The sequence below is a fragment of the Bos taurus genome, chromosome 1 (assembly GCF_002263795.3).
Source record: "Bos taurus isolate L1 Dominette 01449 registration number 42190680 breed Hereford chromosome 1, ARS-UCD2.0, whole genome shotgun sequence".
Taxonomy (NCBI): domain Eukaryota; kingdom Metazoa; phylum Chordata; class Mammalia; order Artiodactyla; family Bovidae; genus Bos; species Bos taurus.
In genome coordinates, this window is record NC_037328.1 from 9534649 (window position 1) to 9606737 (window position 72089).

General features: G+C 40.4%; 1 protein-coding gene across 1 annotated transcript; it reads left to right on the plus strand.

The window, feature by feature from the left end:
- Nucleotides 1–49086: 49086 nt before the first annotated feature.
- ADAMTS1 (ADAM metallopeptidase with thrombospondin type 1 motif 1) lies at nt 49087–57784 on the plus strand. The gene is given in 9 exon segments (NM_001101080.1): nt 49087–50279; nt 51910–52256; nt 52769–52901; nt 53288–53455; nt 53897–54183; nt 54407–54593; nt 54683–54858; nt 55847–56022; nt 56193–57784. Coding segments are annotated over 9 exon segments (2913 nt in total). The 5' UTR covers nt 49087–49540; the 3' UTR covers nt 56893–57784.
- The last annotated feature ends 14305 nt before the right edge of the window (nt 57785–72089 follow it).

Sequence of the window (72089 nt, forward strand, 5' to 3'; positions counted from 1 at the left end):
AGATCTTTAATCCATTTTGAGTTTATTTTTGTGTATGGTGTAAGAAAGTGTTCTAGTTTCATTCTTTTACAAGTGGTTGACCAGTTTTCCCAGCACCACTTGTTAAAGAGATTGTCTTTTCTCCATTGTATATTCTTGCCTCCTTTGTCAAAGATAAGGTGTCCATAGGTGTGTGGATTTATCTCTGAGCTTTCTATTTTGTTTCATTGATCTATATTTCTTTTGTGCCAGTACCATACTGTCTTGATGACTATGGCTTTGTAGTAGAGTCTGAAGTCATGCAGGTTGATTCCTCCAGTTCCATTCTTCTTTCTCAAGATTGCTTTGGCTATTCGAGGTTTTTTGTATTTCCATACAAATTGTGAAATTATTTGTTCTAGCTCTGTGAAAAATACCTTTGGTAGCTTGATAGGGATGCAATCCCTAGAATCTATAGATTGCTTTGGGTAGTATACTCATTTTCACTATATTGATTCTTCCGATCCATGAACACGGTATATTTCTCTATCTATTAATGTCCTTTTTGATTTCTTTCACCAGTGTTTTATAGTTTTCTGTATATAGGTCTTTTGTTTTTTTAGGTACAGATGGTGATTGCAGCCATGAAATTAAAGGACACTTACTCCTTGGAAGGAAAGTTATGACCAACCTAGATAGCATATTAAAAAGCAGAGACAATACTTTGCCAACAAAGTCTGTCTAGTCAAGGCTATGGTTTTTCCAGTAGTCATGTATGGATGTGAGAGTTGGACTGTGAAGAAGGCTGAGCACAGAAGAATTGATGCTTTTGAACTGTGGTGTTGGAGAAGACTCTTGAGAGTCCCTTGGACTGCAAGGAGATCCAACCAGTTCATTCTGAAGGAGATCAGTCCTGGGATTTCTTTGGAAGGAATGATGCTAAAGCTGAAACTCCAGTACTTTGGCCACCTCATGCGATGAGTTGATTCATTGGAAAAGACTCTGATGCTGGGAGGGATTGGGGGCAGGAGAAGGGGACAAAAGAGGATGAGATGGCTGGATAGCATCACCGACTTGATGGACGTGAGTCTGAGTGAACTCCGGGAGTTGTTGATGGACAGGGAGGCCTGGCCTGCTGCAATTCATGGGGTCGCGAAGAGTCAGACATGACTGAGCAATTGAACTGAACTGAACTGAACTGATTCCTAAGTATTCTTTTCGTTGCAATGGTGAATGGAATTGTTTCCTTAATTTCTCTTTCTGCTGCTGCTGTTAAGTCGCTTCAGTCATGTCCAACTCTGTACAACCCCATAGATGGCAGCCCACCAGGCTCCCCCATGCCTGGGATTCTCCAGACAAGAACACTGGAGTGGCTTGCCGTTTCCTTCTCCAATGCATGAAAGTGAAAAGTGAAAGTGAAGTCGCTCAGTCATGTCTGACTCTTAGCAACCCCATGGACTGCAGCCCACCAGGCTCCTCCATCCATGGAATTTTCCAGGCAAGAGTACTGGAGTGGGTTTGCTTTGCCTTCTCCGAATTTCTCTTTCTGTTTTCTCATTATTAGTGTATGGGAATGCAAGGGATTTCTGTGTGTTGATTTCATATCCTGCAACTTTACTATATTCATTGATTAGCTCTTGTAATTTTCTGTTGGAGTCTTTAGGCTTTTCTATGGAGAGGATCATGTCATCTGCAAACAGTGAGAGTTTTACTTCTTTTCCAATTTGGATTTCTTTTATTTCTTTTTCTGCTCTGATTGCTGTGGCCAAAACTTCCAAAACTATGTTGAATAGTAGTGGTGAGAGTGGGCACCCTTGTCTTGTTCCTGACTTTAGGGGAAATGCTTTCAATTTTTCACCATTGAGGATAATGTTTGCTGTGGGTTTGTCATATATAGCTTTTATTATGTTGAGGTATGTTCCTTCTATTCCTACTTTCTGGAGGATTTTTATCATAAATGGATGTTGAATTTTGCCAAAGGCTTTCTCTGCATCTATTGAGATAATCATATGGTTCTTATTTTTCAATTTGTAAATGTGGTGTATTACATTGATTGATTTGTGGATATTGAAGAACCCTTGCATCCCTGGGATAAAGCCCACTTGGTCATATGTATGATCTTTTTAATGTGTTGTTGGATTCTAATTGCTAGAATTTTGTTAAGGATTTTTGCATCTAGGTTCACAAGTGATATTGGCCTGTAGTTTTCTTTTTTTGTGGCATCTTTGTCAGGTTTTGGTATTAGGGTGATGGTGGCCTCATAAAATGAGTTTGGAAGTTTGCCTCCCTTTACAATTTTCTGGAAGAGTTTGAGTAGGATAGGTGTTGCTGCTGCTGTTGGCTAAGTTGCGTCAGTCGTGTCCGACTCTTAGCGACCCCATGGACTGTAGTCTACCAAGCTCCTCCATCCATGGGATTCTCTGGGCAAGAGTACTGGAGTGGGTTGTCATTGCTTTCTCCAGGATAGGTGTTAGCTCTTCTCTAAATTTTTGGTAGAATTCAGCTGTGAAGCCGTCTGGACCTGGGCTTTTGTTTGCTGGAAGATTTCTGATTAGTTTCAATTTCTGTGCTTGTGATGGGTCTGTTAAGATTTTCTATTTCTTCCTGGTTCAGTTTTGGAAAGTTGTACTTTTCTAAGAATTTGTCCATTTCTCTCACGTTGTGCATTTTATTGCCATATAATTGCTGATAGTAGTCTCTTATGATCCTTTGTATTTCTGTGTTGTCTGTTGTGATCTCTCCATTTTCATTTCTAATTTTATTGATTTGATTTTTCTCCCTTTGTTTCTTGATGAGTCTGGCTAATGGTTTGTCAATTTTATTTATCCTCTCAGAGAACCAGCTTTTGGCTTTGTTGATTTTTGCTATGGTCTCTTTTTTTTCTTTTGCATTTATTTCTGCCCTAATTTTTAAGATTTCTTTCCTTCTACTAACCCTGGGTTCTTCATTTCTTCCTTTTCTAGTTGCTTTAGGTGTAGAGTTAGGTTATTTATTTGACTTTTTTCTTGTTTCTTGAGGTATGCCTTTATTGCTATGAACCTTCCCCTTAGCACTGCTTTACAGCGAGCGTCCCACAGGTTTTGGGTGTTGTGTTTTCATTTTCATTCATTTCTATGCAAATTTTGATTTCTTTTTTGATTTCTTCTGTGATTTGTTGGTTATTCAGCAGCGTGTTGTTCAGCCTCCATATGTTGGAATTTTTAATAGTTTTTCTCCTGTAATTGAGATCTAATCTTACTGCATTGTGGTCAGAAAAGATGCTTGGAATATTTCAATTTTTTTGAATTTACCAAGGCTATATTTATGGCCCAGGATGTGATCTATCCTGAAGAAGGTTCTGTGTGTGCTTGAGAAAAAAGGTGAAATTCATTGTTTTGGGGTGAAATGTCCTATAGATATCAATTAGGTCTAACTGATCTATTGTATCATTTAAAGTTTGTGTTTCCTTGTTAATTTTATGTTTAGTTGATCTAACCATAGGTGTGAGTGGGGTATTAAAGTCTCCCACTATTATTGTATTATTGTTAATTTCCCCTTTCATACTTGTTAGCATTTGTCTTACATATTGCAGTCCTCCTATGTTGGGTGCATATATATCTATAATCGTTTTATCTTCTTCTTGGATTGATCCTTTGATCATTATGTAGTGTCCTTCTTTGCCTCTTTTCACAGCCTTCGTTTTAAAGTCTATTTTATCTGATATGAGTATTGCTACTCCTGCTTTCTTTTGATCTCTGTTTGCACGGAATATCTTTTTCCAGCCCTTCACTTTCAGTCTGTATGTGTCCCTTGTTAGGCGGTGGGTCTCTTGTAGACAACATATATAGGGGTCTTGTTTTTGTATCCATTCAGCCAGTCTTTGTCTTTTGGTTGGGGCATTCAACCCATTTACATTTAAGGTAATTATTGATAAGTATGATTCCATTGCCATTTACTTTATTGTTTTGGGTTCGATTTTACACACCCTTTCTGTGTTTCTTATCTACAGAAGATCCTTTAGCATTTGTTGGAGAGCTGATTTGGTGATGCTTAATTCCCTCAGCTTTTGCTTGTCTGTAAAGCTTTTCATTTCTCCTTTGTATTTGAATGAGATCCTTGCTGCGTACAGTAATCTAGGCTGTAGTTTATTTTCTTTCATCACTTTAAGTATGTCCTGCTATTCCCTCCTGGCCTGAAGAGTTTCTATTGAAAGATCGACTGTTATCCTTATGAGAATCCCCTTGTGTGTTATTTTTGTTTTTCCCTTGCTGTTTTAAATATTTGTTCTTTGTATTTGATTTTATTAATTTGATTAATATGTGTCTTGGGATGTTTTGCCTTGAGTTTATCCTGTTTGGGACTCTCTGGGTTTCTTGGACTTGGGTGATTATTTCTTTTCCCATTTTAGGGAAGTTTTCAACTATTATCTCCTCAAGTATTTTCTCATCATCTTTCTTGTTGTCTTCTTCTTCTGGGACTCCTTTGATTCGAATGTTGGGGCATTTAACATTGTTCCAGAGGTTTCTGAGATTGTCCTCATTTCTTTTAATTTGTTTTTCTTTTTCCTTCTCTGTTTCATTTATTTCTACCATTCTATCTTCTACCTCACTTATCCTATCTTCTGCCTCTGTTATTCTACTGTTGGTTCCCTCCAGAGTGTTTTTGATCTCATTTATTGCATTATTCATTATATATTGACTTTTTTTATTTCTTCTAGGTCCTTATTAAACCTGTCTTGCATCTTCTCAATCCTTGTCTCCAAGCTATTTATCTGTAACTACATTTTGTTTTCAAGATTTTGGATCATTTTCACTATCATTATTCGGAATTCTTTATCAGATAGATTCCCTATCTCTTCCTCTTTTGTTTGGCTTGGTGGGCATTTATCCTGTTCCTTTACCTGCTGGGTATTTCTCTGCCTCTTCACCTTGCTTATATTGCTGTGTTTGGGGTGGCCTTTCCGTATTCTGGCAGTTTGTGGAGTTCTCTTTATTGTGGAGTTTCCTCGCTGTGGGTGGGGTTGGACAGGTGGCTTGTCAAGGTTTCCTGCTTAGGGAAGCTGGTGTCGGTGTTCTGGTGGGTGGAGCTGGATTTTTTCTCTCTGGAGTGCAATGAAGTGTCCAGTAATGAGTTATGAGTTGTCAATGGGTTTGGAGTGACTTTGGGCAGCCTGTATATTGAAGCTCAGGGCTATGTTCCTGTGATGCTGGAGAATTTGCGTGGTATGTCTTGCTCTGGAACTTGTTGCCCTTTGGGTGGTGCTTGGTTTCAGTGTAGATATGGAGGCATTTTATGAGCTCCTATCGAGTAATGTTCCCTGAAGTCAGGAGTTCTCTAGTGTTCTCAGGATTTGGACTTAAGCCTCCTGCCTCTGGTTTTGAGTCTTATTCTTACAGTAGCCTCAAGACTTCTCCATCTATACAGCACCAATGATAAAACATCTAGGTTAAAGATGAAAAGTTTCTCCACAGTGAGGGACAACCAGAGAGGTTCACAGAGTTACATGAAGAAGAGAAGATGGTGGAGGGAGATAGAGGTGACCAGGAGGAGAAGAGGGGGAACCAAAAGGGGAGAGAGCAAGCTAGCCAGTAATCACTTCCTTAAGTGCTCTCCGCAGTCTGGACTGCTCAGAGATGTTCACGGAGTTACACAGAAAAAAGAAGAGGGAGGAAGGAGACAGAGGTGGCCAGGAGGATAAAAGGGAAAATTAAAAGGAGAGAGACAGATCCAGCCAGTAATCAGTTTCCTAAGTGTTCTCCACAGTCCGGAACACACAAAGAGATTCACAGAGTTCGGTAGAGAAGAGAAGGGGGAGGGCGACCTGGTGGAGAAAAAGGAGAGCCCAAAGGGGGAGAGAGCAGTAAAGCCAGTAATCTCGCTCCCAAGTAAAAATGGGTACTGAAGATTGGGTTCTTAAAGGTACAAAATTGATAACAAATACCAAAAAGCAAAGATTAAAAATCTGGAATAGAGGTTGGATTCTCAAAAATACAATATTAAAGAAAAAAAAAGTCACAAAAATTATAAAATATATATATATGAAGTTTGCTTTAAAAAATAAGTTCTTTTTTTTTGCGAAGTAATAGTAGGTTATAAAAATGAAAATTAAAGGAGTAATAGAGGACTTAAAACTTAAAAAAAAATTTCTTTTTAATTTAAAGAATGATAATAGTAAAAATATATCTAGGACTTTCTCTGATGTTGTTGTGGACAGTGTAGGGTCAGTTCATTTTCAGATAGTTCCTTGATCCAGCTTATACTTCTCAAGATCTATAGGCCCCTTCCTATGTAGTCGGTGCTAACTACAGGGTTTTAATCTACTGTACCTGTCACTTTCAAGGTGGTTCCCTCTGTTTTAGCCTCTTCTGTCTGTTGGTCTCTTCAATGTCTAATTTCCGCCCTGACACAAGGGGGCGGTGGTGGACACTTTTTTAGGCTTAACTTGTCCAGTTGCGCTGTGGGGAGGGAGGAACCCTGCAAACAGATAACACTGGCGTGTGCTCACAGTGTCTCAGCCACACTGGGTTTGCCCCCGCTCACGGCATGTGTGCTTTCCCTGTCTACCCTGCTTAGGCTCTAGGTTGCTCTGCCAGAAACTGTCTGAGGCCAGCCCCTGGGTTCTATGCACTTCCCAGGTCTAAGCCACTCAGGTTCAGGCACTTGGGTAGTCCTCAGAGGTGCAGACTCGGTTGGACCTGCATGCTCTTCCCAGGTCTGAGCAGCTCAGATGACCAGGTGTTTGGCAAGCATAGTCACTGCAACTTATTGCCTCCCCAGTCCCTGCCGCTCTGTATTTCTGGGTGTACAACCAGCACACCTTCTCAGGTGGATGTTGACCATCCAGAATCCCAATAAGTCTTGTTTAGCAACAAAGCCTGGTTGCAGTTTGGTAGATGATGCCTCTCTGGGGCCGCAATTGCCCCCTTCCAGTTCTGGCTGCCCTCCCTGACTGTCTCCGGAGGGGGATGGGCCAGCCTGCAGCCAGCTAGCTCTGCTCAGTCCTTTGTTCTGTGAGCAGGCCTGGCGGTGTCTTAGGTTAGGGCTTTTCGCGGGGTAGTCTGCTTTGCTATCTCAAGTTAGTTCGCTCAGATTGCCCTGGGGGCATTCAGGCCCAGTCCTTACTCTACGCAATGCAGCCCGCCCCTCCCTGCCCAGCCCCCACTTGCTAGTGGCGGATGCAGGCGTCTGCGGTGCTTCTCCACTGGAGTTACTGTTGGGCACGTAATATGTGGGCTTTAATTATTTATTTAATTTCCCTCCCAGTTTTGCCCTCTGAGGTTCTAAGGCTTGCCACAGACTCGCCAGTGAGAGTGTTTCCTGGTATTTGGAAACTTCTCTCTTTTTTAAGACTCCTTTCCCGGGATGGATTTCCGTCCCTACCTCTTTTGTCTCTCTTTTTATCTTTTATATTTTTTCCTACCTCCTTTCAAAGACAATGGGCTGCTTTTCTGGGTGCCTGATGTCCTCTGCCGGCATTCAGAAGTTGTTTTGTGGAATTTACTCAGCGTTTAAATGTTCTTTTGATGAATTTGTGGGGGAGAAAATGGTCTCCCCATCCTATTCCTCCACTATCTTAGGACCGCCTCTCTGAACTATGCCATTTTAAAAGGGATCTGAACATCCATGGATTTTGGTATCCTTTGGGATCCTGGGCCAAATCTTCTACGTAAATTTGGGAAAGATTGTATTCATTTTGGGAATGAATTTAAGAGATTGTCTAGTCCAATGCACAAATAGATGTTTAATATGCTCAATTTCACCCCGACAGTGTATTAAATCTCCTAGAATTAAGGACATGGAAATATTTCAGAAGCAGAAGGAATATTTCAGGTCTTTTTCCTGTGTGACAAATTAAAATACTTTAAATTTACTCCTTAGCTCTGCTATATGATTTCCAAGTTTGAAGAATTGCTCCTTTCATTTGCGATTACATAATCCTCTTTTCTACTAAGAGAATGAAAAGAAAGAAGAAAAAGGATTACATCCACAAGAAGCAAAATAATAAAAGTAAATAAGTGAACTATAAATCATTATTTTCTAGGACATCTCTCTAGCTTGGGAAAATAAAAGAAACTGAAAATTTTTTTCAGAGAAAATTATAATATCAACTGCATAGATTGATATTAAACCAGTTACAACATGTCTAATGCAATAACCACTTTTCTCACAAAAAATGCTAGTTAGGTTTTCAAAATCATGTCTAAAGTTTCATTTTTATTTTACCCTACCAAAGAATGTCAGCTTTCTCAAGATTGAGCTCATCATGGTTTGCAGAAAAATATTGTTATACTCTTCAAAAAATTATTAGAACTGAAAGAAAACAGAAACATCATCAAAATTGTATTTAAAATATAGACCAACTTAAGACATTTACAGAGTTTTCAGAATCAATCATAATACCAGCTCCTTTAACTCATTTTCTCCTAAAGGATAGTTTAGGGAATCATCACAGTGATCTCTAAGCAAAACTTCTCTCCACATTTACCTAAACATCCTTCAGGGTGATTTAACTTTGAGTACTAGGACTGTCCGGCATAGCAAACAAAGCCATAGTTGGCATAGCTATCTCCCTAGCTCTGGAATGAGATTAGAGATGGAGGAAATATCAACATCTACCAAGGCCAGTGAAAATAACTTTAAACTCTCTTCTACCACCAAACAAACAACCACAGCCACATCTTAAAAGCCACCATCAGGATGACTGATTCGGGTTCCACAGCCTGAAGTGGCTTCTTCCATATCTTAGTCCTGTAATTAGTGGCGGGTGTTCCCTCCAGACACTCAAGAGTTAGAGATTCGGTCTGAATGTTGTTCTGAAGTGTATCCAAATAAGACTGGATTTTTCTTCTGTGTGTGTTCTTCCCTTTTCTCATATGTTTTTCTTTCTCACTCCACCCCCCCCCCCATCTATTCAAATTTCTCCTACAAAATCTATGTAATATTGCCCTCCAATTCTAGAATTGTCTCATTAGTTCAGTGTTTATGACCTACTGTTTTTAAAATATCTGTTTCTAGAAATAGAAGCTAAATAATAGACTTAATACTTTGTCAAAGAGCATAGCTAACTCGAAAAAGACCCAAGTTCCTTTTAGCCAGAAAATGAATTTCTCATGCCCATACTTCACAAAGCTTCCTTTTGTTTTAAGAATTTTTGTAAACAGAAAACAATAAAAGCTTGAATCAGGGGCTTCCTTGGTGGTCCAGTGGTTAAGAATCACTTCACAAAACAGGGCACGGAGGTTTGATCCAGGTCAGGGAACTAAGATTCTACATGCCATGGAGCAACCAAGCCTGCACACTGCAACTAGAGAGTCCATGCACCGCAGTGAAAGATCCCATGGGACTCAGCAAAGACCCCTGCATGCTGCAGCAAAGGCCCAATGCAGCCTGAATAAATTAATAATTTTTAAAAATGCTTTGAGAAATTACCCCTTCTCTTGTTGTGGGACTACAATTAGGGGCTCAACCTTCTAGCTAAGCAGTGGAGATGTTACTCAAGATTGCCAATAATTCAGAGCTCTCTGGAATGTAAATTTTGAACAGACAAAGAGACCGAAATTCGTGGTTTCTTCTGTAGTTCTTGCTCTGATTTCTGAGCCTGTTTCTCCAGACTTTATGTTAAACTGAGAACTTAATAACCCACCACAATCATCTTTGGTTCATGTTAGTCAAAGTCAGTTTCTATTGCATGCAAGCAAAAATCTCAACTGATACTCAACTGAGACCAGTCAGTCATTCTTTGAAAAATAACACCATGTGCTGGATTCATTAAATTGTAATCAATTCATGGATGGTAACATCACACTTGCATGATAAATCCTGTTGTTGGTGCTGGAAAACTGAAAGATAAAAAAGAAAGATGATGACTTACTCTTAGTGTGTTTATTCTATAGTTAAGATTAATCCAGATGCAATGATTACAATTCCCAGGCACACAACAAATGCCGAGGGAATGCATTCACTATCCAAGCAATGACTTTTCTTGTCACCCACCTAGTTTCCCAAGCCTCAGCCTGTAATTCATCTTCAACTTCTCCCCCTTCCTCACCCCACACATCTAATTAGTCACACTTCATTCACTGAGAAAATATTCACTAGCACATCATGTTGATTGTGTTTATTTTAAATCTCCTGCTTCTTCCCATCACCAAAGCCTCTCCCTTATTTCAACCCCTCACACTGCAGCAAATGACCAACTGGCCCCTCTGCCTCTGACTTGGTTCTTGTGATTCATCCTCTCCAAAGATGACAGATTATTTCCTAAAGTGCAAATCCTATCATTGTGTGCTCCACCTGAAGTTTGCCATCGTGTTTGGGAGAGTTCCAAATGTCTTAGCATGGTATTCACAGCGCTTCAAGGCACTTGAAAACTCTTCTGGAACAAAGTGAACTGTAACTAAATGAACAATTGAAAAGGCAAATCCTCTCATGGTCTGGCTCTTGCTTATCTCCCCAGATCCATCTCTCACCACCCTGTGCTACAAGCATATTGGGCTCCTTGCAGCTGCTTCCAGCACCATCATCTCATCTCCTGGCCAAGCAACCAGCTGCTCCTCTGCCTGAAATGCCCTTCCTGCTCCCTGCCCTCATTTCACCTGAGCTACTCCTACACTCCAACCCTCTTGGCTAAGTGATGCTGATCTTCTTTCGCACCAGCACAGTAGTCACTCTATGCATCCCTCCTACACAAAATGCATCACTCTATAATATCATTTTCTGTTCCTTTGTATGTTTTCCCTTCTAGAAGGCAGGTTACATTCCTTGAGTTTGAAACTCTGATTCATCTATGTTTTCACTGTACTAAGGAGAACACCAAGCACGTGAAAACATTCAATAAATGTTTTATTGACTGACTGAATACACAGAAAATATTTTCACAAATAATGCATCCAGTGTTTGCATACTCGAGCCTTTTACACAGACCTGAGTAACAGAGAAGACTTGGATGGAATATGTTTCCATACAGTCTATTTGTAAATACAAGAACCATCTTTCTACCAAGATGTTGTAGAGTTTCAAGAGTCTCTAAAGATGCCAGTTCTGTATGTCAACAACAATCAGATGAAACTTTCCAGATTTATGTAAAGTTTCTCTTGATTCAATTTGTAAAGTCTCACAGAAACACTGAAAACAGAAGATGTCCATAAACCTCTGGATTTTGCAGTGAAACACTTCATATAGTGATGCGTCAAGCACACTGGAGTGTAAGCTAGTCCAACAGAACTGATTTTATAGAAGAAGATGAAGATTGCATCAGAGAAGAAACATACATTTTGGGCAATATTCTATAAGTAAATGAATTCAGACAAATATAATGAAAGTTGTACAAGAAATGGGAGGATAATAGGCCTATTATGGCAGGTATTCTCCTAGGATGGAGTGAAATGGAATAAATGCTGCAAACACACATGGTTTCATAGGTGTTTCTAATGAAAAAAGGCATCATGCATAATATAAAGCACAAGATATGCTGGTCACAAAAGACACAATACAATCCTTTAAGAACTTGTCTTCCTTCTTCTACCATGAGCAGTCCTCAGTCATCAGCCCTTTACTCCTCGCTATATCATGACCTCATTAAGATGATTCCCCTTTCTATAATCACAGTCTTAGGGCATTAATTACCACAACTCAGCATTAATCCCAAATCTGTAGCTCCTGTTATCACTTCTAATTAAATTTTAGGTTTTTTTGTATATATACAACTGTCCTCTGTGCCATTTTCTCAAGCAAAATTTATTTGAGAGTAAATCAATCTTCAACCTAATACTAGTTCTTCGTTCCATCATCTATTTATGTAGAAATAAATGCTGATCTTGCAAAATCATGTCAACATTTTTTTTCAGTACTTTATATCTGGCCTTTCTCTCACTCTCCCATCACCAAATGCTCCAGGAAATCAAGTAGTGTAGCTATAAAATACCCATCACATACCCAATTTTTCTGATACCACCTAATTAGGTACAATATCATCTTATCAAGACATCATATCATTGTCAACATCACCTTCCTGACATATTGCCAGCTGCTTTCATCTTTCCACTTCCACTCCCCATCTTCCCCAAGGACATCATATAGATTCCTGACCCTAGACCCATCATACTTATAAGTTCATCTTGTATAGCTATAACTAGAACTCCTTGCTACATTCAAACCAGTTTTACGATATCACACCTTTTCTCAGTGTCACCTGTTCATATGTCTTCATGACTTTCTCAACTTATTCCAAAGTCTACCTTCCTTTTAAGAGCTAACATCTCACAATTATTTGTGAGATTTGTAAAGACTTGAGCAATTTCATCATTTTAAAAAAATGATTCCATTGAATCCTTTCTGCTGGAATACTTGTACCTCCAGTGAAATTTACCAACTACCTTGGATTATTCTTATATACAAAAGTTCCAGATAACTGTATTAGTCAAGATCAGCTAATTTGTACTACAGTAATAAATGATCCCTGAATCTCAGAGACTTAACAGAAGTCTGTTTCTCACTCCCATATGGCTCATCAGGTAGCTCTACTGAACAGTCTCTCAAGTACACAGCAAATAAGCGCTCTAGTGTTTGTTACCACATTATCCTTCACTGCTGTGACAGGCAAAGAGAGAAACTAGAAAACTGTACACAGGATTTTTATTGCCTCTGATTATAACTGAAAATGGGCCATAAAATATAGAGAATCAACACAGTATTTACAGAGCTTTACAGTTTCTATCACAATAAATTTGTATCAATATTCTCAGCTTAGCTGGTGTAGAAAGAGAAATTCTCAACACAAGCATTGCAATATTTCACATTGAAACTTTACTCAGTTCAGTTCAGTCGCTCAGTCGTGTCCAACTCTTTGTGACCCCATGGACTGCAGCAAGCCCGGCTTCCCTGTCCAATCACCAACTCCTGGAGCTTGCTCAAACTCACGTCCATTGAGTTGATGATGCCATCCAACCATCTCATCCTCTGTCACCCCTTTCTCCTCACGCCCTTGATCTTTCCCAACATCAGGGTCTTTTCAAATGAGTCAGTTCTTCGCATCAGGTGGCCAAAGTACTGGAGCTTCAGCTTCAGCATCAGTCCTTCCAATGAATATTCAGAACTAATTTCCTTTAGGATTGACTGGTTTGGTCTCCTTGCTGTCCAAGGGACTCTCAAGAGTCTTCTCCAACACCACAGTTCAAAAGCATCAGTTCTTCAGCACTCAGTTTTCTTTTTGGTTTAACTCTCACATCCATACATGACTACTGGAAAAACCATAGCTTTGACTACATGGACCTTTGTCAGCAAAGTAATGTCTCTGCTTTTTGATATGCTGTCTAGGTTGGTCATAGCTTTTCTTCCAATGAGCAAGTATCTTTTAATTTCATGGCTGCCATCACTCCAATGACTTTGGAATAAAAAAAATAAATAAATAAAGTATCTCCCTGTTTCCATTGTTTCCCCATCTATTTGCCATGAAGTGATGGGACCAGATGCCATGATCTTAGTTTTCTGAATGTTGAGTTTTAAGCCAGCCTTTTCACTCTCCTCTTTCATTTTCATCAAGAGGCTTTTCAGTTCTTCTTTGCTTTCTGACATAAGGGTGGTGTCATTTGAATATCTGAGGTTATTGATATTTCTCCCAGCAATCTTGATTCCAGCTTGTGTTTCATCCAGTCTGGCATTTCATATGATGTACTCTGCATAGAAGTTAAATAAGCAGGGTGACAACATACTCCTTGATGTACTCCTTTCCCAATTGGAACCAGTCCATTGTTCCATGTCTGGTTTAACTGTTGCTTCTTGACCAGCATACTGAAACATGACTACCTATAGGTAAAAGGTGAGAATTGAGACTGCCTTTCTGAGTAGATCCACTTATGTCTCCTGCTGTCAGAGACCAGATGGAAAATAGCAAGGACAGAAACACAATATTAGAATCTTAAGGTCAAGAGCCTGGGTGCATCAGAAGCTCCCTACTCAGCATGGATGAAAGGCTACCACTTACTGATGTTGAGCTAAGCTGATCAATTAAAATGACCTAGAAGGTATCTGATCTGTTATAGCCAGATTCCCTCGAGTCTCCAGAAGAAAACAGAGATGGGAACTAGCAGTTATCCTGTTTTGTTATTTTATTGCTTCAGATGTTCTCCTTAATTAGAGAGAATTCCATGAGTACAGGCATTTAACAAGATAAATGTCCCCTCTCCTCCAAGACCTTATTATCAGGGAATACTCAAGGCTATTTTATAGTTGACAAGAACCTCTTCATTAGAAAGACCATTTGTTGTTCATCAACAAAGGAATGAACAAAGATACGGTCCCGACATACAATGTAATATTACTCAGCCATAAAAAAGAGCAAAACTGAGTAATTTGTAAAGATGTGGATGGACCTAGAGACTGTGATAGAAAGTCAGGGAAAGAAAAGCAAATACATGTATTAATGTCAACTCACTGGAAAAGAGCCTGATGTTGGAAAAGATCAAGGGCATGAAGAAAAAGGGGCGAAAAAGATGAGATGGTTGGATGGCATCATTGACTCAAAAGACATGAGTTTGAGCAAACTCCGGGAGATGGTGAAGGACAGGAAAGCCTGGTGTGCTATAGTCCATGGGGTTGCAAAGAGTCAGACACAACTGAGCAACTAAACAATAGGAACATATGTGAAATCTGAAAAAAAAAAAAAAAAAGTATAGATGATCTTATTTAAAAAGCAAAAATACAGACACAGATGTAGAGGAAAAAAAACCTTGGACACTAAGGGAGAAAGCAGATGATGGGATGAATTGGAAGCTTGGGACTGATACATATTGACATCAAATAGATACCTAGTGAGAACCTGCTGTAAAGGACAGGGAACTCTACTCAAAGCTCTGCGGTGATCTAAATGGGAAGGAAGTCCAAAAAAGAGGGGATACATGTATATGTATAGCTGACTAACTTTGCTGTTCAGTGGAAACTAACGTAACATTGTAAATCAACTCTGGTTCCATAGAAATAAGCAAAAGAAAAAGAGGCCATCTGTAGAGGGGTGGGAAGCTCTTCTTTAGTCCTGGTGTTTCCTTCTACATGGTGAGTGCTTCAGTGTTACCTACTCCCAGCTTCCCTCGCCCGCTCACTCATTCCCACACAGCTTATCTAACTAGGAACAGCCTATCTAACCGGCAAGTTTGGAAAGAAGACCCAGGCAAGCAGAGCCAGCATCTTCCTTCTTTTTTTCCCTTGAGAAATAGCTGCCCACATGTTCTGCTTTACTTCTCTGTGGGCCGGCTCTGTTCTCACAGGGAGAACCTGCCCAGTCAAGCACGGGAGACAAGTTAAGTGAGTTTGTATACATCTGGGGCTCGTTGTTAAGAAACCCGCATTCTCCCAGACACAAAGCACATTCTTTCATCTCAGTTTTACCTGTAATAAGGGTTTTTTTTTTTTTTTTTTTTTGGTTCTCTACCTATTGACTCATTTATTGTATTTTTTAACTGATGAAGAATCTGAATGGGTAGGTACAATTTATGACATTCCCCAAATCACCTCAAAAGATAGCATATAGTTCTACATTATTTACTTAAATGTACTTGTCATCAACATTGATGATGGGCATTTTTGTACTGTTGTTATACTACAACTACTGCTTTCATATGCAGTGATAGTAAAACATTTTTGTCAGTTATTAGGATGTGTAACCACTGCAGTTTTGTCACAGAAAAAATTGTATATATTTTTTTCATTTTATTTATTTGGCTGCTTCGAGTCTCAGTTGTGATGCGCAGGTTCCTTGTTGCAGTGAATGAGTTTCTCTGGTTGTGACACGCAGGTTTCTCTCTAGTTGCGGTGTGCATGCAGGCTTAATTGCCCAGAGCCACTTGAGATCTTAGTTTCTCAACTAGGGATCGAATCCATGTCCCCTGCACTGGAAGGTGGATCCTTAACTACTGGGCCACCAGGGAAGTCCCTCACAGAAAATTGTATTAGCAATATGAAATAAAAGTGTCAATATACATGCATGATATGCTTAATATTCTTGTGCTAAGACTTGATTGTTTGTACAGAGGCAAAAACAACAATAAAAAAGCAAAAAAAAAAAGGAAAATCATCCTGAAGATAACATTTTCTATAACTCATAGACATGCAGTAATGTATAAACTGCGATTTGGATAAGATCTGTCCATTTGGAGTTTAGAGTAAATGCATGACTCCAAAGAAAATCAAATTAGCCTACTGATGATAAAAATAAAAAACACTAGACTTAAAAGCTGGAAAATAATGAATTAAATATATACAGCAACAATGCAAATAGATTTGAAATGTTTTATGTTGGACTGGAAATAGAAACCATTCTTTAGCACCTTTACTGCTTATTATCTATAAATTGTTAAGACAATTTATGCACTTAGAAAACAAGACTGAAGTTTATCTACCATCTCTCTCTTTTTTTCTTTTTTTCTCATTAAATTACATTTACTTGAAGGTCACATAATGACTATCTGTTTTTTAGTGCCACCTTTTGGGTGGTCTTGTTATTACATAACATCAAAATTGAAAAACTTTGGAAATTAAGTGTGTGTGTATATCCATTAATCAGTAACATATTAAGTGTACACTCTTAGTTTTTTCCCTAACTGTAGAGTGTTAGAATTGAATAGAAACTTTTATCACTTATGTTCTGTAATAAAATAGGAGTTGTAATGTTTCCTTATTACAGTTTTTGGAATCATGAGGTTCAACCCCTGTCACTCCCATTCACTATATCCTTGTCTCTCAGCACTCACATTCATATAAAGTTTGATCTAAAGTATGTCTGCTCTTTCCTTTTTAGGAAAGATGCTTATAGAAGCTAAACCATTCATTGACACAGCCAGAGATAGCAGCTTTTCTGAGGCTTCATGATTTGCAAGTATGGAACTAAAATCAAACGCAGGTCTCATACTTCTAAATTCCATCAATTACATTTACCCAATTCAAAGAAATTTTGGCTCTAACAAAAGTCCTCTGCTACTCCTATCTTGATTAAGTGGGTTGAACTCCAGGTGAGCTTAGAAGTCTGCTCTCAAAATTTCACAACAAAATAACAGAATTGCTCACTCACATCTGGTTATTTTTAAAGTTACAGTTCTGAATGTGACCAATAGCAAAGATCTCTCTGCTTTAGGTTAGAACCAGAAAACATCATCTACTGGGACCCAGCACATGCTATTACTCACACAAGTCATTCATTAGAGTCTACTTAGCATGTCATCCACCCATTCATCTAGATTTCCAAATCCTGTTCCTATAACTAATTAGATCATTGAAAAATAAGAGACTTAAAATATTAATTTAGTTGACATAAAAATATTTAACAAATTTATAACATAATTTTCAGCCTTCAGGCCAATAAAAACATCATTTCTTTAAGCATGACTTTAGAGATTTTTTGTAAAACCATAGTAGTTCACCACTGAAATTTAACCACCACATTCCTTATGCAAGCCCCTCTTTTACATTTGATCCCTAAAAACACTCTGCTACAAGTGAATTTGTATCATTTAAATTATTATGACTATAAAAACAAAATTAGCTTAAACCTCTTTGTTTCCAGGCAAATTAAACTCTGTGCCCAACTATGATAATCAGATCATCTCATGTACCAGTCACCTTTACTCTTTCTGCTCTTTGCTGTTGACTTCTGTTCCATTCTGATTTTATTCCAAATTATTCTTCTTTGTGTTATATGTTCTTTTACAAATTGTCTTAAATCTTGTTGGATATAGCTCAAGCACCAAAATGTAGGAGTTAATTCAGGAATTCCAGCAAGGAGGTTGTGGTTGCTGGACCTAGTATCAGACAGGAGCAGTGTGGAAGAGTTAGCTGTTCATGAGACTTCCAAGACTTCACAGGTCTTAGCTGAGGCCATTGATAATCATAGCCCAGGAGAGGTGCTGAAAAAAACATATGCATCAAACATGTTGAAATACTATTCACAATAGCCAAGACATGGAAACAACATAAGTGTTCATCAACAGATGAAAGGATAAAGCAGATATGGTATACATATATACAATGGAATATTACTCAGCCATAAAAAGGATGGGACACTGCCATTTATAGCAACGTGGATAAATCTAGAGACTATCATATTAACTGAAGTAAGCCGTACAGAGACAAATACTATATGATATGACTTATATGTGAAACCTAAAAGAATGATACAAGTGAACTTGTTTATAAAACAGAAACAGACTCACAGACATAGAAAACAAATGCATGGTTGCAAGGGGGAAAGGTGGGGGAGGGAGTGATAAATTAGGAGCTTGGGATTAGCATAAACTTGCCACTATGTATGGGCTTCCCTGGTGGCTCAGTGATAAAGAACCCACCTGCCAATGCAGGAGACATGACAACCCACTCCAGTATTCTCGCCTGAGAAATCCCAAGGAAAGGAGCCTGGTGAGTTACAGCCGATGGGGTCTCAAGAGTCAGACAGAACTTAGTGACTAGATAACAACAACAACAAAACAACCACTATGTATAGAATAGATAAACAACAAGGATTTCCTCTATAACACAGAAAATGACATTCAATACCTTGTAATAATCTATGATGGAAAAGAATATGGAAAAATGCATACATATATGTATATGTATAACTGAATCACTTTCCTATACACCTGAAACTAACACAATATTGTAAATCAACTATAGTTAAGTTAAAACAATGTTTAATATGCTGATATAGCTTCCCAAGTGACATAGTGGGAAAGAATCTGCTTGTCAATGAGGCAGACATGAGTTTGATCCCTGGGCCAGGAAGATCCCCTGGAGAAAGAAATGGCAACCCACTCCAGTATTCTTGCATGGGAAGTCCTGTGGCTAAAGGAGCCTGATGGGCTATAGTCCATAAGGTCACAGAATCAGACATGACTGAGCACAAATGCACACAATATGCTGATATAATAGGCAGGAATACTTGCAGTAAGATAATGACCAGAGCTAAATGTTCTTAAGAGAAAGCTTATGAAGCTTCCTGAAAAGCTGGATTAGCAGGAGTTTATCAAAGCAAAATAGTGTGTCTTATTGGAAATGGTCATGTACTTAGGATTCATTGCACTGAACTATAGACTTGGCCCATCAGAGGGGGAGAGAGTGTTTGATAGAGCCCAGTGCTTCCCTTCTGAATGGATAGCCCTTCTGAGAACACTGCTTCAGTATGAGAAAGGAGTAATTGAAGTAAAGGAATAGTACGAATTTCTGTCTGTGTGTGTTAGTCACTCTGCTGCTGCTAAGTCACTTCAGTCGTGTCCAACTCTGTGCGACCCCATAGACGGCAGCCCACCAGGCTCCGCCGTCCCTGGGATTCTCCAGGCAAGAACACTGGAGTGGGGTGCCATCTCCTTCTCCAATGCATGAAAGTGAAAAGTGAAAGTGAAGTCGCTCAGTGGTGTCCGACTCTTCACGACCTCATGGACTGAAGCCTACCAGGCTCCTCCGTCCATGGGATTTTCCAGGCAAGAGTACTGGAGTGGGGTGCCATCGCCTTCTCAGCTGTGTCCAACTCTTTGCAACTCCATGGACTTAGTTCACCAGGCTCCTCTGTCCATAGACTTCTCCAGGCAAGAATACTGGAGTGGGTTGCCATGGGCTTCTCCAGGGAATATTCCCAACTCAGGGACTGAACCCTGGTCTCCTGCATTACAGGCAGATTCTTTACCATCTGAGCCACCAGAGAAGCCCATGAATCTTTAATTAATTACATAAAGGAATACATTCCATGCAAAAGAACAGAATTACATCATGTTTATTAAGATTCTCTTGCCTTTAGGATTATTTTTACTTGAGCCACATGGTGCAATGAACACAAATTTGTTTCAAAAGTTTTGTCTTCTGGAAGTGTAGTTGTCTACTTCAGGATTGTACATTGACAAAAATTAGAGACAATCAGTGATGTACTAACATTTCACTCCGTAGGATGGGCAAGAACTCTGCTTGTGAATCAATATAAATGTCCAAAACATAGGAAAAGCTTCACAATTTTTCAGAGTTGTTTGCTTTAAGTTCAGCGTAGTATTAATCTTGAAAATAAACACACATTTAAATCACACAAATCTAACTACCCTCTATTTTTTGGTACATAAAGAAATTATTAATACCAATGCTAAGTCACTTCAGTCGTGTCCGACTCTGTGCGACCCCATAGATGGCAGCCCACCAGGCTCCCCCGTCCCTGGGATTCTCCAGGCAAGAACACTGGAGAGGTTGCCATTTCCTTCTCCAAGGAATGAAAGGGAAAAGGGAAAGTGACATGACTCTTAGTGACCCCATGGACTGCAGCCAACTAGACTCCTCCGTCCATGGGATCTTCCAGGCAAGAATACTGGAGTGAGGTGCCAATGCCTTCTCCAATTAATACCAATAGTAGAACAAAAATAGATCTGTGATAAAATTATTATTTTTCTTTCCTATTTGCAAATGCTACAAATCAATTTATTGTTTATACTTAAATAGAATCTTTATGCAGTTTTTAAACACCCTTATGCACTTGTCTTCATAGCATATCAGACAAATTTATTATGTTTGTTTGATCTTTCACAAACAGGGAAATGTAGCCTCAGAAGTTACTTGATTTTTCCCAAGTTCATTTAAATCTGACTTGCTTGTTAAACTTTAAGAAATCATGCTAAATTATATGTTGTTTTTATATTTTACATATATCTTTGTTAAAACCCTAAAAATACCAAAAGTTACCTGTACCACTCATTTGAACCCAAATAGAGGACCTAGTTGACACTTAGGGAACTTTATCCTGACTATATAACTGGGCTCACCTAAAATATTATCCATCAAAGATAGATTTATATCTTCCATATTCAATTATATACTCTGTATTACTTAAACATTTATGTTATGTGACATCTAATTACAAAGTTACATTAAATGTCAACCGTTTTCCAGGAAAAACATTTTTTAAGTCTTGATGTGGTTTAATCACTAAGTAGTGTCCAATTCTTGTGACCCCATGGACTGTAGTCCACCAGGCTCCTCTGTCCATGGGATTTTCCAGTGAAGAATACTGGAGTGGGTTGCCATTTCCTTCTCCAGGGAATCTTCCTGACCCAGGGATCAAACTCGGGTCTCCTGCCCTGCAGGCAGATTCTTTAAGTCCAGGGAATTCTCTTTAAGTCTTAGTTCAAAACTAAACTAAAAATGCATATTCATTATTGTATACTATGCAGGATAAGTTTATGCAATAGAAAAAACTCTAGTTGAAGGTTACCATTAAGTGATATTAAATAATTCACCTAGAGATTGAATTTCTTGAAATGTATGGGATTTCTCCTTTTAAGTAAAAAAAAAAAAAAAAAACCTAATAAAATTCAACATTTAAATGGAATGAAGCTTTTCGTTAACAATAACATAACATTATTTTCAAATAAACTTATCATTTTAAATAGTTCCAGATTTTATAGAAGTTTTGCAGAAGAGTTGCAAAGAAAACACAGAGTTCCCATATACTCTTCATTTAGTTTCCCTAATGTTACCCTCTTACACAACCATGGTTTAATTCTTGAAAAGTGAAAGTGGAAGTCACTCAGTTGTGTCCAACTCTTCACCATCCTGAATTCTTCAGGCCAGAACACTGGAGTGGATAGCCTTTCCCTTCTCCAGAGGCTCTTCCCAAACAGGGATGGAACCCAAGTCTCCCACATTGCAGGTGGATTCTTTACCAGCTGAGCCACAGGGGAAGACCAAGAATACTGGAGAGAGTAGCCTATCCCTTCTCCCGGTGTAGCTCTTTTTTTTTTTTTTTTAATATAAATGTATTTAATTGGAGGCTAATTACTTTACAATATTGTATTGGTTTTGCCATACATCAACATGAATCCGCCACGGGTGTACATGTGTTCCCCATCCTGCACCCCCCTCCCACCTCCCTCCACATACCATCCCTCCAGGCTTAATTCTTATGCTAATGAATTAATTTTGAGACATTGATTCATTTAACTAAAAGCTTCATTCAAATTCCACCAATTTTCCCACTAATCTTTTTCTATCTGAAGATCCAATCCAGGATACCTCATTACATCTCATTACATTGAGTAAAAATATATTTATATTTCTTTTTAATAAAGAAGATAAATATCAGTAATATAATAAGTATTCTGTGATTACTATCAAAATATGTAGTATAAGTATACATCTAATACACAACTGCCATCAGACTCTATAAAACTTAGAGAAAATTTTTAAATATGTCTATGACTTCAGTAACTTTTCTACCTCCAGTGTAATTATTATTTTCATCTTGCTCTCAGTATCTATTAATTTGCATTTGGTTTATTATATAGGCACAAAATCACAAGGAAATACTGAAATAATGAATTTATACATGCTCTGAGAAAAAGGAGAATTTATATTTCTATATATTCATTGCATTATTATTTGCATATTTTATAGAAAGATATTTCCATGACTACAAACTGAGTTCAAATAAAAAGACTATCTGCGTAGTTAGAGATGATACTCTGAAATATTTGAGTAAATGGAGAGAGAGTGAGAAATTACAACTGTACAAGGCTTGGGTATATCTGGGGAATTGTGGAATAGAGAGTTACCTTGTTAACAATGTTTTTGGAAATTGAATTTGGAACCAATATACATGGGTTGCAAACTGATACCATAGAGGGTATAGCACGTAGACATTGAGTTCACCAACTCATGATATTCAAGAATAGTCAATTTCTCAACACTCTATAGAACAAGGTTTTCAAGCCAAAAGAGAAGAGAAATTCAGAGAAAATCAGAGGAACGATGCAAATGTGACTAAATGACTTGAGAACATGACTTTTAAGACATGGAATTATTAATTATCTACTCGAGAAAAAGAGCTAAAATCAGTCTTCGATTTTCAGCTTGGCTACCACCCAGAGGATGTAATCACCCTATCAACTGGACCCAGACAGACAGAATTAATTGTACCAATGGAAAGATGTATTTGAGATTTTAAAAAGTCTTCCAGCTGTTGAAAGTTCAATGGTGCTTTTGTTTTTAGCAAGTAAGAAAATACCATGCAAAAGAACAGGTTTTTCATGGCTTAGATTTTCTTTAGATGATGGCAGCCCAGTAGTGATACGGACACATGGAGCCCGGGTCTTGATTTCTAAATACCATTCTGCAGTGAAAGGAACCAAAGCTCCATGGTGGAGTATAGCTGACTGGGCGGGGAAATTGTGTGATGTGCTTAGAACAATTTATGATGCCAGAAAATAAGTCTTCAGAAAAATACTAACATGGATTATTACATAAATATAATATTGAACAAACAAAAGTGCATTGCAGAACATATGCAATATCATTCTATTTATAAGAAGTTTAGAAACATACAGAAGTGAACATATTGCTAAAGGATGCAACCATATGTGGTGAGAAATCTTCTCAGTATATGTAGTACGAACACGTGTGCATGTACACTAACCCACGCATACATACACATTACATTTATTTCTATATTTATTTATCTGTGTGCACATATATATAGAAAACATAAATACGCTGTACAAATTGAAAACCAAGCATGTATACATATAAGTTCATACAAATGTCTCCAACTCCAACCCAATACCACAAGTTTCACTTATTTGTAACCTTTTTCTCAGACAATAAAAAAGAAGCTGCTTTCATTTTCTACAAGATATTTACTTACTTGATCAGTCATAGAAGACACAGAAAGTAGTTTCAGAATTCCTAATGCATACCTCTATAAGAAACTAACTTAGTAATCACAATGAAATATTCTGCATATTGCTCTTTTGTGTTTGACTTTTAATTATCACTCTTTGTGGTATACAGTTCAAGGGCTCTTGAAAAATGCAGAGTCATGAATGCACCATTACAGCTGTGATACAAACAGGTTTATCAGCCTCAAATCCTCCCAGGCTGCCCCTTTGTTGTCAACATTCCCCTCATTTCTTAACCCTGGCAACTGCAGGTCCTCTCATTTGTTTTTCAATAACATCTTATAAATGAGATCAAGCAATATGTTATATTTTGAGTTTGGCTTCTTCTTTTTAGCAAAATGTATATAATATTTATCTCTGTTGTATAAATCAATAGTCCTTTCCTTTATATTGCTAAACAAATATTTCATTTTATGGCTGTACTTCAGTCTTTTTATCCATTGACCTATTAAAGGACATCTGAGTTGTTTCTAGTTTAGGAAATTATGAAGGAAGTTGCTATAAACATTCATGGCAAGACTTTTATATTGGTATGGTTTTCCATTTATTTTGTGAAAATACTGAGGAATAGTTTTTCTGGGTCATATGATAAGTATATACTTAACTTTATAAGAATATAACAGAATAGAGCTTTCTGAAATAGATTCACATACAAATGTTCACTTAAATTATCATAACTGTGCCAGTCAATTTATTTCTTTAAATTTATTTTTAATTGGATAACAATTACAGTATTCTGTTTTCTGCTATACATCAACGTGAATCACCTGTACGATGTAGGAAACTCAAATCCTGTGCTAATTAATTTAATGGGGAAAGAATGATCTTTACAATATGACTCTGGTGGATTAAAGATGGCCACAAATTTACCGGCACTCCTTCCATCAAGATGTGATCCCTTCCCTTGAATCTGAGCTTTCCCGTAGCCACTTTCTCCAGTACAGTATGAAGGAAGTGACATTATGACAGGTTCTAGATTTAGCCATAGTGGGTTGAGATCTGTTGTAACTGTGACCTGCTGCTGTGTAAGAACTTCGGCTACACTGAGGTATGCTCATTCTATGAGAATCTCAAGCCACATTAAGAAGTCCCAGAAAGCAAGATATCAGGTAGAAATAAAGAAGGGAGAGAAGTTAAAGAACCTGAGCATTATACGTAGGAGTGAAGAAGCCATTTTGCAAGTGGATCCTTCAGTCCCAGGGGCCCTAACTGATAGCATAGACTGGAAATGAACTACATTTCCAAACCCTTCCCGACTTCCTGACCCAAATAATCATGATGGAAAAAAATAAAATGTAGTCTCTAATACACTTCACCTATCCAAACTTTCACTGGAAATGGATTACAACTCTAAAGGTTAAAGGTAAAATTATATAACAATCTAGGAAAAACACCAGAGAAAATCTTTACAACCTGAGATTAGGCAAAATTCCTTAAATGAGATTCAGAAAACACCTAGCATAAAATGAAAAGTTGGTAAATGATACTTCATTAAATTAAAAACTTCTGTTTTTTTAAAGACACTGGATTTATAATTTTAAATGGTTTGCTACAGATGGGATAAGATATTCACAATACATATATTCAGACTTTTTGTTGTATATCTTTTTCCAGTTTTTATTTTCAACCTCTCTCTATATTTTATACTTCTTAATTAAGGGGTGTCTCATGTAAATATTAGGTTTCCCAGGTGGCTCACCGGTAATGAGTCTGCCTGCCAATGCAGGAGATGGGGAGACGTGGGTCGATCCCTGGGTTGGGAAGATTCCCTGGAGGAGGAAATGGCAACCCACCCCAGTATTCTTGCCTGGAGAATCCCTTGGACAGAGCAGCCTGGCAGGCTATAGTCCATAACTTTGCAAACAGTCAGACACGACTGAGTGACTGAGCACACATGTAAAGATTATGTAGATGATGCTAGTAAAGTAATGCTCAAAATTCTCCAAGCCAGGCTTCAGCAATATGTGAACCGTGGACTTCCAGATGTTTAAGCTGCCTTTTAGAAAAGGCAGAGGAACCAGAGATCAAATTGCCAACATCTGCTGGATCATCAAAAAGCAAGACAGTTCCAGAAAAACATCTATTTCTGCTTTATTGACTATACCAAAGCCTTTGTATAAACTGTGGGAAATTCTTCAAGAGATGGGAATACCAGACCACCTGACCTGCCTCTTGAGAAATCTGTATGCAGGTCAGGAAGCAACAGTTAGAACTGGACATGGAACAACAGACTGGTTCCAAATTGGGAAAGGAGTATGTCAAGGCTGTATATTGTCACCCTGCTTATTTAACTTATATGCAGAGTACATCATGAGAAACGCTGGGCTGAAAGAAACACAAGCTGGAATCAAGATTGCCGGGAAAAATATCAATAACCTCAGATATGCAGATGACACCACCTTTATGGCAGAAAGTGAAGAGGAACTAAAAAGCCTCTTGATGAAAGTGAAAGAGGAGAGTCAAAAAGTTGGCTTAAAACTCAACATTCAGAAACTGAGATCATGGCATCTGGTCCCACCACTTCATGGGAAATAGATGGGGAAACAGTGGAAACAGTGTCAGACTTAATTTTGGGGGGCTCAAAAATCACTGCAGATGGTGATTGCAGACATGAAATTAAAAGACGCTTACTCCTTGGAAGGAAAGTTATGACCAACCTAGATAGCCTATTCAAAAGCAGAGACATTACTTGGCCAACAAATGTCCATCTAGCCAAGGCTATGGTATTTCCAGTGGTTATGTATGGATGTGAGAGTTGGACTGTGAAGAAAGCTGAGCACAGAAGAATTGATGCTTTTGAACTGTGGTTTTGGAGAAGACTCTTGAGAGTCCGTTGGACTGCAAGGAGATCCAACCAGTCCATTCTGAAGGATATCAGTCCTGGGTGTTCTTTGGAAGGAATGATGCTAAAGCTGAAATTCCAGTACTTTGGCCACCTCATGCGACGAGTTGACTCATTGGAAAAGACTCTGATGCTGGGAGGGATTGGGGGCAGGAGGAGAAGGGGATGACAGAGGATGAGATGGCTGGATGGCATCACCGACTCGATGGACATGAGTTTGAGTGAACTCCAGGAGTTGGTGATGGACAGGGAGGCCTGGCATGCTGCAATTCATGGGGTCACAAAGAGTCAGACATGACTGAGTGACTGAACTGAACTGAATCTGGTATAATGGAAGAAATGGTCTGCTTCTACTTCCTGTATCCTATCAGAAGTTCTCCATATTAATTTTTGTTATCAGATAAGTTCTCCTTTTACCAGGATGTCAATGTGTCCCTCTTTTCTTCCACACAAATCTAGAATCAATTTGTCAAGTCTTTATTTTATTTTTATTTTAGTTGCCTTTTGTTTATATTAATAGATCAATTCAATTTTACTAACTGCTTTTTTAAAATATGTCTTTAAGTCTACGAATGTATTATAATCTCTTCATTTACTGACATCTTCTTTAATGTCTTTAACCAAAGTCCTTTAACCAGGACTTCCCTGGTAGCTGCCTACAATGTGAGAGACCTAGGTTCAATCTCTGGGTCAGGAAGGTCTCCTGGAGAAGGCAATGGCAACCCACTCCAGTATTCTTGCCGGGAAAATCCCATGGACAGAGGAGCCTGGTAGGGTACAGTTCATGGGGTTGCAGAGTCAGACACAACTGAGCGACTTCACTTTCACTTTTACCAAAGTTTTACATCTTTAGAAGACTCATGTGTATCTGTTATGAGACTTATTCCTACAAATATTTTGTTTCCAATATATTTATAAATGGCATATTTTATTTGACTTCATTTTCTAAATGTTTATTAGTAGAATATAGAAATACAGATGAGTTTGTGTATTAATTTTATGTGCAGAAATGTGTTATATTTTCCTATTAATCCTAATGACTTATAAATTAATTTGTTTTCTCTAATGATGATCATATAATTTGCATATAATTGTATTCTTTTTATAGTCCCCCAAAGAAAGTTTTTTTAAAAGTGGGGATATCTGTTAGTTCAGATATGGAATATTTCCAAATTTCTTCACTAAGTATAATTTTGCTGTAGAATTTTCATAGAAATCTTTAATCAGATCACAAGTTTCTTCTGTCCTTGGTGTCCTAAGAATATATTTACAATGAATGAATGCTAAATTTTACTTACTATCTTTCTATATCTTTGATACAATTGTCAAATTTTCTCCTTAAAATTCTTCATGCAGTAAATTATATTCATTGGTTTTCTTGTATTAAACCTCTTATATTAATACCTCTTGTATTAAACCCCTTGCATTTCTGAGTTAAACTACCTTCCAGGTGGCTCAGACAGTAAAGCATCTGTCTACAATGTGGGAGACTGCAGTTCGATCCCTGGGTTGAAAAGATCCCCTGGAGAAGGAAATGGCAATCCACTCCGGTACTCTTGCCTGGAAAATCCCATGGACAGAGGAGCCTGGTAGGCTACAGTCCATGGGGTCGCAAAGAGTTGACACGACTGAGCGACTTCACTTTCACTTTCACCTGACCAGGAGGTATTTATCTTCTTTTTAATACATTGCTCAGTTAGGTTCATTATTTGACTAAAAAGTTTTGCACCAGTGTCATGCCTAAGATGGCCTGAGATCTTCCTCATTCACTCTTTTTGGGGGCTTTTGGTATCAAATTTATGCTATTCTCATAGAAGAAGCTGGAATGTTCTCCCTTTTTGTATATACTTCAGAATCATTGATGTTGATATTGAAATTGTTGATTCCATAGGAAAAACTTCTATTTGAGACTATGTTCCTTCTTCCCAAAATATATATTTTCAGTTTTCCTTAGTGTCTATTGTAGGCAAACTATTTCAGGTTTTCTTTATCTTTATCAGGTTATTATGTTGCTTCCATTTTTGTTGTTTTCTAGCATACAATTCTTCACTGCCAGGAATTTTCTCTCAGTATGTGTATTAAATATATCATTTCACTTTCTTCAAGCCTTTATTGTTAATGTGGAGCCATCATCTCTCACCAACTGTTGTCATTCCCTAAATGTAACTCTATATACTGCTTTCTGGGGTTTTAAATTTTCTATTTATCTTGGTCATCTGAAATTTTACTGTTATGTTTGGGCAGGAATTTCTTCCTTTTAAGCTTAAGCCACCTTCCATTTTTCTTTAACCTACTTTCTCTAGTTTCCATTTTGTGTGTGTGTGTGTGTTTGCTCAGTTGTGTCCAACTTTTTGTGACCCTATATACTGAAGCCCACAAGGCTCCTCTGTCCATAGAATTTTCCAGGCAAGAATACTGGAGTGTGCAGCCATGTCCTTCTCCGAAGGATCTTCCCACCTGGGGACTGAACTCGCATCTCTTGCGTTCCTGCATTGTCACGCAGATTCTTTACCTCTGTGCCACCTGGGAAGCCCTTTCATACTATGATCTCTGTTATATTCTGAAAATTTCTCCCTTATCTCTCTCCAGTTCACAAATTTGCTCTTTACCTTTGTCTAATCTACTAATAAACCCATGTTGTTCGGATTTTGTGTTTGGTTATTTTTATAGACTCATTTTTTAAATTTATTTTCAAACCATTATTTTAGATTCTGTGTCTTATTCCAATAATTAATATTTTTGCAGATTTGATTCTGGCTTTATTTTTTTTTTCCTGCTGGCTCTTACTCAACATGGCTTGCTTATTTTGTTCTGTTTTTTCTTTATTTTTGTTTTACCATGAGCTCATATTACTGTAGATATTATCTGAGCCCTGAACTGCAGTGATTTTTATGAGAGAGGGCTTTTGTCTGGTCCTGCTAGGTCCCAAGGGCACTACTAACCAAGGACCAGTTTGCCCTGAATACTTGTATGCTGAATATTAAGACCACCCAGGAAATATGAAATCAGTCCATAAAACTGAAATCAGATGGCTTGTGGTCTTAAAGTCTAAAAGAAAGCTTTTCATTCTCCTCCATACAGTATCAAATTCAAGAGAGACTATTTTTTTCTTCCTTTCTTGAGAGGTGAATGTATGGGATGTGGAAAGATGATTCCCTGTGAACATCTCATTGTGTATAGACCAGAGGTTTATCTGGCTTCCACACTTCCAGACAGTCTGTGAAAACAAACTTCATCCATACAGAAAATTCGTTCAAAAGGAACAAACTTAAGTTGTGTTTTCCTCATTGATTCCTTGGCTTCTAATTCCTTATTTCCCTGTCTGTTCATAGATGCATTCATAAAGATTTTATTTTTAATATTTCCTCCAGTTTTTTAAATTGCTTTCATCAGGAGGATTCTTAAGACAATCTAGTTCAATAGTACTACCTGAAATAGGAATAAAAGCCTACTCATTTTTAAATCCTTTTTTATAAATTAAATAACAGCTCTCAGTCTTATATTAAAGAGTTCTCAGCTATAAAAATTAAACCATAACTTATCAATTATTTTAAATTTTGAACCATAAAGGAAGACACTTTTAAAAAATCTGCCTCCAAATAATTTCTCCATCATAAAAATTCACTTAAAGAATTATACTCTCATTTGAATCTCATTATGGGCAAGCATCATTTCCACATTAGTCTTAATAAGTTTCAGTTCAACTGATTTGAAGTAAACATTTGGTTGTCTAGAATTTCTTTTTCAAGTGGCAAGTGGAGATAAGAGAACCCTTACCCTAGAGAAGTTTACACTCCAGTGGGAAAATTATATAAGTAACCAAACAATTACCGCTGTTTGATAGGTCACACACACACACAAAAAAAAACTATGGATACAGCAACAAAAATAGAAGAAAGGCACTTGTTAAAACCTCAGCCTGTCTCTTTGTATGTGGGGGAAGAGCTGGCATCATCTGGCATTTTTTCACCATGGAGTCGTCATAGGAGCGGAGTATTGAGAGTAAACAGCTTCTCAGGCACGCAAGAAAGTAATGGACGTTCTGGGATTCAGGAGGGCAAAATAGAGTAGGTGAAGGTACAGAGGTATAAAGCATCATTGTGCGTTCATGAAACAACAAATAGTCTGGTGCCATGAGGATATAAATGGCAAGAAGGTCTTGTGAGAACTGAGGCTACCCACATTGTCATGGGCTATGGGAAAGGAGATGGAATTCTGTCTCCAGATGACTCAGAAGCATTGTTTTAAGCTGCAAAGGGACAAAACAAATTTGTACAACAGGAATACCATTTTCAAAAGTTTTGGTTCTGTTGACTGCCTTTACCTCCTGATGTTTTGTCCCTGGCTTTAGGGGGGGCATTTTAAATTTTTGTTGACCTATGACCATTGTGTGAAGAAGAATAGAAACTGTGGTAATTAAAATGTATTCTCAGAAATGAGTACACTTCTTTTATCTGGTCCATTTTATGGGGGAATGAGTCAAGCTAGGTTAGCGTTTGTTATTAATACTTCAGAGCACCACATGCCTTGCACTCCATGTGATGTCTGGGATGCCAACGAGTTTTCTCAATTCCTGCTCGATCTTTGAAGTTCAGTAGTCTCCACATGTCTACACCACAGAGGGTTGTCTCTTTTTATCCTCTATTTCTCCCCCAAGCAGTTCTGACCAGAACAAGTCACTATGCTCAGAGTGTATTAAAGAAAGACACACTTAACTTAGAGTGGTTCAGTTCAGTTCAGTTGCTCAGTCATCTCTGACTCTTTGTGACCCCATGGACTGCAGCACACCAGGCTTCCCTGTCCATTACCAACTCCCGGAGTTTACCCAAACTCATGTCCATTGAGTCGGTGATGCCATCCAACCATCTTATCCTCTGTCATCCCTTTCTCCTCCTGCCCTCAGTCTTTCCCAGCATCAGGGTGTTTTCAAATGAGTCAGCTCTTCACATCAGGGGCCAAAGTATTGGAGTTTGAGCTTCAACATCAGTCTTTCCAGTGAGCACCCAGGCCTGATCTCCTTTAGGATGGACTGGTTGGATCTCCTTGCAGTCCAAGGGACTCTCAACAGTCTTCTCCAACACCACAGTTCAAAAGCATCAATTCTTTGGCACTAGCTTTCTTCACAGTCCAACTCTCACATCCATACATGACCACTGGAAAAACCATAGCCTTGACTAGACGCATCTTTGTGGACAAAGTAATGTCTCTGCTTTTGAATATGCTATCTAGGTTGGTCATAACTTTCCTTCCAAGGAGCAAGCATCTTTTAATTTCATGGCTGCAATCACCATCTGCAGTGATTTTGGAGCCCAGAAAAATAAAGTCTGACACTGTTTCCACTGTTTCCCCATCTATTTGCCATGAAGTGATGGGACCAGATGCCATGATCTTGGTTTTCTGAATGTTGAACTTTAAGCAAACTTTTTGACTCTCCTCTTTCACTTTCATCAAGAGGCTTTTTAGTTCCTCTTCACTTTCTGCCATAAGGGTGGTGTCATCTGCATATCTGAGGTTATTGATATTTCTCCTGGCAATCTTGATTCCAGCTTATGCTTCCTCCAGCCCAGCATTTCTCATGATGTACTCTGCATACAAGTTAATTAAGCAGGGTGACAATATACAGCCTTGACATACTCCTTTTCCTATTTAGAACCAGTCTATTGTTCCATGTCCAGTTCTAACTGTTGCTTCCTGGCCTGCATACAGGTTTCTCAAGAGGCAGGTCAGGTGGTCTGGTATTGCCATCTCTTTCAGAATTTTCTACAGTTAGAGTGGTTAGGAAAGACGATGTTAATATGTTCTTAGAAAGAGCAGAGATGTAGATGGACCTAAAGACTGTCATACACAGTGAAGTCCATCAGAAAGAGAAAACAAATATTGTATACTAATGCATACATGTGGAATTTAGGAAAATGGTACAGAGGAACCTATTTGCAAGGCAGAAATAGAAACACAGACAAAGAGAACAAATGTGTGAACACCAAGGGGGGACAGGGAAGTGGGACGAATTGGGAGATTGGTACTGACATATATCCACTGCTACGTATGAAATGGGTAACAGACAGGAACCTATCAGGAACCAACTGTAGAGCACAGGGAATTCTACTCGGTGCTCTGTGGTGACCCAGATGGAAAGGAAATCCAAAGCAAGAGAGTATATATGTATACATACACTTAATTCATTTCACTATACAGCAGAAACTAACACAACATTGTAAAGCAAATAAATCTGAATAAAACTTAAAAAAATGAGAACCAGAAATATTTGGTGAACGACACTAATGACTAAATTCTCTCTTTACTATGAGACCTTGGACAGCTCAATTATAAGCATATGATGATAATAGGATCTACTTAACAAGGCTGTTTTGAGGGTAACTAAGCTAATATATGGAAAGTCTCCAGTGCAGTGCAATCAAAATGCTGTCAATAAATGTGAGCTATCATTATTATCATCACCATCATCATTGTTTACCTCCAAATCAATTTTATTCAACTATTTCTAAATGTGTGTGTGTGTATGTCTTGTATTTTAAATTATTCATGTATTTGACTCTTTCATTCATCAGAAGCATACAGATTTGACTATAATTATTGTTTCAATTCTTTCTGGCTACTTCAGGACCTTTTGGCGTCTATATGTTAATGTCTTCTTTAGCTTCTGCCAGAGAATGATTGAGGAAGAAAAGTCATGTTGAATAACTGTTTCATTTAAATGGGACTTTTCAATCCTTAAAAAAAACTGCACATTAAAAATATATTACTCAAAGTGCCAATTCAGATAATATACTTAAAATAGCAGTATTGTCACAATTTGTAAAAATATCATTTAAGGTACATGTTGATTTCTCTAATATATATGTGTATAATATCCTACCAGAAATCGCAGAACAATTAAATTGTTTTTCACCAGGCACTTCAGTTTTCACATAAGCAGCTCCTTCTAATCTGGGAACAGAATGCAAAGGAATCTATTTTTCTTAGGAAGATAAGATTCTCCTCATAGCTGCACTATTTTGAACCACCATTAACAAGAAAAGCAAGAAAACATCTTATTTCTTTTATTTTATTTCTTCTCTTATTTCAATCCCTTTAAAAAGAAAAAATCAATCATATATTAAAAAGAAATGCTAAATATTTTAATATTAAATTGAAAGCTTAAGGTATTTTTTGCTTTGTTTTTACAATGCCTCAGAGTCATTCCTTACACCAAATAATAACATTTTAGTGTTTCAGTTTTATAGGCATCTCTAATTTTTATTGTTTACAAAAACAAGGAAACATTGATAAAATTCTTAAATGATGTTAAAGTTTTTATAGAAATGCAGAAGAATGAATTAAACTGTAAAAACTATTCATTACATTTTTGAAATTAGATTTTAGCATATTTTTTCTCATTTCCTAAAAGTACAAAATGAATCGAAACTATTTCTCAGTAACTAAGTCTGTAAATATCTGTGAGTTATCATATAGATCCTATGTTGCTTCTATCACAGAATAATGATAATTTAGTAGACTGTACAAAAGCTGTACAGAATAAACCAAATGACAAAAATTGAACTGAGAAATCTTTTCTGAAGCAAATGGCCCTTTGCAGAAAAGAGGATTTTTCCATAATTTTGTGTGCCTGCCCAGCTCCCCTTTCATGGAATTCTCCAGGGAAGAATACTGGAGTGGGTTGCCATGCCCTCCTCCAAGAGATCTTTCCCATCCAGGGATCAAACATAAGTCTCTTGAGTCTCCTGAATTGGCAGGTGGGTTCTTTACCACTAGTGCCACCTAGGGAGCCCTTCCCTTGGACAGGTCAATGGATCCATCTTCTATTATTTGACCATATTCCCTGTATACTCCTAAGTACACTCGAGAAATTCAGTTCAGTTCAGTTCAGTTCAGTCGCTCAGTCGTGTCCGACTCTCTGCAACCCCATGAATCGCAGCACGCCAGGCCTCCCTGTCCATCACCAACTCTCGGGGTTCATCAGACTCACGTCCATCGAGTCGGTGATGCCATCCAGCTATCTCATCCTCTGTTGTCCCCTTTCTCCTCCTGCCCCCAATCCCTCCCAGCATCAGAGTCTTTTCCAATGAGTCAACTCGTCGCATGAGGTGGCCAAAGTACTGGAGTTTCAGCTTCAGCGTCATTCCCTGCAAAGAAATCCCAGGGCTGATCTCCTTCAAAATGGACTGGTTGGATCTCCTTGCAGTCCAAGGGACTCTCAAGAGTCTTCTCCAACACCACAGTTCAAAAGCATCAATTCTTTGGTGCTCAGCTTTCTTCACAGTCCAACTCTCACATCCATAGATGACCACTGGAAAGACCATAGCCTTGACTAGATGGACCTTTGTTGGCAAAGTAATGAAATACAAATAAATTTAAATTTGTAGAAGACACTCAAGAGCAATTATTTAAACAAGCTTTCCTAAGACTGAAATTTCAGAGCACAGTGTGGACACCACCAGGCCCAGTGCAGCACCTGACACGATGCACACCTAACAAACACTAAAAATTAAACAGGAGGAGCAAAAGAATGAAAGACAGGAAGGAGGGAAGGAGAAAGAAGATTGACAAAAAGCCCCAGAGGAAAAACCTGATACAATTGCTAAAAAGTCATTTCAGTTGGTAGGAAAGTTTCTTCTCCTCTCATTTTTTTTTTAACCTATTATATGCCTATTGCGAATTACTTGAAGCTTTCAACAGCCATCCACGGTAAATAACTGTCCTGCAAAAGAGCAAGATTGCTGTACTTGTTCTAACTAACAGCGTCAGGTGGATAATTTCAAGAAAGAAAGGAAAAAATACATAATAAAATCTTTTTCTCATGGGCACTCATTTTCTATGTGCAAATTAACTGAACAGAGAGACGGGATTTGACAAGAGCTGATGGCAAAATTTTAATCTTTCTCTGTCTTTCTGGTTCTCATGATCTGAGTTTTCCATTATCGCTAAAATCATCAAATCTGTTCTTAATGAGCTACTTTCCATCATGGCATCTGCACTTAAGACAGGGAATGGGTGACTCACAGACTCAGTTTTCTCTCAAAAGCGATGTCCTTGAATCCCAGCTACTCAAAAATGACATCTGAATTACAAAGCTAATTCATTAAAATTCTTTCCTATTCTTTTAAAAGATTACTACATGGATTTGCTTACTTTTGGCTTATTCTGTATAATGTCACTAATTCCCCTTGATTTTAGTTCCTAAATTTGCAAGATAAATAAATAAATGATGCTTTACTTGCGCCTTCTGTCTCCCTATAGTATTTCTCTTCTTTATGCCCCATGTGTTCTCTAGAAGCTTCAGTTGCTGCACAGGTGTTCAGACAGAGCTCTGTGGTTAACACGTGCTTTTCCACAGATCTCGTGTAATGCTCCTTTGGCTTCACTTACTTCCTTTTATTTCTTCTCTAATTTCTGGTGAGAAGTATATATAGCTTGTACAGTTGCCTTGAGTTTGAATGAATGTCAGCTGCTCAGCAAGTTTGACAAGCATCACATTTTTCTTTAAGGTAGAAAAGTCGATTTATTCCAGTGTGAAGTTTGCCCTATATTTATCCATTCTTAGTTGAAACTTTCTCTTGTAAGTTTAGGAGGGTTTTTGGTTTGTTTGTTTTTGGTAAAACTGCAGTACATAGGAAATGTGTAGGTCACTGTTTGTTCATAAGGGCTTGATAAATATTAGGGTTTGGATGGTGTTGATGAATTCCAGAAAGCGTTATATATACCTACTCAGAATCAGACACACTTTTTATGACTAAAAAGTCATAAAAATGAAATCTTTATATTTCCTGCCTCAGTGATACAATATGGAAATTTTTTAATCCATTTTTTCTATATATATATATGATATATATGACATATATATGCATATATACATGACTTTTTCAGTACTAGAATCCACAAAATGTAGCACTAAATCCTTTTGCAAACTAAAACCCTTTATACCATTATATTCTCCAGCTCTTTTCTAAGCTGAATTACAAAAAACATAAATTACATAAAATAGCCTTATTTGATATTTTTTTACCTCATTGTTTTCTGACACTGGTGACAATAATACCATCAGCCATGGTAGGTTTCTAGAAACAGGAAAAAACAATGTGTCTGATTTTCTAATATAAATTATTTTCTAGTTAAGGAAAAGTTTCACTGAGAAATAACTACCTCACCAACAACTCAACATATGATAAATTGATTATTCAGCAGAGATACAACATTAACAGAAATAAACAGCAATTTGTACACCTACAGTTAATTAATATGTAATTAATTAAAGTGCTAAAATCATCTTAAAATTGATAGAAAATTTGAGCTGGAGCTATCCAACCTGCTCATTTTATACATTTAGGAACTCAAGTCCATAGAGTTTGTGATTCAGGTCACTACCAGATGATTGCCCATCTGAAATTATTGTCCCTGACTCTTAACCCAGTTCTCTTTCCTCTATATGTTTGTATGTTCTATAATCATATATATATATATGATTATATGAATATATATGTATTGCATTAAAGGTTGAAAGATCAGATTACCTGACTCCATGAAGCTGTGTGGGCTTGGCCAAATCTCTTAACTTCTGTGCTTCAATTGCTTCATCTGTGATACAGATATATAAATAATAAAACTACATTAGGATAAATCAGTTTATATATGTAAGGTGTATATGGAATAGAGTAAACACAAAATGTGTGTGTGTGCCTAGTCATGTCCAGCTCTTTGTGACCCCATGGACTGTAGCCCATCAGGCTCCTCTGTCCATGGGATTTTCCTGGCAAGAATACTGGAGTGGGTTGCCACCTCCTTCCAAGGGATCTTCCCATCCCAGGGATCAAACCTGCATCTCTTACATCTTCAGCATTGGCAGACAGATTCTTTAAACTGCACCACCTAAGGTCATACACACAATAAATGGATATTATTATTGTCATGATAAATTTCTAGAAAAATATGAATTCAGATGTAATCTCATTCACACCTGGCTGCCTTCCGTGGCCCAGTTCTCTGGAGCGCACTGAATTCTTAATTTAGAAGCAGCATGAAAGAGAAGGCACAGTCTAGCAGGGGAGAGCAGGAAACCACTGCTCAGAAAACTGGGAATTGAGTCTACAAAGTGAGTTACCTTGTGCGCGTGCGCGCGCGCGCACACACACACACACACACACACCCTCAGCATTCTCCCAGCCCAATCTCCCGAGCTCAGATGGACAAATAGAAAGTTTCCTGGAATTGTTACTGCCAGCTTGGGAAGCTGATAAGAATCATCCCACTGACATTCATTCGTAACGGACAAGCACCTCCAAGTCCTCGCATAGGGCAGCTGGGACTGTTCTATATTTCTTATCACTTCCAGACCCCCAGAATTTCCTCTTAGCTAACTGCACATTCTCCAACAGGCCATATCTTTAACCTTAAAGCAATGCAATTCTGCATTTTCACAATGGAGTTTTTGTGTGACAGCAAAACTTTCACGACAGTATATTAAACTGTTTTATACTGTCATAAGTCTATCTTAACCAAATATAATTTGACAATACTGCTGTTATTAGTACAATGTGTTTGGCTATGAAGGTTTCTGTTTTTTTAACTTAGAAAGTATTTGGAGGCCATAATTTGCATCCATATTGTTTCTTTGAAAATTTCCTGAAGATATACCTGCTAATATACGATATTTGTTTTTTCTCTTTCTGATTTATTAGCACACACAAACACACATATGCACACAAACACACACACACATATGTGGAATCTAGAAAAATGATACTGATGAACCTATTTTCAGGCCAAAACTAGAGGCACAGATGTAGAGTACAGACTTGTGGACACAGGTGGGGAAGGAGAGGGTGGGACGAACTAAGAAAGTAGCACTGAAACATACGCAGCACCATTTATGAAATAGATAGCTAGTGGGAAGCTCCTGCTCAGTGCAAGGAGTTCAGCTTGCTGCTCTGTTATGACCTAGAGGGGTAGAATGGCAGGGTGGGAAAGATACATAATTTTTAAAGATTTCTTCAAGAATAATTGTGAGCTTTGCGTAAGACGCTGGGAATAAAGGAGACAGGGAAGATGTCGAGGAAGCAAGATTACTTTTGAGAAACTCTCGACTCTGCTGAGAACTGTAGAGGCAAAAAAAGGCTTCCTCCCTGTAGCAAGGGAGTGACATCTATCTCTGACTGCCTGGAGGGTCCAGGAGAATGTGAAACTTCAAGCCTCTCAGGTTCATCCACCCAAATGGCTTCATCTCATTTTGCAGTTTCCATACTTTTTGTATGAAGACCCTAATTTGGGATAAGACAACTGTAAGATAAAGCGTTTTCAGATTTTTCAGTATAGTCTGCTCTCTGACTACAGGAGATAAAGGTAACTTTCACGTTGTTTTTCAGTTATGTCCAACTCTTTGCGACCCCATGGATTGCAGCACGCCAGGCTTCCCTGTACTTCACTATCTCCCGGAGTTTACTCAAACTGACATGCATCGAGTTGGTGATGGCATCCAACCATCTCATCCTCTGTCGTCCCTTTCTCCTCCTGCCTTCAATCTTGGCCAACATCAGGGTCTTTTCCAATGAGTCAGTTCTTCACATCAGGTGGCCAAAGTATTGGAGTTTCATAACAGGTCTTGAAATTGAGTTAGAAAAATATATAGTTTCTCTTCTAAAATTTCTTTCACGATTTCCGAGGCCAAGGTCAACAAACTTTTCTGTAAAGGGCCAGATAATAAATATTTTGGACTTGTGTGCTCAACTCTGCCCAGTAGCACAAAACCAATGATACTCAATACATAAACAAACGTTCCAGTTAAACTTTATTCACAAAAACAGATGGTCAAGCCTTTAGGCCATGGTTCACCAACTCCTGATCTGAAGTTACTATCAAAAGCCATCCAACTACACATTTGTTAAATTGCTCTTTTCCTCAGGCTTTTTAAGTGCCACTGTTGTTACCGAAACCTGAACCTCATCCCATAGCAAAAGTGTGCTAAGTTATATTGCCGATGCCTGCCATGGGCTGTTTCACCCACTGATTACCCGCAAAGGGTCCCTCATAGGTGTATGTGATCAGTGAGTGGGCCCATCCAAAGGGTGCTCTGATATTCAGTACTTTAGACTGAGTTGAGCCTAGGAAGCAGAGCTTGAGTTGGGGAAGAGGGGGACGGGGGGAACTTGTGTGCAGACAGACAGCTCTGCAGGTTTTAGGCAGCGGAAGGAGCAGAGAAGTAAATTTAAGGAACAAGAGAGGAGGCCTGGCAAGAATAAGACAGGAAAAGAGGGAGGCAATGCCAGGGTGCTTTTTCAAGCTGGTCCTTCAGTTCAGTTCAGTGCAGTCCCTCAGTTGTATCCGACTCTTTGTGACCCCCCTGGACTGCAGCACACCAGGCTTCCCGGTCCTTCACCAACTCCCAGAGCTTGCTCAAACTCATGTCCTTTGAGTAGATGATGCCATCCAACTATCTCATCCTCTGTCGTCCCATTCTCCTCCTGCCTTCAATCTTTCCCAGCATCAGGCTCTTTTCCAATGAGCCATTTCTTCACATCAGGTCGCCAAAGTATTACAATTTCAGCTTCAGCATCAGTCCTTCCAACGAATATTCAGGACTGATTTCCTTTAGGATTGACAGGTTTGATCTCCTTGCTGCCAAGGGACTCTCAAGAGTCTTCTCCAACACTACAGTTCAAAAACATCAATTCTTCGGTGCTCAGCTTTCTTTATACTGCATCATTCACATCCATACATGATTCCTGGAAAAACCATATCCTTGACTAGACAGACCTTTGTTGGCAAAGTAATGTGTCTGCATTTTAATATACTGTTTAAGTTGGTCATAGCTTTTCTTCCAAGGAGCAAGCATCTTTTAATTTCATGGCGGCAGTCACCATCTGCAATGATTCTGGAGCCAAAAAAATAAAGTCTCTCACTGTTTCCATTGTTTCTCCATCTATTTGCCATGAAGTGATGGGACTGGATACCATGATCTTAGTTTTCTGAATGTTGAGTTTTAAGCCAAATTTTTCAGTCTCCTCTTTCGCTTTCAAGAGGTTCTTTAGTTCTTCTTTGCTTTCTGCCATAAGGGTAGTGTTATCTGCATATCTGAGGTTATTGATATTTCTCCTGGCAATCTTGAACCCAGCTTATGCTTCACCCATATCAGTATTTTGCATGAAGTAATCTGCATGTAAGTTAAATAAGCAGGGTGACAATATACAGCCTTGACACACTCCTTTCCCGATTTGGAACCAGTCTGTTGTTCCATGTCCAGTTCTAACTGTTGCTTCCTGACCTGCATATGGATTTCTCAGGAGGCAGGTCAGGTGGTCTGGTATTCCCATCTCTTTCAGAATTTTCCACAGTTTATTGTGATCCACACAGTCAAAGGCTTTGACAGAGTCAATAAAGCAGAAGTAGATGTTTTTCTGGACCATCCTGGGGACAAGTGGGGCTTGATTTTATCAACATTCTTGGAAGAGACCTATATCTCATTCCTCTCTTTCCCCAAGGGACAGAAAAAGACCCATTTAATCACTGACTACTATTCTGGTTAAGTGGCTATTAATCAACGCTGTTGGGTTTCCTATTTGCATTTGAACAGTTGTCATTCTGCAGCTTCAAGGAGCCCCAGGTAAGAAAGCATTCAAAATACAGGGTGTGCCTGAAGGAAATTACTATGAGGTTACTAACATCTGCCTGAACGTGGTCAGAACAGCAATGCCCAGAGCAAACATGGAGAAGGTAACTAAGAGTTGACACAGGGATTCAGAATGGCCCACCCACTGGAGTAAGTCGGCTTACAGACTTATCAGATCTAAAAACAATGGCAAAAAGGCAAAACCTACAGAGAACTCTTGGCAACTTTAACTCTGAGGCAACTCATTAACTGATAACTCTGGAAAGGCATCTTACATATTCTTTTTTCAAGCTGCTGGCCTGCACTTTTGAAACTATTTGCCTCAGTTTTTTTTTTTTAATTAATTATTATTGTTATTATTATTTTCATTGCACTGGGTCTTGGTTGCTGTGCTCAGGCTTTCTCTTCTTGTGGTGAGCAAAGCAGGGGCTACTCTTCATTTTGGTGTGCAGACTTCTCATTGCAGCGGCTTCTCTTGATGCAGAGCACAGGTTCTAGGCACACAGGCTTCAGTAGTTGCAGCATGCAGATTCAATAGTTGTGGCTCACAGGCTGTAGAGCACAGATTCAGTAGGTATGGTATGTGGGCTTAGTTTTTCCCAGGCAAGTGGAATCTTCCCGGACCAGGGATGGAACCCGTGTCCCGGACTTGGCAGGAGGATTCTTATGCACTCTACCACTAGGGAAGTCCTCAGTCCTTCTTATCCTGCTTTTTCTCCTATAGCCCCTGAGATCAATCAATGACTTCTCTTTATTGTTCTACACCTCTCCACCACAAACATCCTCCAATTGCCTCCAACTGTCGTTTTCTGCTTTTGTGTCCCACTCACCAATCAAGGTGATCTTACTAAATGGAAAAGATCAATCAGTTGCATTCATTTAAAAATGGGTGCCCACATCCTGCTCATTTCCACACTGAGTTCTACAGCAGTGAGACAAAACTCCTGGTTAGAGTTCAGTACGTGCAGTCTCACTGATCTTTGTGACATTCTTTCCCCACCACTTTTAAAGTCTCCCATAATCATCAATCCTATTTCCTGACAGCTCTATGCCAATCAGGTCTCTTAATTCTTGCAATGATGCTTCAAGTCAAGGATTATTATTATCTCTATTCTTTATTGAAATATCTTTGATTTATAATATTGTGTAAGTTTCAGGTGTATAGTAAAGTGATTCCATATATTTTATTTTCAGATTCTTTTCCATTGTAAGTTATTACAAGATATTGAATAGAGTTTCCTGTGTTGTATGCTGCTGCTGCTGCTGCTGCTAAGTCGCTTCAGTCGTGTCCAACTCTGTGCGACCCCATAGACAGCAGCCCACCAGGCTCCCCCTCCCTGGGATTCTCCAGGCAAGAATACTGGAGTGGGTTGCCATTTCCTTCTCCAATGCGTGAAAGTGAAAAGTCAAAGTGAAGTCGCTCAGTCGTGTCCTGCTCTTAGCGACCCCATGGACTGCAGCCTACCAGGCTCCTCCATCCATAGGATTTTCCAGGCAAGAGTACTGGAGTGGGGTGCCATTGCCTTCTCCACCTGTGTTGTAGAGTAAAACCTTGTTGCTTATTGTAGAGTCCTTTGTGTCTGTTAATCCGATATTCCTAATTCATTCTCCCATTATCCCTTTCCCCTTTAGTAACCTTAAGTTTGCTTTCTGTGTGTCTGTGAGTCTGTTTCCATTTCATATATAAATTCATTTGTATTATTTTTTAGATTCTATGTATAAAGGATACCATATAACATTTGGCTTTCTCTGTCTCACTTAGTTCACTAAGTATAAAATTCTCTAGTCCATTTGTGTTGCTGCAAATGGCAATATTTCATTCTTTTTTTGACTAAGTAACATTCCATTGTATATATATGTATATAGATATACATATATATACTACATCTTCTTAAGTCAATCATCTGTTGATGAGCACTTGAGTTGTTTCCATGTCTTGGCTATCGTAGATAGTGCTGCTATGATTTGGGATGTTTTTACACATGAGGACCCTGAAGTTCAGGGGAAATCTACTCCCTGAAGCCACAAGATAAGGATGTGGCCACGTGAGAATGCAGATTTTCAGCGTGGATTTGCCTTCCAGCTCTCAGTGCATTAAGTGCAGGAGATGGGAAGACATCCCACACGTGGGCATCATGCTTCTCTAGAACTTCCAGGCCTCACGTTCTCAACAGCCTATTCCTCAGACTATCTAGGTCCCAGCTTTCCAACAGATCTGCATGAATATACTAGTTGCTGAATATACACCATCAACTGGCTACAGGATACAGGTATGCCGAGACAGCACTCTTCTCAACTGGTTAGGATGGCCCAAGAGCCTTCTGGGAAGAGAAATCTCCCTGAGCCAGGGTTCTAATCAGCCAGCATCATTATCCATTGGGAGGTGCAAGTATAGTTTTCTGTGGTGGAGAAAGACTGAGAAGCATGTCCTAGGATTCTGAAGATAGGCAAATGTCAAGAGATTCTGAACTATCCATTGTAATTGTCCTGGTGGGTTATCAGTCAACCGCAAGACGTCATAATTTAGTCACTGCCTCTCCCTAAGATACAGAGGAGATTTGTGAAGTCTTAAATCCTTCCTGTGGGAAGGAAGCTTAGAAATCATCGTAAATGCTGCTCTTTGCCATTGGCAATAATCACTTCCCAAACATCTGGACAACTGACTGCTAATCTCCATTCAGACAGCTGAACTATAGGGGTTGGGAGGAGTAGGGTGGACTATTCCTATCTCAATCAGCTAATCAATATGTTTTGAGCTGAGTGGGGGAGATTTTGTGTCAGATTTCTTGTTCTACAGTCTCATGTGCCTCCTGCTGACTAAAATTATCCACTTTCAATTTTAGAGTTTATTTAACTAGGGATCTTGTGTTAATATTAATTCATTTTTGGTTAAGAACAAAATCCCCAGAATACAACTTTAAGTTCATATGACACTAGGAAGTCACTTGTATTGGGAGCAAGAAGTATGTGGACAGAAGAGACATTTGAAATTTTATCTTTTGTCACCACCTAGAGGTAGAAGATTTTCTCACATTTCATTTTTGCACTTAAAGTTCTTCTTCGTTGCTGGTAAGGAAAATCTCTAACCAAGAAAATGAGTTACCTTTAGCACTGAAGTCAATGCTAAAGTCACTGATGTACACTCAGCATACTGTAGGTTAGTAAATATATTTAATGAATGAATTTTAATTTGCTTTAGTGAACTGTAATGTCTACATTTTTATCATTTGAATTACATAAAGCTGTCATGTGATGAATAAAAGTGATCCATAGTATTATCTCAAAGGTAGTTTTCTTAAGTTTAATTGATTTTTGGTTTAAGTTAATAGAGCTACATGATTGAAACTAGTTGACCAAGGCATTTTATTATTTTAAAAATGAAAATACATTTAAAGTTACAATTTAACCAATATGTTAACCCAAAGTTAAAATTTGGTGAACATTTATGAAATAACGATTGAAAAAGTGTAAAACCTTTACAAATTCTGGAAAAACTACTCGGGGGAAAGAACAATAAAAACGGAGCCACACATCATTTGTTGTAGACCATCGCCACCTTGTGGACTGAGAAAGAAGTACTACAGGCTGTGAATCTGTTAAGGTGGAATTTTTTCTTATTGTGATAGAAAACTCCTATTCAGATTTTAAATTACATGTAATCATTGGAAACAATGATAACAAGCAATAACAAGTCTGACAACACACTTACCTACCAAACAATTAGACAGCTAAAATATCATAAGGAATTTGATTAAAAATATAAGTCAGAGTCATTTCTTAGCCCCCAATTTGGCTACACTGTCATCCTAGGTAATAACAACCGTTTTGAGGTTCAGTTTCACATCTGCCAAACAAAGGAAGTAGATTGGAAAGAATCTTGCAAATGTGGGGCTTTGTATCACAGCAGTTGTAAATCCAAATGCAATATACATCCATTTCTCTGTTTTCAATATTTGCTATATTTCTGGCTATATAACCTGTTTAAAAGAAATGTTTTCTATTTTCTTACTTACAACCAAGAAAATGATTCATTTGTCCGATATTATTTTAGACCATAGGTTCCCAGAAGAAGAACTAATGCTAAACAGTTTTCCTATGCCTAATTAGGTAAATGAAAAATCCAATATTTATTCGTATTGAAAATACGAATTCGTATTGAAATTCGTATTGAAAATACGAATAAATAGCATTACATGTTTATGATATAGGTACATTAATGTTTCTGTATGTGTTTACACTAAAACAGTGTTAATAGCTCACATATATGACCAGATTCTCTCCTTTCATGGTTACTTGCTGAATACTTAATTTGAAAAACAATTCTCAAGAACTATTATTCCAGTATTGTGTCTTTGAAATGCGTGAAACTTTTTCTTTTCTCTGTTAACAAAGGACAAGAAAGTTTTTTAAAAGGTGAAATTGTTCATTGTAAGAATATTTTTATGTCAAATACTTTAAATTTTACTAAGTCATCTCTATAAATAATAAAAATCGATTAAGATTGATAAATTAGAATATATCAAGATTTATTTTACATAAGCATTTGTGTAGTCTATGCAAGGAAAATCAGAAATACGGCAGAGTTTAGGACAACATGAGATTTTTTTGGATGCGTGTTTAAATTAAACAGCAAACATTTTATAAGGGTGAGAATGTGATACTTACTAACATACTTAGTACTGACCCAATATTACATGTCAGGGCTTTCCTGGTGGCTCAGTGGTAAAGAACCCACCTGCCAATGCGCGAGTTGCCAATTCAGTCCCCGTATCAGGAAGATACCCTAGAGAAGAAAACGGCAAACCCACTCCAGTATTCTTGCCTGGGAAATCTCATGGACAGAAGAGTTTGGCTGGCTATGGCACATGGGGTCGCAAAGAGTTGGGCATGAAGTAGGGACAACGCATGCATGTGATATTACATACCACTTTTACTAGTACCATGCACAAATTCTGCTCTGTTGGTCTTGTTCCTAACAGAGAATTATTTTTTCAATTCACAATTTTCTTTACCAATATACGTCTATGTTATGTGCATATGTCTCTGTGTTACCACAAATGCCCAAAGAGTGCTGATCTAGAAAAAAGCAAAATCGTAAGTAGATTAAATGTTCTTCTGAGTGTGGATGAAGTTTTTCAAGCTTAATAACTGGCAGCTCTTACACCCATGCCTCTGTTGAAGCTATTAAAAAAGAATCATTTCCCAGAACTGCAGGTGTACAACACACTGGAATCATTACGCAAAAGAACAGAACTCTGGAGAGAAACCCAGTGAATAAAAAAGTCATGTTCCTGGCCACTTTCGCCTTTAGCGCTTTGTTTTTTCAGCTCTATTTGGATAGCCAACGTGAAATATGCAAAAATTATAATAGATTGGAGGTAAACCATTCAAGATTAGAAATGTATGCCTTGAATTAAACAAAGTCCCATAAGAATGCACTGGAGGCAGAAACGACCGAAAGGCCAAACTTGCATTAATACATTTTAAAAGCTAAAGTGTACGTAGGGGAGTTGACAGATTAGAATGCATTACACGAGTTTTTAGAAAACTACACATTTTCTGCAGGTCTTCTGAATCTGCCATCTTGTCCCAATTCATAAGAATCACACTTTCCCTTATGAATCTGTTAAGATCCCTTGTGGATCTCTCAGCCCCTGGGCCACCACAAGTGTTTGAAATCTCCATCTCAGAGTCAGTGTGGGGCCCAGCTGCAGGTCATCATGTTTCCAGAGCCCTGTTCTGAGCATGAGATATGAAAACGTATTGATGACTTTGCTATCACGTTTTCATGATTCCACAGTCAAGATCTTTAAAGTGCTAAAATGACTTTTTTTTCCCCCAAAATGTTTTCCTAAGTATATCTCATCTTTGAACTAGCTGGAGAGAAAGAACACATGAAATGAAAAGCAGAACATTAAATAGCTACTGTAACAGGGGAGGGAAGGGTTTACAAACTGAAAAGTAGGGGTAATCTGGGAAATGAAACTCTACAGAGAGAAATAAATTTTAGTTCAAAGATGAACAGAATGAGTTAGGCGAGATAGTGTAGAAATGAATGGGGCCACTCATGAGTGTATATCAATATTAAATCTGAAGGAAAATGGGATGAGAGATTGGATGAAAGGGGGAGGGCAGAAACAGGATCAAAATATTAGACAGTGTTAGAGTGGAGGAGGGACGATAAAACTAGTCATTGAGATACCTTAATCTGCTGCTAAAATGTATTCAATTTCTATTGTTAAAATATACATAATTCCTGGCTTCTGCATTCATCTATGACAATGACCTCAGGAAAGGAAAATCACATTTAAGAAAACTCCATGCTGACTAAGTGTATGGACCAGGGGTTATCTTAAACCCTTTCAAGGGTGAAGCGGCTTTTTTGGCTTTCTCTGTGCCATTCTTTCCGATCCGATCTTTCCTAAAGAGTGGGAAGCAGAGGTTTTTGGTTTTTATTTTTCAAGTAGGTGATCTAGAACTTCAAGACAAAAGACGACGTTGGAAAGTTTTGTTTTGTTTTGTTTCTCTGTATGCAAACACTGGAAAGGGGACGCGTGGGAGAACTTGCAGAGGACTGGAACAGAATGGATTTGGGACGATCTAGGGTGGAGGGAGGAAAAAGGCCGAGATCAAACTTGATGAAAACTAAGGGGGCGGGCGGGGGCGGCGAGACAGAAGAGACGCGGCCAGGCGAGGAAGTGGGAGCGCGCGAGGGTGAGGGACTCGGTCGGCCCCGGCTTGGGGCGGTCGTTCTCACCATTGTCCCCGTGGTTTTCCGCCTGGGAAAACGTTATGAAACATTTCCTTCCTCTGTGTCACCGGGCCCCTCCCTCTTTTTCGATGGAAGAGCTGCTGGGGCTTTTGCTTAGAGACCTAGATAGAGGTGCAAAGGCTCAGCTTTTCTGGGTTTCCGACTGCCTTTCCGCTTCCTCCGGGGAAAGCGGGGAGGGGTCGGGGACCCCTAATTTCCCCACCGCATCCTTTCTAGCCCCAGCGATGCCGCCACTCTCTGGGTGGAAAAGTAGGGTTCCTGGACGTTTGTGTCCAGCTGGCCTCTGCCCCGCAGCTGCTAGTAGGTGGAAGAAGGCCGACTGGGCGAGAGTGGAGTATTTCCCCCAAAGAAGAGAATGCGCACTTCCCTCCCCAGGCTCCGGGGAATGGAACGCGTTCCAGATCACCTCTTCCGGAAGTGTGAACCCGGGTCTCAACCGAGAAGTCTTTAAGGCCCGGGGCGGAGGGGGACGGGATGGGAGTTGCGAGAGGGGAGGGCAGATGACCGGCGTGAAGGTCGATGCCAAACGCGTTTTCAAATCAAGGCCCCTGGAAAGTGTCTCCTGGCCTCCTCACCCAGGCACGCTTTCTAGGGGACGCGCTGGCCCTACCCAGCTTGCCAGAGAACAGTTGGGGCAAAGAGAGAGCACGCTGCAAACGGGCCTGAGGCAGGCCCGGGAGATGGAGAGCTGGAGTGGGGTGTTTTGCTAGAAAGGGGAGCCCTGGCTCATCTCCCGGCTTGAAGAGGAGGAGGCTGGCGGCGGGGGGTGGGGGAAGGGGGGTGGGGACGGGGTGAGCTGAGAGAAGAAGGCGGCGCAGGGACAGCTCCCGGGCGGGGAAACCTCGGAGAAGGGACTCCGCTGTCCATCCCGCAACTGGCATCCTCGCGCTCCCTCCCGCCCGGGAGAGAGACCATGTCCCGGCTGTCCGGGCAGAAGACGGCGGGTGGAAGGGGCGGTGGGAGAGAGGACCTTCTCCCAGCAGCAGCCCCAGACGTGCAAAGGGCTGGTCACAGGGCCCCTCCTGCGTCTTCCGCCCCCAGATTGACGAGCGCGTGGCGCCGAGCCAACCCCTTCCCCCGCCCGGGTTCGCGCACCGCTCTGTTTAGCCCAGACTGAGTTTAGGGGGCGGGGTCCCGGGGATAGAAAGGCGGCCAAGAGGGAGGAGGGAAGGGGGGTCAGGGAGGGGCGGAGACTCAGTCTAAGATATAAAAAGGCGGTCGGGGCTGCTCTGTCCTTGCACTCGCTGGAAAGCGGCTCAGAGCCTGGGGTCTCTCATTGCCAGGGCGCGCAGAAGGGCCGAGAGGACTGAGCCCTGCGGAGAGCGAGGTGCACCGCGACCGAGGCGGAGACCGAAGGGGGTCTCCGGACGCCGATCCTCGTGTGGCCCGTCGCCCCGGCCCCAGAGGCGTCCCGGGGCGCTGCGCCTCCCCGCAGCAGCCACCCCGCCAACGCCTGCTGCGCGGTGCCTCCAACTCTTCCCCAGAAGAACTTCCCGCGCGCCGACAGAACTACAGCGCCTGCTCTTTAGTGACTCCGGGAGCCCTATCGGCGGCTGGGCTCTGCGCGCCCTTTTGCAAGAATCAGAGTAACTTGTTAACAGTCCCGAGCCAAGCTGGCGAGGCTCCGCGCTCCGGACCCGAACAATAGCCAGTGCGCTCAGCGCTCGGAGGCGCGCGGTTCCTCCCGAATGCAGCGCGCGGTTCCCGCGGGGTTCCGAAAGCGCACGGCAGGAGGCGACATGGGGCACAAGGCGCCGAGGGCTCGGGGCTTGCAGCCTGTTCCCTCACCGCTGCTGCTCCTCGCCGCGGCCGCCGCGCTGCTGGTCGTGCCGGGCGCGCACGGGCGCCCAGCCGAGGAGGACGAGGAGCTGGTGCTGCCGGCCCTGGAGCGCGACCCGGGACTCAGGACCGCGCACCTCCGCCTGGACGCCTTCGGTCGGCAGCTGAGCCTGGAGCTGCACCTGGACCGCGGCTTCCTGGCACCCGGCTTCACGCTCCAGACCGTGGGACGCAGACCCGAGCCGGACGTGCAGCGTTCTGATCCGGTGGGCGACCTGGCGCACTGCTTCTACTCTGGCACGGTCAACGGCGACCCCAGCTCCGCCGCGGCGCTCAGCCTCTGCGACGGCGTGCGCGGCGCCTTCTACCTGCAGGGCGAGGAGTACTTCATCCAACCCGCGCCCGCCGCCGCCACCTTGAGCCTGGCCCCCGCCGCCGCCGCCGCCGCCGCCGCAGCTGGGGAGCAGCAGCAGGCGCGGCCGCAGTTCCATCTCCTGCGGCGGAGGCGGCGGGGCGACGGCGGCGCCAAGTGCGGGGTCTTGGATGACGAGACCCAGCTGGCGGGGGGCGCGGGGCCAGAGGGCGAGGACGCCACTGTGCAGTGGGCGCCGCGGGACCCAGCGCCCCAGCGCCCGGGACACCGAACAGGTATCAGTCCAGAAGAGCGGCTCCCATTTACCTCTCCATTCATCTCCCCCTCCCTTCCTTCTCTGGGCTGCACGACTTGAGGGTAAAGTCCTGTTGGCAGACGGAAGACTGTGTCTGCGGACAGGACCGAGACGTGGTGGTGCTGATTTGTGTTTTAAGATCTGGGTTGGTGAACTCACCATTTGCCCCAGTCACGAATGATCAAGAGAGGACATAAGTTATCAGTGGGTTGTTTTTTGTTTTCTTTTCTTTTCTTTTTTCTGCTAAGGAGAAGCGTTTGGATCTGGAAGGGAGAGCTGGTAACTCAGCCCCTCCACTTGAGTCGACAGTGAGCTTTTGCGATTTCTTTCTGACTTGTTAATTTCTTGCGAACGATTGTCCATGTGTCGTTCGGTCGAGTTATAACTGGCCGCTTAGTTTTGTAACCGCTGCCTGTTCGCGCACCCAGAGACCGCAGGAGGGCGGAGATGGAGGGCGGGGGAGAGAGACCCTCGGAATGCGCAGCCCTCGAGCCTGGACAGCTGCGTTAGGACCTCTGTTCTGCTGGCCGGTGTCTCCTTCCCGGCTTACCAGGCTGACCCCGACCGGCTGGCGGCGGCGGGGCCCCTCGACTGGACCTGCCTGGGAGGTCTCTCCGCGCGGCTCGCCCCGCCTCCGCGCCTCCCGCCAGCCTCCCCGCGTGCGCTCCCTCTCGCAGCCACCCTTATGCTCCGAAACACTGTTGAAAAGTTAGTCACCGCGATCCTTCCTGCCACGCCTTCCTCGGACTCTGTTGTGTGCCTTGCTTCTGCTGTAGGTCTTTTCCTCCTGTCACTTTGGTGCCTTGTCGCTTTCTTCACTTTCTGCCCCGGGCTTGCAGAATGTAATTCTTCTCCCCCTGTCCGTCTGCTCCTGGAAGCAGTTACGTGATCAGAGCCCAGGGTAGGACTTCCCTGGGCAGGGGGCTGGTTCACGGTCAGGAGTCAGAGAACTCTTTTCTAAATAATTAATCGTGCCCCCACCCCCACCCCGGAATCTGCAGCACCAACTTTCTTTCCGTGGGGCGGTAGGAGTCCTGGCCGTAGGCGCCGGGGCAGACTGGGTGGTCCTCGTGCCGGATCTGGCCTGAGCCGAGCACCCCCAGGAACCCCTGGAATGAGAGAGCCGAGCCGTGCGGGCTGAGATTCCTTCAGGCCCGGCCCCTTGGCAGAGGCCCCAGCCCTGCCCGGGGCCTTCCACGTGGAGCCTGATGATCTCATTCAGGATCTGAGTCCTGGCCTGTGAAAGAGTGACTCAGGGGCTCTGCCTGCTCCCCTTGCTCCAAGATTTTACTACGACTGGAAAGAGGGGTGTGCATCCTGCCTTTTTCAGATTGCATGATTTCAAAGAGGATTAAAAAAAAATGCTACTTAAAAAAAAGCTGATCCCCTCAGAGGAGCACATGGCCTTTACATTTACAGTAAGGAGAAAACTTTAAAAATAACATTTGCAGTGAACAGAGATGCAAATATTTTTGTTATTGTTTGCCCCCCGGGTGTATTTTTGTATTATTTGCTTTGACTGGTTAGGCTTTCCTTATATACTCTAGGAAGGTAAACTATTCTTGGCGAGACTGTCCCCAAGCAAATGATCTTTCCTTGTGTCTTTACAGGAACTGGAAGCCTAAGAAAGAAGCGATTTGTGTCCAGCCCCCGCTATGTGGAAACGATGCTTGTGGCTGACCAGTCCATGGCCGAGTTCCACGGCAGTGACCTAAAGCACTACCTTCTGACCTTGTTCTCCGTGGCGGCCCGGTTATACAAACACCCCAGCATTCGGAATTCAGTGAGCCTAGTGGTGGTAAAGATCCTGGTCATCTACGAGGAAAAGAAGGGCCCAGAAGTGACTTCCAACGCTGCCCTCACACTGCGGAACTTCTGCAGCTGGCAGAAACAGCACAACCCGCCCAGTGACCGCGATGCAGAGCACTATGACACGGCGATTCTATTCACCAGACAGGTGAGAGGAAGACATCACCAGTCATGACAGGACTCCCTGGGGAGTCAGTTTGTAACAAATGTATATAAGGCATTTTACCAATATTTTCACACTGAAGTATTTTTTCATTGGCTAGCATGATTAATCTTTCCTAATTTTTAAAATATTTATTTTATTATTTATTTGGCTGTCCTGCATCTTACTTGCAGCATGCAAGGTCTTTAGCTACAGCATATGGGATCTAGTTCCCTGACCAGGGATTAAACCTGGGCTTCCTGCATTGGGAACTTAAAGTCTTAACCATGGACCACCAGGGAATTCTTCCATAGCTTTAACATCTCAAGTGTCACAGTCCTAGGTGAATGCATTAGGGGAAAATCTTAAAGTCACACAAAATACTCCTAAAAGGGCTACTCAGCAACAAAGAATGTAGATGCTCCAAAGCACATGTGAGGCTACACCCTCCCAAGCAGTTTGATCCCGAAGTTCATCCTGTGTGTGTATTAATAAGGGCAAATCTCTGCTTCTTGTAGGACCTGTGTGGTACCCAGACGTGTGATACTCTTGGCATGGCGGATGTTGGAACTATATGTGATCCCAGCAGAAGCTGCTCGGTCATAGAGGATGATGGCTTACAGGCCGCCTTCACTACTGCTCACGAATTAGGTAAGTCTATTCCAGAGTGTGAGTTAAGCGCAATTCATGAATTCAAGCTGATAAACTAGGTATTACTGTTAAAGGGAGCATCTGCAGATTATATTGCCATTTTAGGTGCCAGAGCTCCCTAAAATCTGCAGAAAATGCTTTTGCACGATTCTCAGCATGGTTATCTTTATTAGAATTCAGAATCAGAGAGTTGAAGCTAGGGACACATTTGGAAATTCACACATTGGTTCACACCCTGTGAAAAGTAGATACTGTCTCTAAAATAGATGGTATCCGGATACATTTCTTCTTTAGAAATATCACTTTGAGACAGATGAATCTCTGTTGGGGAAAAAAAAAATGCTGCAAATGACATGTTTTAATGTGAGTCTTGGATTTCTACTTAGGTCACGTGTTTAACATGCCCCATGATGATGCCAAGCAATGTGCCGGCATTAATGGTCTCAACCGGGATTCCCACATGATGGCATCAATGCTTACCAATCTGGACCACAACCAGCCCTGGTCTCCCTGTAGTGCCTCCTCGATTACAACATTTCTGGATAATGGTCATGGTAAGACACTCCGGCTACTCTTTCTAGATGTTATCCAACCATCCGCGTGTTCATACAGTGCTTGTTAAACGAGCTCTTTTTTTCTTTTCTGTTCTTTTCCCTTTCTCCTTTCAAAATGACTTTCATTGTCAAGAGCATACATTTTTAAACCTGAATTTCCAATAAAAGACAGTGCTTCTGGCCAAGAAGCTCCCGGAGTACATGAACTTGAGTGTTTAGCAGAACGATGATTTCCTGACATTGTTAAAGCAGAAATAACTCATTAAGAATAACATCTTAACAATAATTTAAATCTCTCTGGCACATCTCTCCCAAACCCTTCAGCTTTCAAATCACTTTGCTATGTATTATCTCTTATGATAAATCTTTTCTGAAACTGATCTGTCCCCTGCGTGCCTTTAGTTACTATTTGTTAACATTCATTGGTATTTCTCTTTGCAGGTGAATGTTTGATGGACGAGCCCCAGCTCGTCATACAGCTCCCCTCCGATCTCCCGGGGACCTTGTACGATGCCAGCCGACAGTGCCAGCTCACATTTGGAGAGGAGTCCAGACACTGCCCGGACGCGGCCAGCACCTGCATGATCCTCTGGTGCACGGGCACCTCTGGAGGATTGCCGGTGTGCCAGACCAAACACTTCCCCTGGGCGGACGGCACCAGCTGCGGAGAGGGGAAATGGTGTGTCAATGGCCAGTGCCTGGACCAGACCGACAAGGAGCACTTTGATGTGAGTTATCCACCACAACGCATTCTCCTTTGACATTCAGAAGGGAAAATGACCAAGAGATGCTCAGACATTTGATGCCATAGGAGCAACCTGACCTGTAGCCTCTGACAGGGATACAGGAAAGATTCACATCATTGATTCTGTGTCCCATATCTTTCTCTTCTATTTCCTGAAAGGGTTGTCATAGAGGATTCTAACACTAATGATTTGTGTCTCTGTTTAGACCCCTGTTCACGGAAGCTGGGGACCCTGGGGGCCCTGGGGAGACTGCTCCAGAACGTGTGGTGGTGGAGTTCAGTATACGATGAGGGAGTGTGACAACCCCGTGCCGAAGAACGGAGGAAAATACTGTGAGGGCAAGCGCGTGCGCTACAGGTCCTGCAACATCGAGGACTGCCCGGAGAATAACGGTGAGCAGAGAGAAGGCGAAAAGCACGCTCCGCAAACGGGCACTTGAAGATTGGAAAGGGATAACGTCATCATCTCCTTCTCTTTCCAGGAAAAACCTTTAGAATGGAACAGTGTGAGGCACACAATGAATTCTCCAAAGCTTCCTTTGGCAGCGGGCCTGCAGTGGAGTGGATACCCAAGTACGCGGGAGTCTCGCCCAAGGACAGGTGCAAGCTTATCTGTCAAGCCAAAGGCACTGGCTACTTCTTCGTTTTGCAGCCCAAGGTAGTCACTTTTCTTTGGACTGTTGGTCTAAGAACCCAAGCCCTGGCTTGCTACCTTTTCATGCATCCTTTGTTGTTTTATATTTTTATATTGACATGTTTATGTATAATATTTAATTATTATAAATATATTATACTTAATGTATTAAGTATATATTAAGTCAAAATTATATATATTAAATTTATATATCAGCACATTCAATTTCAAGTTAGGACAACTTTGCTTCTGGATACATTGGTAACTGCCTGCTTTGAGTCTTGTGCTGTTTGGGGTTATGGATGAAGCTTGAATCCAATGCTTAATGATTCCTGCAATGGCTTATTATTACTCTTATATGTGAAGAAAAGCCCTTTATGCATGGATAGGTAAATCATATATTAACACGAAAACCACCCCTTGGTTTTGGAAAATAGTTTAAGATAGTCAAAAGTACTTGTTACTGGGTGAATAGCAGCAGCGTGTGCAAATAGACTTTTACTGAAAGCCTGAGCACTGAGAACTCTTGTGTTTAAGAACATACATTGAACTAGTAGAAGCATAGCTTTGCTGTTTTGTTGAGGGGATAAATCTGGCTCTGAGATAGGAAATGGAATTGAATTTGGTTGAGATAATCATGAGTCATGATCACTGTAGGCTAGGAAAATAGTCCCCAGTTGCAGATTCAACATATGAGTGATTTATCAGCAGCAGCCCTTGCCGGGTAGTATTCTAGACACTGAGGATACAGCAGTAAACAAATTGACTAAAAGCTCTGCTTTCGTTGACCTTAGCTATAAGTAAGATAGGACACAGATAATATAAAAATTTATAATATTTCAGATGTCTATGGAAAAAAAAGAGAAGCCAGAGAAGGATAGTGTGCAGAGTACTATTTTAATTTTGATAGAAATGTAATGTTAATGAGGAAGATTTTCAGACTTATCCTAGCATCATCTCTTGGCCTTGTTAATTAACATGTGACAGCAGGTACCTGTTCTTCCTTTTTCAGGTGGTGGATGGCACCCCATGTAGCCCAGATTCCACCTCTGTCTGTGTGCAAGGACAGTGCGTAAAAGCTGGCTGTGATCACATCATAGACTCCAAAAATAAGTTCGATAAATGTGGCATCTGTGGAGGAAATGGATCTACATGCAAGAAAGTATCAGGATCAGTTACCACTGCAAAGTAAGTGTTAAACTGCTTTACTCCTGAAGGTTCTTATCATTTCCATGTAACTAACTTCTTACAGGTCTGGTTAAAAATTACTTTCTTACCTGATTCCCTGGTGTCTCAAGCTAAGTAACATAATGAGCCAGTGACTGAGAGATTTTTCTCTCTATTTTTCTTGCTTGCAGACCTGGCTATCACGATATCGTCACAATTCCAACTGGAGCCACAAACATTGAAGTGAAGCAACGGAATCATAGAGGATCCAGGAATAACGGGAGCTTCCTGGCCATCAAAGCTGCCGATGGCACGTATATCCTGAATGGCGACTTCACTCTGTCCACTTTGGAGCAAGACATCACACACAAAGGTAGTGTCCTGAGGTACAGCGGCTCCTCGGCGGCGCTGGAAAGAATTCGAAGCTTCAGCCCTCTCAAGGAGCCCTTAACCATCCAAGTCCTGACGGTGGGCAATGCCTTCCGACCCAAAATTAAATACACCTATTTTGTGAAGAAGAAGAAGGAATCTTTCAACGCCATCCCTACTTTCTCGGAGTGGGTCATCGAAGAGTGGGGCGAGTGTTCCAAGTCGTGTGGGCTGGGTGTGCAGAGAAGGCTCGTGGAGTGCCGGGACATCAACGGACAGCCCGCTTCAGAGTGTGCCAAGGAAGTGAAGCCGGCCAGCACCAGACCTTGTGCGGACCTGCCTTGCCCCCGCTGGCAGCTGGGGGACTGGTCGCCGTGTTCCAAGACTTGCGGGAAGGGTTACAAAAAGAGAACCTTGCAGTGTCTGTCCCATGATGGAGGGGTGTTGTCTCATGAGAGCTGTGATCCTTTAAAGAAACCTAAACACTACATAGACTTCTGCACAGTGGCGGAGTGCAGTTAAGTACGAGTGGTGTTGAGGGACAGGGGGCAGTGGGGAAGGGCTGATGCACTGAAATCAAGAAGACTGGAGGAGTCCAGGACGCCTTGCCCTGGTGATCAACCAGGGGTGGCGATGAGTTGAGAGGTAGATAGAGGTAGGTCGGAAAGAAGTTAGATCATCAGAATTTCCTGCCAGTTACAAATCTGATAGGGTAGTTTATGAGGACTATTCATATCTGACCAATGAGGTAGCACAAGAAAGCCCCAGGGCATTATCATTTCTTTGGTGAGGTTCCGGACAAGTTCTTATGAAAATAGAAGTAATGGTCAAAAGTAAGTTTAAGAAATATGAACAATCCCTGCTTCCTGATGCTGATGAAATACTGTGTATCACGGAGGTTGAGAAATGAAATGCAGGAGGAAGGTGAGATTTTTGCTTTAAGACATGGCTTACTTTACCTCACTATCAATGGAGGGAGAAAGGAATGCACATGGGATCTTTGACCATCACTTTACCCGCTGCTATGGTTTCAGAGAATGTTTATGCCGTCTTAGAGTTAAGAATTCAGGACTGCCCAGCACGAGAAATGCTTCGCAATGTCCATGACTCCCATGACTCCCATCTTTCCTCTCTTGTGTCGTTATTATGTCTTTCTTTGTGAATTCCTTTTGACGAAGAAACAATTGCATGTATTTGTAAACACACCATAAATTCTACAAGGGGAAAAAATAAAAAACAGCAGTGATGTATCAGATGCTGGTAAAAGCTAGAGGAGGCCTGATGACCTGGGGACCTCCTGTATTTCTTTCCTCCTAATGTAAGCCAACTTAAGGAATGTGGATGTGGGGAAAAAAAAAAAAAAAACAGTTTGTGTCTGAAGAGAGTCGGTAAGACACCAAAAAAAAAAAAAAAAAGAATGTAATGCCAGAACGAGAATGGGGTGTATACAACAGGGTCCCCAGTGCTGGGGACCTTGAGATCAGATGTCTCGTGGTGGGGAGGCTACTGAGGGGTAGCGGCTGGTCCACCCCCAGCAGCTGGTCCAACAGTCATATCCTGGTGAATGTCTGTTCAGCTCTTCTACTATGAAAGAAAATAACTTTTTTTTTCCATATGTATATAGTAAAATACATTACTATAAATTCTATGTACTTTATAAGTATTGGTTTGTGTGTTCCTTCTAAGAAGGACTATAGTTTGTAATAAATGCCTATAATGACGTATTTATTTTTATACATTTCTTTCTAATGATAAAACTTTTAAGTTATATCGCGTTTGTAAAAGGTCATATAAAAATAGAGTATTTATACGATATATGTTACTAGAAATAATAAAAGGACACTTTTTGAACGTGTGTCTTGTTTTAATGAAAATTAACTCCTGCGAAGGAAATCTGAGACATAGGTAGTGAATTTGAAGACAGAATATTTTCTTAAGTGTCTTGGAAGTAAGATTTTTTCTAATGAAATGTATTTTTTGTATCTTTGGTGTAATGTGATTGCTACAGAGAAAGATATCTATTATATCTTTGGTGATAGGTTTGTTACTAGAGTAATAATATACACCAGTGCTGGCCAGCTTTTTCTGTTGCGAGCCATATGGTAAATAGATTTTGTAGGTCGTACCATCTCTGTCACAACTACTCAGCCGTGCAGTTGTAACATGTAAGTGACAGTGCACAAGTGAATGGGCATGGTGGTGTATTAATAAAGCTTTATTTCTGAAACAGTGGGCCAAATTTGTTCTGTGAGCATTATGTGTAACATATTAAATGAAAACAGATCAGGTTCAGGATGCATTTGAATTTGTATCTTTTCCTCAATGACATCATGTATTGAGTTGCCCCAAAAGTTCATTCATTCTGTAAACTGTTACAGAAAAACATGAACAAACTTTTGAGCCAACCCAGTATGTAAAATTATGTGCAGTTGTTTAAGTCAGTGGGCTTTCCTGATGGCTCAGCAGTAAAGAATCAGCCTGCAATGTGGGAGACGCAGGTTCAATCCCTGGGTAAGGAAGATCCCCTGGAGGAGGGCATGGCAATCCACTCCAGCATCCTTGTCTGGAGAATCCCATGGACAGAGGAGCCTGGTGGGCTAAAGTCCATAGGGTCGCAAAGAGTCAGACATGACTGAAACAACACGCACACGTGCATTTAAGCTAATGTATAGAAAACGATGCTTCATAATTACATTTAGGAGAGGCATGCTCAGTGAGCCAAGCTCCCCACATGTTTCATTTGCTCTTTAGGAGTACACTGGATGTTCTGAAGAAACCATGAAACACCCAAGCCACTCTCTCTCGGTACCTTTTGTAAGTCACTATATTTTAAATACTAAATGGTACATGGGTGACTTTAAAAGTTCAGGTCGCTTCCAAAGTAACTACATTTTGCTCAGGAAATAGCATATTTACTAGAAGACTCGGATTATGTGGTTAACCACAGACATTTCCAACTTTACATTTTCATCCTCTTTTTCACCCTCCTTTCTCAAGTACTTCTATATAACCTGCTAATTGCAGATTCCTGTGATGATTCTAGCTTGCCTTCAGAATAACTCAAGGTATTCTTCCCCTGAGCAGTTGAATTTAAGATTTTCAGGAGCCAGGTGCATGGGGCAGAGGAGGGAAGAGGTGTGCTAATCTCTGGTTAAGGTTTTTCCTACCTACTGCCCACCAGGCTGAAAGAGGAAAATCAAACCTCACACTGTGAGCACTGGTCCCATACAACTCAGTTAAAGATAGAATTTGGCCATGCAATTTGATGACCTAACATGCTTTTAGCACCAACAACCTCTACCACATTATTTGCCTCCATTCAGTTCATTTCATTTGCTCAGTCGTGACCCACTCTTTGCAACCCCATGAATTGCAGCACGCCAGGCCTCCTTGCCCATCACCAACTCCCAGAGTTCACTCAGACTCACGTCCATCGAGTCGGTGATGCCATCCAGCCATCTCATCCTCTGTCATCCCCTTCTCCTCCTGCCCCCAATCCCTCCCAGCATCAGAGTCTTTTCCAATGAGTCAACTCTTCGCATGAGGTGGCCAAAGTACTGGAGTTTCAGCTTTAGCATCATTCCTTCCAAAGAGCACCCAGGACTGATCTCCTTTAGAATGGACTGGTTGGATCTCCTTGCAGTCCAACGGACTCTCAAGAGTCTTCTCCAACACCACAGTTCAAAAGCATCAATTTTTTGGCGCTCAGCCTTCTTCACAGTCCAGCTCTCACATCCATACATGACTACTGGAAAAATCATAGCCTCGACTAGACAGACCTTTGTTGGCAAAGTAATGTTTCTGCTTTTTAATATGCCTATATTATCATGGTACAAATCCCCATAGTAAGTGACACGGAGGACACACACACACACATGCACAGTGTCCTTACCTTTAATTACTATACAAGCTGTTTGATATTAATAAAACCAAATAAATACAACTAGAATGGTAACTCATGATAAAAAAAAAAGTCATTTTCAAATCTTGCCTAATGAAATTCAGGACACAAAGTCATAAAAACAGCCACAAGATTTTCCACTGTTGTCTTTAATTCTCCATCCAAGATAATGCCAACTAACTTCCCAAGTTGCCACATTGCTTTCTTCAGCCTTCTGCTAGTGAGATTTCCCTTTTATCAACCAACTGAGCTCTTTAAAATACTCTTGTTTTGGCAGCAAGGAGTTTAGTTTAAAACACACATGTGGTTCTGTGGGCTTGATAGGTCAGATGCTTAAAAAGAGGAAAAATTTGTGCTTATGTCTGTTGTGGGTTCCCCGATAGCTCAGTTGGTAAAGAATCTGCCTGCCATGCAGGAGACCCCAGTTTGATTCCTGGGTTGGGAAGATCCCCTGGAAAAGGGAATAGGCTAGCCACTCCAGTATTCTTGGGCTTCGCCTGTGGCTTAGCTGGTAAAGAATCTACCTGCAATGCGGGAGACCTGGGCTCGATCCCTGGTTTGGGAAGATCCCCTGGAGAAGGGAAAGGCTATCCACTCCAGTATTCTGGCCTGGAGAATTCCATGGACTGCATAGCCCATGGGGTCTCAAAGAGTCGGACAGGACTGAGTGACGCTCACTTTCACTTTGTGTTGTGGATACAAATGATAAGCTGGCACGATGCTGATGACCAATTCAAGCACCTAATTTTCAATGCATTCAATCGCCACTTTCTTTTCTAGCATTTCATACAAGCACAACTTTTGTATCAGAGATTTCACACAAAAATCGGCAAAATTGTTTCCATCGTTTGCTTTTTGTCTTCTAGAAGAGGGTACTATAGATCTTCATGTGATCTAGGGAACAAGTGCAATAGACGCAATCTGCGGATCTCCTTGGGTTTCCAAAAGAAAGATAAACAAAAGTGATTGATATGAAGGTTGGGAGTGCTAGACCTATCCAGAAAATTGGTCCAAAGCCCCTCCAGCATAAAAGTGTAGTCTTCTGTCATATGCAAACTTCTGTGACAGAAATGAGCTCTTAAGACATTGGCAGAACGGAAAGAGTACAATGTGGAAGACGCTTTGGCTTGGCAACAAATTTTCCCAACCAATAAATGTTTTGTGCCTTCCGTTAAGAGCAGCTGAAGAGAAAATATCCTAATTCAGGAACACGGCAAGTCACAGAGGAATGCAGAGCTATACAGAAGGCCCGCTCAAACCACTGGACTCCCTGAGGTCTCCATCTTGGAAGTTCCTTAGTGGTCTGTATTTAATTTGCTCTTGCATCCATAATTCAAAAGTTTGAACCTTTCCTTATAGCCCCTTCTATTAATCATACTGCCTTTGTTTTAGGCTAAGTTTGTATGATTACAAACAACTATTTGTAATTTAGTCTGTTTTGTGGGCGGTCATGATTTCTTTTCCTTTAGGATTTATTATTGTTTTATGTTCTATTGTTCTTAAAAGGAACTATAAACCATATACTTGCTGAGGTTGGAAGGAAGTTAAGGGCAATTTTATGTAGAATAATGCAGGAGGGCTTTTTCAATGAGATATTTGAGAGGAAATCACAAGGATGGAGGGGGACAGCTCTCCAAAAAGATGAGCTTAAAATAGACATGTGTTTGCACAAATGAGAGTAAGTTCAAGTTCTTGGAGGGGACAGCAAGAGGTCAGTGTGGCTGGAGCACTAAGGAGAGAGGGGAAAGACAAGAGGTCAGTGGAGGGGTTCTGCAAAGTTGGAAGTAAGTTTGGGTTTTGCTCTGAGTGAGACGAAGAGCCAGTGGAAGGATCTGAGCAAGGGAAAAACACGGTCTGACTTAACATTTTAACAAGGAAACCAGACTGGAGTAAGATAGGAAACTGTTGCAATAATTACAGTGACCAATAATGATGGTCTGAACTAGAGTGATAACCATGCAGGTGGTTAAAGAGATCAACTGGTGCACTTCAAGTCTCTGAGGTTTGCAGATGGATACAGATGGGAGCCTCGTGGGCTAAAGTCCATGGGATCACGAAAGAGTCTGACAAGACTTAGCAACTAAAAAACAACAAAATAGATGTGAATGGGGAAAATATATCATGAATGAGTCCAGGGATTTTTTGTTTGTTTTTTTTCTGATTTTTGCAAGGAAAAGAGTGTTCCAAGCAACATTGATGAATATTGCACTCTACTTAAATACCAACATAAATCAAAAATATAAGAATTTTAGTAAATATCAAAACCAGTTAAACTTGGAGATAAATTCAAGTAATTTTTTGAAAATATGGTTTCAAAATTAATCAAAAATATAAAAATAGTAGTTAAAGAAGATATATAATGTAAAATATTTTCATAACAATAATAATTCAAGTCTAAAACCATATGTCATATTGACAAAATCATATGTCCGACTAGTCATGTCTGACTCTTTGTGACCCCATGGACAGTAGCCTACCAGGTTCTACCATCCATGGGATTTTCCAGGTAAGAATACTGGAGTGGACTGCCATTTCCATCTCCAGGAAATCTTCCCAACCCAGGGACTGAACCTGGGTCTCCTGCATTGTAGGCAGACGCTTTACCGTCTGAGCCACCAGAGAAGTCAGAATTCATGTTAGGAGTTATCAAAAGACATCATTTTATTCTTGAATTAAGTAAGCAGGTAAATATAGGAGAATAATATTTCTTGAAAACAAATACCCCCAAAAAATATTTCTTCATGGAGAGAGAATATGTGTAAAATATAGCTCATAAAGAAAAGAATGGAAAGCAAAAAAATAAGGTAGCAGAATTCCAACAGCGTTATCATGGCAACGCATTGTTTCAACTTTCCTATTAAAAGACAAATATCTTCAGGATGTGTTTAAAAATAAAATCCAGTGACATGATAGATAAAAAGGAACTATCTAAATCAAAATGACATTTCTTCAAAGAAGTCTGAAGATTTATCAGGCAAAGAGTAGGAAAAAAGTAGGAATAGAATATGAAATCAGCCAAAATGGTATTTAAGATGGAAAAGCACTAAGCAAAAGAAAAAATAACGTTTCTTGTATATTAAACATAGAATCTACAATAAGAAATACAGGTTCCAGATAACAGAACACCTATATATCAACCTTAAATTGTTAAAAATACAAAGAATGATCAACTGATAAGGATTATTCTATTTGTCTTTAAAATCTCTCTCTAGGTCCAGGCAGACCAAAACTGTAAGAAAAAAACTAGGTATAACTTTACAAAGATATAAAAGAAGACTTGAATAAAGCAGGAGAATATGATTTTTTTTCTTTTACAATAAGTCATAAAGCTTTTATTTTGTCCTAAAACAATTAGTAGATTTGATGAAGTTCTAATCGTTAGCCATTCATAAATTCAGGGAAGTTTGTAACTTAATTCTAAAGTTCATCTAGAGAAATAAATTCAGTGGAGATAAAAGGAAAAGCAATTTAACAGAAAAACGCAGTGTGAGGTCAGATATCTGTTCACGAAGATTTGAAAATGTACCATAAAATAACAATTTAAAAAAGTAGTAGCTGTAGAATTATTGACAAGTGTATCTATGTGTGAAAAAGATAGCCCAGAAATAAACCTTGGTAACCATAGCCACAAAACATTAGAATATGATGAAATTGGCAACATAAATCTGTAAGCAAAAAAGAATCATTCCAAACATAGCCTCAAATTCAAAAGTAGAAATTTACTTGGAAAAAAAAATTTTAGAGCCTTCTTTCAGACCATTTGTGAATGTAAATGCCAGATATATAAAAAGTTAAAACATTTCAATGAAACATTAAAAAGTGTTAGCAGATGTAGAGAAATATTTGTCTGATCCCTGAGTAGGCAAGGAAATCTGAACACAGAAACAGTGAAAGGTAATACATAGCCAAGACAGACACATACAAAGGGATTGATTTGGCTGGCTCCAAAGCTTCGAATTTCAGTGTTTCAGAAGAATTCTTTTTACGATATGGGGGGGGGGGGGGGGGCGGAAGTTGTTTCATGAAACACAAAAGACAACAAAACTTGCTTCAGAATTTTCCCAAAGGCCATTGGTTTTGATCCCGGGTGGGGAAGGGGGTGGGGGAAAGAAGATCAGGGGGTCGGCCTGCAATGGCTTGGAGCAGGGCTTGGGTTCCCAGTCAGAGACAGGCTGGGTCACAGCGGTGAGCGCACCAGATCCTAGTCACTAGTCCGGTGGTCAGCGACAAGGACCCCGGCCCTTCGGCTTTGCAGAAGAGAATCTCCGCAAAGATTAAAAGTAGTGAAGCAAGCAGAATATTCATTCAGAGGACAAAGAGTACATTACGTGTGGACAGACACATGGTGGTCTCAGGGACAGGTAGAGTCACTGAGTTGCACCTTCGTTGCACTTTGAATTACTTTTATAAGGCATTTCTTCCGAGGTTCCTTTGACCAATCACTTTGATTTGCCTGATTCACAGTTCTTATTTGGTATATCTCAGGATCCTCCCATGTGTGCATACGCATCTCTTAGCCAAGGTAGATTTTACTAAAAAGACGTATGCATAGTGAACATCCCTTGATGTAACTCCACTTTGGCCTCCAAGGGGCCTTTTCTGTACATGTGTGGCTGCGGACGGCTCCTGACTCTTAAAAAGAAATATGTGGTCTGGGCAGGGCCCAGTCTCCCCGCCTTAAGTCTAGTCAAGTCTTGCCCTGCTAGTCTTGTCTTGGAGCTTCAGTCCACAGGGAATAAATCTCCAATTGCTTTACCCTGGGGGGTCCCATCTACTTCCTGCCTCAGGTTCATTCCAGGATTTCAAATGGCCACCCAGTTTGCCAGTGGTAATCTCCTTTGGATCTCAAACTAAATGGCCACAGTTCCAGGGAAACCCTTCCTAAAACCCTCAGGCTAGATTAGCTTTCAAAACACTCTGCATTTTCCTGTCTTACCACTTTTCACAGAAATTATATACTCTTTTTAGCTTTATATTTGTTTTGCTTGATATTATTTTCCCAGTGTCTAAAACTGTGCCTGTGCAAAGGTTACTTTATTTAAGGAACAGCCCTCAAAAGGCTCAAAAAGTCAAACTATTGTATATAGATATTTATACTCCTAAGACTTGATACTAAATAATTCAAAAGATTCACAAAGATTTGTATATGAATGTTACACAAATATGAAAGCAGCCACCAAAGGAGTACATCGAGCACTGCCTGTGTGCTCAGTCGTTCAGTCGTGTCTGACTCTGGACTGTAGCCCTCCAGGCTCCTCTGTCCATGGAATTCTCCAGGCAAGAATACTGGAGTGGAGCCATTCCCTTCTCCAGGGGATCTTTCCAATCCACAGACTGAACCAGAGTCTCCTGCATTGCAGGCAGATTCTTTACCATCTGAGCCACCAGAAAAACCCAAAAGTCACATTTCAAATTCAAATCTGAGTTTTCTACCATTTTATACTTTTCTGCCTCTCTGTTTCTATTCTCAGTGAAGACGGTAAATGAACAGTAAATCTTCAAGAATTTACAGTTACTGACACTTTTTTTTTTTTAAGTGTGTACCTAGCAACCAGAGGAGAACCAAGAGAATCAAACTCAAAAATTCCTATTAGCATAAAATCCACAGAGAGCTGTTATAAGTCTTATAATTCATCACTGTCTAGGGTGCAAAAGTAGCCAAATGTCACCATTGAGGAAAGACTGAAAACAAGCTCCACACATTCTCAGTTATCTGATATTATTTATGAAACAAGAGGACTCACCAAATAATAAACTACAATATTCCTGGCAGATAAACATATAACGATTAAAGCCAAGTTGTGACCATGTTAATCTTCTTTACTACAGAAAGAAGTCATTTGATGAAAATGACTTTTTAAATTGCTTTAGCTATTCTTTTAAGTTCCCAGGTAGCTCAGCAGTAAAGAACCCACCTGCCAATGCAGGAGACTCGAGGTCCGCCCCTGGTTCGGGGAGATCCCCTGGAGGAGGAAATGGCAACCCACTCCAGGATTCTTGCCTGGAGAATCCCACGGACAGAGGAGTCTGGTTGACACAGTCCATGGGATCGCAAAGAGTCAGACGCAACTGAACACACACACATGCCATTTTACTAATGGAAACTGCCGAAAGGGCAGACATTTATTTTCCTTTAAATAGAAAAAAAGAATATCTAATAAGCACTAACTTAGTCACAGGTTAGGACGGAATAATTTCTTATTAATGCCGTGGTATTTATTTCCTTGAACAACTCATCAGTGAAAAAGTACTATCACCTCATAACCTGGGGATATATTTCTGAAATTGCCTCTTGTTTCAAAAAGTCAAGCTGGGTACTGAAGTAAAATGATATGTCTGGAATTTAAAATTTTTCAAGCAAATAGAAAAGGTAAGGATTGATGAAAGTAGATCAGGAAAATTATGAAAAGCTGAGTGATGGATAAAGATTCATTATACTTTCTTCTCTCTTTGGTATAAATTAAAACATAACCAGAAAACTAAAGAGAAGTTGTATTTTTTTTGTCCAACTTACAAATCAAGTCAGTATTTGAAATAATTTAAGATATAACATACGTTAATATCCTTTTCTACTTTTCCACTTGTTTGGAGGCAGGGCAGAATAAACGTATGTCAACTAACCATGCTCAAAAACACAGAAGCACTCTAAAACAGCTTGATACAGAATGTAAGAGGAAATTATGCAATAGAAGGAAGGAAAGAAAAAAGAGGGAAGGAGTGAAGAGGGGAAGAAGGGAGAAACACAGTCTTTTTATATGCACCGCTATGCTGCTGCTAAGTCACTTCAGTAGTGTCGACTCTGTGTGACCCCATAGATGGCAGCCCACCAGGCGCCCCCCATCCCTGGGATTCTCCAGGCAAGAACACTGGAGTGGGTTGCCATTTCCTTCTCCATATGCAGAACTATAAAACAGGGCTATTAAATGAATTTTCTGTTGTAATAGATTGTGAACTTATCACTTTTTCTTAAAAGGCCTTGATTTAAACATTATGATAACCTATACAAATTTTGCAACTTTATAGTATAGACTCCTAGAACTTCTATTTTGCAACCAAGATGAAGACAACTAATCAAAGAGAAGGAAAATGGAAAGTCACTTTTGCTTGCAGATATTCAGAACTCAATATTAAGGATTAAAAATTTTTATGGCTAATGAAGTACATACCAAGGGATTTAAAATATATGATGTATATATACATACGTAAAGCATGTAAAGTCTATTTACACATATATAGTATATTTGATAGAAAAACTGAGTGAAAAGAAAAGAATTAATATGAAGACACTCAGAAGGATTCTCAGTTCCTCAGACTGAGTGAGGCAGGACCATTGGTGAAGCAGGAACACGGTGATGGGCCCAGATAGAGGCCACATTTGGCAACCTTGAAGTTGGAGGTGAGGGATTAGATCAATAACCAAGGATCAAAGATTTTTGATTTCTAGCTGAAGCTCTTCACTAGATGTATTAGACTGGCCAAGTACAGTATGTCTCCTTTTTTCTCCTTCAAAGAGAGCTAAGAATTTATCAGGTCCCCGCTACATCTTGCATAAAAGCAAAGAAGTGGACCAAACAAAGAACACAGGAGCCGAGCGGCTGCCTGCAGTGAGGGCATTTCTAATAGTCTTCTGCTTTCTCACGTCCATTAAGTGGGTTGACTCAGTTCAGAATGTTCCAGAACCTTTAACCTTCAAAATTTTCACCAGAGTTGTTAACAAGAGTAGACTCATCAGGCTTAGTTTTCATCTTCTGTCTTCTCAGAGCTTGCCAGCTCTGAGCTTGTTATCATTGCCTAATGATAACAATAGGATTCATTCCAAAGGATCCTTGAGGGGAAAGGAGCATACACCATCCATCTGCTGGATAAACAAACCCTGAATAAGTGGAAGTTGGCTGGAGGCCTTCATCTCAAATAATACAGACACACAATCTCAAAAGCTAGATCTCCAAGTATCGGGCAGGGCCTTTTGCTTCTAAAGATCTACAGAAGTGATATCTAATTACCGAAGTACAAGATATTCTGGAACGTTCTCCATGACATTAGGACAGTTTCTTTTAGAAGTTGGATTTTAGTTAGATCATGTGCTTTCCCAATGAAAATGCTCTTACATTAGCGCTAATATGCTAATAGTCTGGATTGCTAACATCCTATAAGAAGGCAATAGTCATAATAGAATTCCTTTGTACAGACTTTCAGCCTAACTTTAGGTAGGAGCTCTGTATTTAAGATATAATCATGCAAGATTGCTCAAGAAATATTCTGTTTATTTTTGGTCTATGCTCTTTTACCTTTCTTAAGAAAAAAGCCATTGACTTTTCTACCAAAAGTCATAAGAGCATTCTATTTTTTTTTTCTTTAAGAACCATGTTCTTGTGAAACATTTAAAAGATTAAACTGTAAGAAGAGCTGAACACCTGGAAAAGCTTTTGATCCCATATAGCTGTAAACAGACTAAAAATCTCACCATGGGCTACACTAAAAATTACAGGCATGGTGTAACACAGTAATATTCATTTCTTAGCATGACTGGGAGAAGGCAAAAGGAGCAAGCTTACAAAAGGAAAAAAAGATATTGTTGAGAGTCCAGTATTAGGGAATTTCTATGAGGGATTTTGCCATCCACAACTGTGGGAATTTAGGGGAGAAAAATACCATACCATTAATGCTTTCTAACATACCTGATTTAAATTATCTATAACCACAAGAAAGATGCAATCAAAATGTGAAAATTGTTAATTGCAGAGCATTAATAATGATATAGTTTGTCTTCAGATTGCTGGATATTACACTTATTCATATTCAGAACCCAAAGGAGAAGGGAAACTAATACTGTTAAAACAAATGTTTACTTTTAAGTAATATTTTGAAGAATCAAAATGTCAACTCCAAAGGTTTTATGGAGCAAGAAGGAGCTGTTGAATTTTAACAACATATCTTTAAGAAAATCATCACTGAGAATATAGAGTCGATTCTTGGCAATTCATTGGGCCTTGATCACTTTGAACAAATAATAAAAATGCTTAACTCGGGCTGTCTTTTCCTGAAATGTGATTACATACCCTTTAAGAAGGATATGCTCAAAAAACAAAAACAAAAAAAGAACAGTATTTACTTAAGAAAATTATAATAAAGAAGATAAATCTGCCAGGTGGGTGATTTGATCTTCGTTCTGCTGATATAACAAATACAGGTAAGAATCAGTAAGAATGTGGACTTCTCTGGTGGAACAGTGGATAGGAATCTGCCTGCTAATGCAGGGGACACGAGGTTGATCCCTGGTCAGGGAAGATCCCACAGGCTGCAGAACAACTAAGCCCCTGAGCAACTACTGAGCCCTTTGCCCTAGAACAACAAGAGAAGCTGTACAGTGATAAGCCCAAGTACCGCAATAAAGAGAAACTGGAGAAACACCCACAACTAAAGTCCGCACCACAGCAACCAAGACCCCAAGGGACCAAAAAGAAAAAGGATGAGTAAGTATCCTCGAGCCCTTATTTTGTCTTTGAGGTTGAGAAGGCACCACAGAAAGAGAAAAAGAGAAAGAAAGAAAAGATAAAAGGAAGGAAGGAAGGGCAGGAGGGAGAAAGGAAGGATAGGAAAAAAGACAACCTTCCCTGCAGTCTGACAATATAGCTGGAGAAATAAAATGTCTACATGTGAAAAGTTAATTAACAAGACAAGGAAGGGAGTCCAGTGAATTGTGTGCATGATCTGGGTTCAGAAATACACAAGAGAGAGGTTACTGCAGGTCAAAGTGTCAAGGAAGAATTCAGGGAAGGAGTGGAGAAATAGACATATGACACTTGAGACTGAATGGAATTGAAACAGGTAGGGGATGTTTTCTTAGTTTGGGCTGCTCTGACAAAATACACAGACTGCACAGCTTGTAAAGAACACACGTTTATTTCTTGCAGTTCTGAAAGTTGGCCATCTGAGATCAGAGCTCCAGTACCAGTGGATTCTGTGAGAGCTCTCTTCTGGGTTGTAGACTGCCAACTTCCTGTTGTCTTTTCACACGGCAGCAATAGGGCAAGAATACACTCTAGGATCCCTTTTTTAAAAACTTTTTGTTTTATTTTGGAGTATAGACAATTGACAGCATTATGATAGTCTCAGGTGGACAGCAAAGGGACTCAGCCATACATATACATGTATCCATTCTCCCCCAAACGCCCCTCCCATCCAGGCTGCCACATAACATTGAGTAGAATTCCCTGTGCCATACAGTAGGTCCTTGTTGGTTATCCATTTTAAATATAGCAGTGTGTACATGGCAATCCTTTTTATAAGGGCACTAATCCCCTACTAAGGGCTCTACCCTCATGACCTAAGTACTTCTCAAAGGCTTCATCACATTGAGGGTTGGGATTTTAACCTGGGTGGAAAAAAACATTCATACCATTGCAGATATGCTCCAGATACTGGAGAAGGAGTGTGTGTGTGTGTGTGTGTGTGTGTGTGTGTGTGTGTGTGTGTTAGTCGCTCATTCGTATCCAAATCTTTGCGACCCCATGGACTGTAGCCAGCTAGGCTCCTCTGTCCATGGAATTCTCCAGGCAAGAATACTGAAGTGACTTGCCATTCCCTTCTCCAGGGTATCTTCCTGACACAAGGATAGAACTAGGTCTCCTGCATTGCAGGCAGATCTTTTACCATTTGATCCACCAGGGAGGCAGTAACCAAAGTGGCTGATCCATGTGATCTCTTCTGTTCTAGCTTCTCATAACAGCAAGTAGCATGCATACATAATACCACCACTTGGATTAGGTACAGTGGATTTCAGAGTGGATTAAAGAATAAAAACTGTGTGTAAGAGGCCGCAAAAGCTACTTCCTGCCTTGTAGCTTCATCCCAATTCACTCAACTAGATAGGTCAACTTAACTTACTAAAAAGTTACCTAGAGAAATTATTGAATAATATAAATTAAAAATAAATAAATCAAAGTTACAAAAACAAACAAACAAACAAACAAAGTTACAGAGGCAAGTAATGTGACCTTTGAAGATACATATGCCAAAACCCCTGTGGCTCAGCAGTAAAGACTCTTCCTGTAGTGCAAGAGATGTTGAAGACTCCAGCTCAATCCCTGGGTCAGGAAGATCCCCTGGAGGAGGAAATGGCAACCTACTCCAGTATTCTTACCTAGAAAATCCCATGGACAGAGAAACCTGCCAGGCTACAGTCCATGGAGTTGCGAGGAGTCGGATACAACTGAGTGACTAGAATTCCTGTTTGGAACAGTCCTCACAGAGAATTCAGAGGCGCAACCTAGATTGTTGCCTCCCAGCCATGTTTCACTTTTGACCAAAAATGGCATCACCCAGCTTAGACACCCACCTGAGTCATTGTACTTGGCCGCAAAGGACTTTGGTTGTATCCAAAATAAAATCCTCCTTCAAAGCAAGATTTGCTTCCACAGAAGTTATTCAAAGAATGAGCTGCAGGCTATAAAGGTAATTCCAAAGGATCCATTCCAGAAATATTCAAGTTGTAGCAGCATAACTAGGCAAGGAGTACATACTTCCCAAATGACAGCCTTAAAGAGCCAGAGTCTTTGGAGTGAGCATTTTGTTTTGCCTGTTGAAAAAGATCCAGTCATATTAAGAGGCTGTTTGACATTGTGGCAGAACACGTAAAGTCTGGAATCAGAATGCTTGGCTTTGAATCTCTTCTGTTTACTTGTCTTACCCTTAACTGCTATACCTCAGTGCTCTGTAAAATGGTAATAACTAACTTAATATGTTTGGTATAAGAATCCAGTTCTGTAATACCTGCAAAATTACAGAACTGGATACCTGCTGCTGCTGCTGCTGCTAA